The following is a 72,089-nucleotide window of genomic DNA, read 5'->3' as shown; positions in this document are numbered from 1 at the left end:
CAGAGCCCTGCAAAATGACCTCCAGCAGGCCACAAATGTGCATGTGTCTGCACAAACAGTTAGAAACCAACTCCATGAGGGTGGTATGAGGGCCACAGATGGGGGTTGTGCTCACAGCTCAACACCGTGCAGGACGCTTGGCATTTGCCACAGAACACCAGGATTGGCAAATTCGCCACTGGCGCCCTGTGCTTTTCACAGATGAAAGCAGGTTCACACTGAGCACATGTGACAGACGTGACAGACGTGACAGTCTGGAGGCACCGTGGAGAGCGATCTGCTGCCTGCAACATCCTTCAGCATGACCTGTTTGGCAGTGGGTCAGTAATGGTGTGGGGTGGCATTTCTTTGGAGGGCCGCACAGCCCTCCATGTGCTCGCCAGAGGTAGCCTGACTGCCTTTAGGTACCGAGATGAGATCCTGAGACCCCTTCTGAGACCATATGCTGGTGCGGTTGGCCCTGGGTTCCTCCTAATGCAGGACAATGCCAGACCTCATGTGGCTGGAATCTGTCAGCAGTTCCTGCAAGATGAAGGTATTGAAGCTATGGACTGGCCCGCCCATTCCCCAGACCTGAATCCGATTGAGCACATCTGGGACATCATGTCTCACTCATCCACCAACATCATGTTGCACCACAGACTGTCCAGGAGTTGGCGGATGCTTTAGTCCAGGTCTGGGAGGAGATCCCACAGGAGATAATCTGCAACCTCATCAGGAGCATGCCCAGGCATTGTAGGGAGTTCATACAGGCACGTGGAGGCCACACACAATACTTGGCCTAATTTTGACTTGTTTTAAGGACATTACATCAAAGTTGGTAGTGTGTTTTTCCACTTTAATTTTAAGGGTGACTCCAAATCCAGGCCTCCATTGGTTAATAAATTTGATTTCCATTGATGATTTTTGTGTGATTTTGTTGTCAGCACATTCAACTTTGTACAGAACAAAGTATTCAATGAGAATATTTCGTTCTTTCAGATCTAGGATGTGTTATATGAGTGTTCCCTTTATTTTTTTGAGCAGTGTATATTGTACCCATAAATAAATATTTTTATGAATAAAGAAAAACAAAAAAAGTCCACATATTTGGTATTGCCACATCCGGAACGACTTGACCTCTAAAACTGTCCCACAAGTTAATCACTTCTGTGAACACCATAAAAAAAAAGAGGAAAAAACTGTGCTTGATCATGATACCACCAGACAAAAAGTGGAATAAAACAAGATCAAAAAGACGTACCGTATGTAAATAAAATTGGTACCTCTGTAAACGTCATCTTGTCTGGAAATAAACATGCCACCATACAGCTCCATCAACGGAAAAATAAAAAAGTTTTAGGTCTCAGAATAATGTGATGCAAAAATAATTATTTTTTCTATTAAAATAGTTTTTATTGTGTAAAAGCGCCAAAACATTAAAAAAGCTATAATTGTGGTACCGCTGTAATCGCACTACCCGAAGAATAAAGCTGCCTTATCAATTTTACAACACGTTTAACTACATTTAAAAAAGAAAAAATCCTGAATTGCTGGTTTTTGTTTATTCTGCCTCCAAAAATGAGAATAAAAAGTGATCAAAAAATGTCACGTGCCTGAAAATGTTACCAATAAAAACATCAAGTTGTCCTGCAAAAAAACAAACCCTCACATAACATGAGGAGCGGCGTAGAAAAAATAAATAAAGCTAATTGTTCACCTGTTGTTGATTTGTTCATTCTGCCTCCCAAAGATCGTAGTAAGGCTCGCCTCATATTTAGGCATGCGGAGGCAGACGCCGGCCACCATGTCATGGCTGCATCGGTGGCCTGGTATCCATACTCAGTCCCCAGCTGCCCGGCGGCTGGGTGTCCACGCTCGGTCCCCAGCCGCCAGGGGGCGGCCAGGTGTCCATAGTCGGTCCCCAGCCGCCCCGCGGCCGGGTGTCCACACACGGTCCCCAGCCGCCTGGGGGCAGCCGGGTGTCCATAAACTGTCCCCAGCCACCCCTATTTCTCCTGTCAACTTCCCCCACACTTTTCTTTGCCTGGCCTGCTTTAGGGCAGCATTGGACGAGCCCACCAGAGAACCAGACTCCTCTGGTGGGTCCTGTCTTCTCCATCAGAGGAGTTGAGAGTGCCAAGGTGGGGAGCATGATGATGATGATAGAAGTTAGCATCTGCTTTGTTTTCTTGGAATGCAAGCGTATGTATGTAGTAGCGGCTAGGCCTGAGGTGGTCAGCGTTTTGGCGCATATCCTACCTCCTCCGAGGATTGCTGGATGCTTTCCTTCTACTATCCCAGTTCTATGACTCCTATTAAAACAAAGCTTCAGGTGATGAATGATGGATGAGGTGGTGGCAAAGGAGAAAGAGCAGGAGGAACAGGGACCATTCACATCAATATCCAGTCAACCACACATGTCTTGTAGGATATGTTTCTGTACCAAAAGGAGCGGTTTGGCTACACAGTTATAGGGCATACAGTGAGTGCAATGCCTACCAAAAATTTCAAGGCACTGCAATGCCTCTTGGAAGTGACATGGAGGTCAGAGGGCCTTAACTAAACCGTTTTTTCCATTTATAGCAACTGGGTCTCCTGTGCACTGTTGGCCTAAGCAGTGAATGGAAGGCTTTCCAAAAATTATGAGCAACTGCAATGCCCCTTGAAACAGACATGGATTACAGCATACTAAAAACCTTCTACCCATTATAGGGGAATGGGCCTCCCTTAGTGTTCGCCTATGCATTGAAAAGCAAAAGTTGACTAAAATTAGGAGGAAATGCAATGTCCGTTGGAAGAGTCATGGAGGTTAGAGTTAATTGAAAACAACATTTCAATGCCCCTTGGAAGAGCTGTGGAGTTCAGAGTGGTTTAACAAGATGGTTTTAATGCCCCTTGGAAGAGAAGTGGAGGTCGCAGTAGCTTAACAAGACGGGTTTTAATGCCCCTTGGAAGAATGGTGGAGGTCGCAGTGGAATAAAAAGACAATATCAATGCCCCTTGGAAAAGTGGTGGAGGTCGCAGTAGTTTAACAAGACGGTTTTAATCCCCCTTGGAAGAGACGTGGAGTTCAGAGTAGCTTAAAAAGACGGTTTTCATGCCCCTTACAAAAGTCATGCAGTACAGCATATTCAAAACATTATTCTCATTATTGGGGAGTGGGTCTCCAATAGTCTTTGCCTATGCCTTCCAAGCAAAAGCTGCCAAAAATTAGGACAGAGGAACTTGCAATGCTGGCAACATGGACCATGGTCACCCTGGTGGTATAGTGGTGGTGGAGGCTGAGGATAAGGAGAAGAGCAAAATACAGCCGAAATGTGGAAGCGTATACCCATGTGTGGGTGTGAAGCGGTGCATGGGAATACACCTCCCGAAATAACACAGTGGATTTGACTTTATGTTACTCTGCTGTCATTTGGTGGTGATGAGAAGTCTGGTCCAATCCAGCCCTTGTTCATTTTGATAAGGGTCAGCTTATAATTCCCCCAGCGGCACTAAAAACACGCTCCGATAACATGCTAGCAGCAGGGCAGGCCAGGACCTCCAAGGCGTACAGAGTGAGTTCATTCCAAGTGTCCAGCTTGGATACCCAATAATTAAAAGGCACAGAGGAATGACGGAGGACGCTGGTACGGTCGGCAAGGTACTCCCTCACCATCTTTTGAAACTTTCCACTCCTTGTGAGAATACCCGCGCCTCAGGGCCTGTAAGCTGGGCGGGTCTCAGAAAACTGTCCCAGAATGTTGACAGTGTTCCCCTGCCTCTGCTGGATTGGAGTTGAGTCTCTCTCACCTGTACTCCTTGGTTGGTCAACGAACTGTGACCTCTGCCGCTAGCGTGTTCAGATGGGAATCTTTTTAACAGTTCTGCAGAAAGGGCCTTCTGGTACTGCCCCATTTTTGTAGACCTCTCCACCTCAGGAATAAGAGAGTGAAAGTTCTCCTTGTAGCGGGGGTCTAAAAGTGTCACCAACCAGTAATGACTGTCACCCAACATTTTGACAATGCGAGGGTCACGGTTAAGGCAGCGTAACATAAAGTCAGCCATGCATGCCAGACTGGTAGCGGGCAAGACTTCCGTGTCCTCACCAAGATGACGACTGACCATGCTCTCCTCCTTCTCCCCCCTGTCCTCAGGCCACCCACGCTGAACCGACTGTATGACAGTTGTACAGGTACTACCGTCTACAGCGCATGATACCAGCTCCTGTTCTCCCTCCTCCTCCTCCTCCTCTCCCTCATTGTCCCCCAATGCACGTTGGGATGAGATGAGGCTGGGCTGTGTGTAATCGCCCATTACGGCTTCTTGATCCATCTCATCATACTGTGGCTGCAATGCCTCCTCTTTAATTCTCTGCAGAGAGCGTAGCAAAAAACAGACAAGTGGGATGCTGACGCTAATGATGGCGTCATCGCCACTCACCATCTTGGTGGACTCCTCAAAGTTTGTCAGGATGGTACATATGTCAGACATCCAGGTCCACTCCTGAGGTCTTATGTGTGGAGTCTGACCTGAATATCGACGGCCTTGTTGCAGCTGGTACTCCACAACTGCTCTCTTCTGCTCACAAATCCTTTGCAACATGTGGAGGGTAGAGTTCCAACGTGTGGGGACATCACACACCAGTCAGTGTGCCAGAAGTTGCAAACACTGCTACAACACAGCAAGGGCAGCGGAAGCTGTAGCTGACTTCTGAAAATGAGCTGGCAGGCGGCGTACTTTGACGAGCAGATCTGGCAACTGGGGGTACGATTTAAGAAACTGCTGAACCACGAGGTTAAGCACATAAGCCAGGCATGGTACATGTGTGATCTCGCCTCGCCTCAGAGCCGCCACCAGGTTACGGCCATTGTCACACACGACCATGCCTGGATGTAGGTTCAGCGGTCTCAGCCACAGATCTGCCTGCTCTTTCACAGCTGTCCACAACTCACAAGCAGTGTGAGGTTTATCACCTAAGCTTATGAGTTTCAGCACAGCCTGTTGCCGCTTGGCTGAGACAGTACTGCAGTACTTCCAGCTTGTAACTGATGTGGTGATATCTGAGATGGAGGCTGAACATGAGGAGGAGGAGGATGATGCGCAGGAGCTGTACACTGTGGGGTCAACTCTGACTGACATAGGGCCCGAAATCCTTGGTGTGGGGGGGATGTGTTCCGTCCCAAGGTTCGACTGGGTCCGGATTCCACTATGTTTACCCAGTGTGTCATCAGGGAGATGTACTGTCCCTGGCCATAAGCACTTGTCCACGTGTCCGTTGTCAGGTGGACTCTCCCTGTAACTGCGTTGTTGAGTGCATGGCAGATGTTTTGGGACACGTGCTAGTGTAATGCGGGGATGGCACACCGTGCAAAATAGTGTCGGCTGGGGACCGAGTACCGAGTGAAGGCCACAGCCATAAGGTTGCGGAAGAATTCCATCTCCACCAGCCTAAAAGGCAGCATTTCCAATGCAAGCAGTCGTGAAATGTGTGAATTTAGGACTGTTGCTTGTGGGGCGTTGGCTGCGAATTGGCATTTTCGTTCAAAGGTCTGGGATATGGACAATTGAACGCTGCGGTGGGACGTGGACGTTGATGCTGTTTCTTGAGAAACTGCCATAACAAGTGAAGACTGAGAGGAGGGGGCATCTTTGCATGCAGTATGGACAGGGGATTGCCTTGCACGCACCACAGGGGGTTCTATTGCACGCACAACAGTGGAAGAAGCAGTGGTGACTCCCACTGACACTGGTTGTGGACCCTGGGGTTCGCCCCACAAAGTCGGGTGCTTCGCTGACATGTGCCTGATCATGCTGGTGGTGGTCAGGCTGGTAGTTTTGTCACCCCAGCTGATGCTGGCATGGCAGGTGGTACAAATGGCCTTTTTGGGGTTATCAGCAGAGTCTTTAAAAAAATTCCAGACTCTGGAAGACCTACCGGTTGTACTGACTAGTGTTGGTGTTACGGGGAACTGTTGCTGTCTTTGTGGGCCACCACACTGCTTCTTCCTGCCTGTTGGGGTACTCTGCCTCCCTCCCCCTGTGTGCTGCTGGCCTCGCTCTGCGTGTCCTCCTGCCACGTTGGGTCAGTTACTAGATCATCCACCACCTCCTCCTCTTCCACTTGCGCACCACTATCCTCCTCCTCACTTCGTGGCAATTTTGTCTCATCATCATCCACCTCTTGTGACAAATTGCCAGCGTCGACTTCCTGTGGCCGAGGGTGTTCAAATATTTGGGCATCGCTACATGGGATCTCCTCTTTCACAACTTCAAGCGGAGCAGGCGAGGGGCACAAATATGGAAATGGACCAGTGAACAGCTCTTCAGAGTGTCCAAGTGTGGGATCAGTTGCTGTCTGACGACACTCGGCATGGTGGGAGGAAGGAGCATCAGGGTGAGGAGGAGCATGCGGTCGAGACTCACGGCTACTAAAACTTGACTGTGCGGAAGACAGACCGGAGGTGGTGGTGCCCAGGTAACTGGAAGTATTATCTGCTATCCATTTAATAACCTGTTCACACTGATCAGTTCACAATACTGGGGTTGTAGTGTGCTTCCCTAGTAATTCGGTCAAGAAGTGGGAGCGAGAAGATGTGGCTGTTGGTTGTGGCACATTTTCACCTTGGCCACGGCCCCGTCCTCTACTCGCACCATCACCAGAACGTCCAGTTCCACATCCCTTACCACGCGCCGTGCCCCTTGTAAATGAAGTAAAATAGCTTACACTCGCACTATCAATGAAAAAAGGGTAAGAAAATGGAGATTAGAACCGTGGAAGAGGAAAACCACAGTTCTCTTTCTCTGGCCTACACCAGACTCTTTTAAACAGATATATTGGTGTCTCACCAGCCAGGAAGACTCTATTACAGTTTTATTTTACAACAAAAAAATGCCAAAAGCAGGATAATAAAGAGATTTGACCCGTAGAACTGCAAAACCACAGTTCTATTTCTCTGGCCTTCACCAGACTCTTTTAAACAGATATATTGGTGTCTGAACAGTCAGGGAGACACTATTACAGTTTTTTTTTACGGCAAAAAATGCCAAAAGCAGGATAATACAGAGATTTGACCCGTGGAACTGCTAAACCACAGTTCTGTTTCTCTGGCCTACACCAGACTCTTTTAAACATATATATTGGTGTCTGAACAGTTAGGGAGACACTATTACAGGTTTTTTTTACGGCAAAAAATGCCAAAAGCAGGATAATACAGAGATTTGACCCGTGGAACTGCAAAACCACAGTTCTATTTCTCTGGCTTACACCAGAATCTTTTAAACAAATATATTGGTGTCTGACCAGTCAGGGAGACACTATTACAGTTTTTTTTTATGGCAAAAAATGCCAAAAGCAGGATAAAACAGAAATTTGACCCGTGGAACTGCAAAACCACAGTTCTATTTCTCTGGCCTACACCAGACTCTTTTAAACAGATATATTGGTGTCTGACCAGTCAGGGAGACCCTATTACAGTTTTTTTTTACTGCAAAAAATGCCAAAAGCAGGATAAAACAGAGATTTGACCCGTGGAACTGCAAAACCACAGTTCTATTTCTCTGGCCTACACCAGACTCTTTTAAACAGATATATTGGTGTCTGAACAGTCACAGACACACTTAAATTTTTTTATTGGGGGGGAGGGATACCAAAAGGTTAATAAGACGCGCATTTGTACAGTCTGACTGAGGGGAAAAAAAATACAGGATTTAGATGAAAAAAAAAGGATTTTTCCTGGCCCCTGAGACCGGGGGATAAGTCTAGCAATTTGACCAACAGGAGCACACAGGACTGTAATGCAGCATTTGCGGGTATAACCACTGCGTCTCCTATACAGCCTGCCTGCCTGTCTGATATCTGGGATGGATATTAGTCCTGAAAGGACTGTTTGTTTGATTTGGCAGGCTTTAGAGACCCTACACTACCTATTTCGCACTATATATCTCTCCCTAACTCAGCAGCACTCTCCCTACACTGTCTGATCCGGAGCAACTGTGTCCAAGAAGGCGGCGCCCGGTTTTAAATACTCGAGGTGACGCTGTGCGGCCAGCCAATCACTGTAATGCCCACAAACAACATGGCTGCGGCATTCCAGTGACTGTCTGGCAGGGATTGTAGTAGCCCGTCCAGCAACAGAAGTTGTCAGTTGTCTTTGGATAGGACATGATGGTGTTGGTTCACCAGTGCTTTCACTAACATTACCACCTACCCCACGTATACCTTGAATACCAAGCTTATTCCCCCTTTCACCACAAACTCTCTTTTTCCCACTCATGTTACTTAGATACTGTAGTAAGAGCACGCTATTAGCAAAACAAAAATTGATTTTTTCCTCTGCAACAGCTCTGCACACACCTGAATTTCAGCGGCACTAAATGACAAGGTAAGATATGGCTAAGGATACAGTGCTCCTCATGCTTGCATCACTCCGTGTCTGCGCCATAGGGCAGAAGGTAACCTCCTCGTCTTCCTCCTCCACCTCCTTAGACAAACTACTCGGCTGCATGACTCTGGGTTCCAATCAAGTAGGATCTTCAACCTCATCATCCAATATGTTATCCAATTCCTCAGCCTCAGAGTCACCCTTCTCCTCTTGTTGCCCTGACAGCACAGTACAGTCCACATGAGCCTCAGGTATCTGAGTCTCATCAGGATCACCTCCCTCCCCTGTGGTTAACGTCTGGTGACGTGGGTCAGGAACCTGCTTAGATCCTACTCCATCCTGCCCCGAATCCAACGTAAAATTTGGGGCATTGGTGCAGATACTTTCCTCCTCTTCTTGACTCTGTGAATGTTTGGAGTACACTTCTGATTCCCATGGTATAGAATGGGTGAACAGTTCTACAGACTCGCCCCTCTGTGGTTTGCTACAGTCAGTTTGGCGCTTGTGACATGGGGGGAAGCAAGGGTAATTGGGGTGCCACCTCTGTGGACTGTATTGTGTGTGATGTTGAGCTGGAGAAAGAAGAGGAGAGGCCACTTGAAGCAGCGTTTGCCATCGTCTGGAGCACCTGCTCTTTCTGGCTCTCATCAACAAGGCATATCGCTGTGCGGCTGCCAAAGAAAGGGATTGTAGTAGCCCGTCCAGTAACAGAAGTTGTCAGTTGTCTTTGGATAGGACATGATGGTGTTGGTTCACCAGTGCTTTCACTAACATTACCACCTACCCCACGTATACCTTGAATACCAAGCTTATTCCCCCTTTCACCACAAACTCTCTTTTTCCCACTCATGTTGCTTAGATACTGTAGTAGGAGCACGCTATTAGCAAAACAAAAATAGATTTTTTCCTCTGCAACAGCTCTGCACACACCTGAATTTCAGCGGCACTAAATGACAAGGTAAGATATGGCTTGCTGTATAACGTTACTAACTGAACAAAGTATTTATTTTACTGTGGATGACACCTATATAACATAAGAGATTTTCTCCAAACTATTTAAAACTGAGATGTCCCTGCTGTATAGTGTTAAAAACCAAACAAAGTATTTTTTTTACTGTGGATGAGGCCTGTATAACATGGGAGATATTCTCCAAGCTATTTCAAATTCAGATCTAGGCTGCTTTATAACATTAGCAACAGCAAAAAAATAGATTTTTTTGACTCTGCACAAGCTCTGAATACAGCTGAATTTCACCGCCACTAAAAGCACTAGGTGGCTTATAGCAGAGTGTAACACGTCTGCAACGCAAAAAATCTTTGGTGGACTGTGGCTAGCAACAGAAAATATCTATTTTTTACTCTGAAAACAGTTGAATTTCACTGCCACTAAAAGCACTAGGTGGCTTATAGCAGAGTGTAACACATCTGCGACACAAAAAAAATCTTTGGTGGACTGTGGCTAGCAACACCAAAAAAATAGTTGTTTTGCTGTGCCTAAAGCTAAAGTTCATCCACCAAAAAAATGAAAAACTGGGCTAACACAGCTTGCACTATCATATTAGCAAATGAAAAAAAGTTTCTTGTGCTCTGCACTCAGAAGCCCTGCAGATAGCTGAATTTCAAACGCACAAAAACAAAAAGTGGCCTACAAGGGCTTGCTTGCTTGCTTGCATAATCACATTAGCAAGTGCAAAAATAGATTGAAGGTCTGCATGGAGCACAGACAGTACAACAGATGCACAACACTGTTCTATGCCATAGACCCTGCTCTTTCTGTGAGAATCTCAGTAACTGCACAAAAACAAAAAAAAAGGCTGCAAGGCCGATTGAACAGGTACACAGCACAGGACTTATCTACACCAGGGTTCCCCAACTCCAGTCCTCAAGGCCCACCAACAGGTCATGTTTTCAGGATTTCCTTAGTATTGCACAGGTGATGGAATTATTGCCTGTGCAGGTGATGCAATTATCACCTGTGTAATACTAAGGAAATCCTAAAAACATGACCTGTTGGTGGGCCTTGAGGACTGGAGTTGGGGAACCCTGATCTACACTATCTGGCTTCCACAGAAGCGCCCATCTATCTAGCTAATATCTCTCATTACACAGGAGCTGGGGGCAGGAGCAGCGTCTAACACAAGTGACATGCATAAAATGGTGCAGAGGAAACATGGCCGGTTTTTATATGGAGAGGATATGTGATTTCAGCAACCAATTGCAGAAGCCCTTGTGTCTGGGACATTGTGGATGTTTCCTGCGCTCTGGTTGGCTAGCCGCGCTTTCCTGACTTAAAGTTGCCACCTACAGGAAGGAAAAAAAAAAAGCGCGCAGTTGATCTGACCTGTTCTGAGCTTTCACCAGCACCCCCACTCATCTGCCACGTCTCCTCGCTCATCATATGCAAGCACTATGGCAGCAAAACTGTAACAAGTGCAGTAGTTGCCCCGCAGTCACGTAACCACTAGTGATGAGCGAACTTGCTTGCCACTGCTCAGTACTCACCAGAGCATCACTGTGTTCGACGAGCTCGGAGAGTATTCCTGGGTTGTTCGGGCGGAAACTTGGGTCCCCTCCCTGCATGTTTGGTGCTCTTTAGCGAGCCAATGAACATGCAGGGATTGCCTGCCATGCACTGTAATGCCGTAGCCATGTTGGTTGTGGGCATTACAGTGATTGGCTGGCCGCACAACAACATCAGGTGTATATAAGACCGGGCGCCGCCATGCTCGTCACAGTCTACTCTGGAACCAGGCAGAGTAGGGAGAGCTGCTGCTGCGTCAGGGAGAGATTTGCTTCTTCATTAGAGATGAGCGGTGTTCGACTCGAACTGTTCGCCAATCTCAAAATCGAGCTGTTTTGGGCGGTGTTCGAGCTGTTCGGCGAACACGAACAATTTGAAAAAAATTCGGCTGTTCGATGTTATGTTCAATAACTGTTCGTGCACCAAAATCATAACTGGATTTTTTCTCAGTAATGCTGAAAATTAATGTTAATACGCAGTTTGAGTGTACAGCGGGGCGGGGGGAGGGGCAGGGGATGGATCTCTGCAGAAATAATGAAGATCTCCATTTTTTTTTCTCTTTCCCGCATTTACAGTGGGGAGGTGCAATCTGTCAGCCTATCAGAAGTGCACACACGGAGCGAAGTGCTTTTTTTCACACAAGCAAGGGCATGTGTCATTGGCAGTGTATGTCACATGTCCTTGCCCTATAAGACCCAGCCATTTTTCCCGTCGCCACCATTTTCTCACTGCTGCAGCTGCGTGTTAGACGGCACCACTGTTGCTGTGTGCGCTATACTTTGTTAATTTCAAACCAATTTTCGCACAAATCTACAGATAGCTTGGGAGTAGGGAATAGTTGTGATTGCAGTCCTTTTAAGGACTAGGTTACATCATTTACTACGACTTTTATCAGGCAGGTCTGTGCTCTTAAATAGATAGGTTGGGAGTAAAGACTAATTATAATTGCAGTCCTTTTCAGGGCTAGGTTACATCAGTTCCTATCACTTTAATCAGGCAGGTCTGTGCTCTTAAATAGATAGGTTGGGAGTAAAGACTAATTGTATTTGCAGTCCTTTTGAGAGCTAGGTTACATCAGTTCCTATCACTTTTTGCCAGGCAGGTCAGTGCCAGTGCTGTGCAAGTTTTTTTCACAGCATTTGGCTAAATCTAGCAAAGCAAATCCTTTTTGGCCTCTTGCAGTGTGTGTTAGTCAATGGAGTAGCCTATCTGTGTTGCAAGCTACACCACCTGTGTATAGAATTCAATTTTTTTTACTGCACCTAGTGAAGTAAAACCTTTTGGGCATAGCATCATTCTATTAGTCCATCTATACTAACCTCCACCAGGTTGCAAATTCAAAATAATTTTTATCTGCATCTAGCTCTGAAAAAATATTTGGGCTTGGGCTTGTAGCAGTGTGTGGGACTTGTTCTATTAGTCCATCTATACTGACCTCCACCAGGTTGCAAATTCAAAATAATTTTTATCTGCATCTAGCTCTGAAAAAATATTTGGGCTTGGGCTTGAAGCGGTGTGTGGGACTTGTTCTATTAGTCCATCTATACTAACCTCCACTAGGTTGCAAATTCAAAATAATTTTTATCTGCATCTAGCTCTGAAAAAATATTTGGGCTTGGGCTTATAGCGGTGGGTGGGACTTGTTCTATTAGTCCATCTATACTAACCTCCACCAGGTTACAAATTCAATATAATTTTTATCTGCATCTAGCTCTGAAAAAATATTTCGGCTTGTAGCAGTGTGTGGGAATTGTTCTATTTGTCCATCTATACTAAACTCCACCAGGTTGCAAATTCAATATAATTTTTTTCTGCATCTAGCTCTGAAAAAATATTTTGGCTTGTAGCGGTGTGTGGGACTTGTTCTATTAGTCCATCTATACTAACCTCCACCAGGTTGCAAATTCAAAATAATTTTTATCTGTATCAAGCTCTGAAAAAATATTTCGGCTTGTAGCAGTGTGTGGGACTTGTTCTATTAGTCCATCTATACTAACCTCCACCAGGTTGCAAATTCAATATCATTTTTTTCTGCATCTAGCTCTGAAAAAATATTTCGGCTTGTAGCACTGTGTGGGACTTGTTCTATTAGTCCATCTATACTAACCTCCACCAGGTTGCAAATTCAAAATAATTTTTATCTGCATCTAGCTCTGAAAAAATATTTCGGCTTGTAGCAGTGTGTGGGACTTGTTCTATTAGTCCATCTATACTAACCTCCACCAGGTTGCAAATTCAATATAATTTTTATCTGCATCTAACCTAGCCAATACTTTTGGGCTAATACCACAGTTTGGCCACTCAGCTCTGCTCGGTTCCCATCCATTGTTTTTTGTGCAAACAACTCCAGAGTTGTGAATTAGTTAACCACCAAAATGAGTGGAAATAGGCCTGCTGCTGGTGGAAAGGGGAATAGGCGTGTTGGGAAGGGAAAAAAAGGTTGTGTCTGTGCGGTAGGTGTTAAAGCACCAGTAACATCTGCAGAAGAAAGACCATCTTCCAGCCAAACTAAGATGTCTACTTCTTTTAGCGGACAATGTGATAAGATCCCTTTCTTACGGCCACGCCAATCGCTACAAATTCCAGATGAGGCACAAAAACAGCAGGTGCTTCAACGGATATCAAGTGCTCCTTTAAGTGGGCTCTCCTCCACCTCAACTTCAACATCACAAATACTCCAGTCCTCAGGGGTGTCACCCCAATCGCACTTGCTTCCTCACAGCTCCCAAGTCTCCAGCTGCCCGTCTGAGTATGGGGTAGAACAGATGGTTGAGTCTGCAGAGCTGTTTACTCATACTATAGCCTGGGAAACAGAGGTCGGCTCCAGAGCTTCTATGAATCCACACGAGGAAATGATCTGCACTGATGCCCAGAATCTTTATGAGTCGGATCCAGGACCAGACGCAGAAGGTTCTGACGATAATGTAGACCCTCGTTCCCAAACTGTAACTCCTGTTGGTGGAGACAATGAGGAAGATGATGATGAGACTCAAATACCTGATTGGAGCGACAACTTTAGTTTTTTGTCAGGGCAGGAAGAGGTTGGCTCTGAGGACGACGGGTGTGATAACACACAGGGTGATGATGACGAGGTTGGAGATCCCACTTACTGTCAACCCACAGTCAGCCAAGAGATGAGGTCAGCAGAGGAGGTGGAGGAGGATGCTAGTGACGACGAGGTCAGGTTGCGCCTTCCTGGACAGAGACGTAGTACTGGAAGCACGTCAACAACTGCATCCTCAAACACAACTCTGCCTCTGACCACAAGTCGTGGTGGCTTTTCAGATCGCATGGGTGCTAAGCCTTGCATAGCCTGGGCATTTTTTCAGATTGATAAAGATGACCCAACTCGTGTTATCTGTAACATTTGTCAGCAAAAGCTAAGTAGAGGCCAAAAAATACATAGTTTGAGTACTTCATGCATGAACCGGCAGATGGATATGAAGCATAAGTTGCAGTGGGAAGCTCACTGTGCTACAATGCGGCCTAGCCGGCCGGGCCAACCACCGTCTGCCACATCTTGTGCATCCGCGGCCTCTTCATCCTCTGTGACTGGGGGGACAGCAGTCACACCTGTTTTGGGACGCAGACCTGCAACAGCCAGCGTGATTGGCAGGTCATCATTTTCTTTGGAGGTGGAAACACCAGCTGGTGTTCAGCGCTGTCCGACATCGATAGCACCACCTTTGGATCAAGGCAACCTAACATGTCTGCCTGCATCTTCCTCACAGACCGGCAGTTTGCCGGGGACACCCTTCTCAACCCCGTCTAAGCACAACAGCCAGCCCTCGGTCCCTCAGATGTGGACAAGTAAAAGACCATTTCCTCATAGCCATGAGAAAGCTAAGAGGTTGAATTTCACCATATGCAAGCTCTTGGCTACAGAAATGCCGCTTTTCCGCCTGGTGGACACAGAGGATTTTCGAGACCTTATGTCCGTCGCAGAGCCCCAGTACCAGATGCCCAGTCGGCACTACTTCTCAAAGAAAGGTGTGCCTGCGCTCCACCAGCATGTCGCACACAACATCACCGCTTCTTTCAGAAACTCTGTGTGTGACAGGGTGCATTTCACCACAGACACTTGGACAAGTAGGCATGGACAGGGGCGTTACATGTTGCTGACTGGGCACTGGGTAACTATGGTGACAGCATGACAAGGGGCTGCTGTCCAAGTCTTGCCGTCCCCACGAGTTGTGCGTCAATCCTCTTTATCTCGAAGTTCCTCCACTGCTTCAGCCTCCTCAATCTCCTCTCGGTCCTCCACAAGCACCCAAAGCCTGTCCGGTCATGCCACAAGCTTTCTTACTGCACAGAAGGGATCCTGCACACCTCCTTACTATGCTGGCAGCAGGGCTCAACGTCATCAGGCAGTTTTTACTTTGAAATATCTGGGAAATGTGAGTCACACAGCTGAGGAGTTGTGGTCAGCTCTGGAGAACCAGTTTCATGAATGGTTGTCTCCACTGGACCTGAAACCAGGGAAGGCCGTGTGCGACAATGCTGCAAACCTGGGTGCGGCCCTTCGCCGGGGCAATGTCACACACGTGCCTTGTATGGCTCACGTGTTGAACCTGGTTGTCCAGCAATTTTTAGCCCACTATCCCGGACTAGATGGCCTTCTGCAGAGGGCACGGTCGCTGTGTGCTCACTTCCGCCATTCGCATCCCGCAACTCAGCGACTTACATCTCTACAGAAGTCGTTGGGCCTGCCACTTCACCGGCTAAAATGTGATGTGCCTACCCGGTGGAATTCAACTCTGCACATGTTGCAGCGACTGTGGCAGCACCGACAAGCCCTGGTGCAATACGTTCTGACGTATAGCCTGGGCCAACGAGATCCCGAGGAGGGGCAAATCATGCTGGAGGAGTGGTCTCAGATCAGGGACCTATGCACCCTTCTGTACAGTTTTGAAATGGCGACGAAGATGTTTAGTGCTGACGATGCCATTATCAGCATGACTATTCCAGTGATTTACATGCTGGAGCACATGTTAAACAGAATTCGGAGTCAGGTGATGGCACAAGAGGAGGTGGAGGAAGTAGAGGAGGAGGAGTTGTATGCGGAAGGGCTAACATCTGCAAGGTCCAGACGGTCGGCAGCACCAAGGCGGCAGGCATGTGAGGGTGGGGGAGATGGTTTTACCAGGGCGCATGGTAGCAGCCAAAATAGTGAGGAAGGTGCAGGAGCCCAGGAAGTAGTGGAGGACGAACTGATGGAAGACACTACAGATGAGGGAGACCTTGATCTCATTTCTGTTGTGCCAGGTTGGGGGGAGAGGGCAGAGGAAGGAAGCATGATTGTTACCTCGTCACCAACACAACAGGGACTTGGTGCTCCTGGATGCGCAAGACACATGAGTGCCTTCTTGCTGCACTACCTGCAACATGACCCTCGAATTGTGAGAATTAGAAATAATCCTGACTACTGGGTTGCCACACTCTTAGATCCCCAGTACAAAGGTAAATTTGCAGAAATTATTCCTGCCATAGAAAGAGATGCACGCATGCAGGAGTATCAGCAGAGACTGTTGCAGAATCTTACATGTGCTTTTCCACAAAACACTAGTGGTGCACGTAGTGAATCTCACAATTCCAACTTGCCAACCGTGGGACCGTCAAGTGTTCAGCACTCAAAACGTAACAGAAACACAGTATCTGCTGGTAACATCAATTTTGCGGAATCATTTCACCACTTTTTTAGCCCATCCTTTGCAATGCCACAGGAGACAAGAAGTCTGACACATAGTCAACGCCTAGAGACGATGGTACGGGAGTATCTCCAAGTAAACATTGAAGCCATGACTGTGTCACTGGACCCTTGCTCTTTTTGGGCTTCCAATCTGGATAAATGGCCGGAGCTCGCCACTTACGCCTTGGAGATCTTGTCATGCCCCGCAGCCAGCGTTCTGTCTGAACATGTGTTCAGCGCTGCTCGTGGTGTGCTGACAGATAAGCGCACGCGACTCTCCACTGATAATGTAGACAGACTCACGTTCATAAAGATGAACAAATCATGGATCTGAAATGAGTTTTCTACCCCTGTGTCATCCTGGGGAGAGTAAAAGCTTGATGATTTGTTAAAATCACCTCACCAACCATTTTAAGCTTTCAAATTACTAATCATGTTTATCTGTATCTTGGCTGGAAAATAATTTGGGCCTTGCAGCAGTGTGCAGTACTGATTCTATTAGGCCATCTAGACTAAACTCCACCAGATTTAAAATTACTAATCATGTTTATCTGTATCTTGGCTGGAAAATAATTTGGGCCTTGTAGCAGTTTGCAGTACTGATTCTATTAGGCCATCTATACTAAACTCCACCAGCTTTCAAATTAATAATAATTTTTAGTTACATCTAGCCCGGAAAATAATTTTGGGGCTCCTAGATGCGCAAGACACATGAGTGCCTTCTTGCTGCACTACCTGCAACATGACCCTCAGATTGTCAGAATTCGAAATAATCCTGACTACTGGGTTGCCACACTCTTAGATCCCCCACACTCTTCGATCAACCTTTTCATTTTAATAAAGAACCAAAAAATGGTCATTTTTGAAATTATAAGCATTAGCAGGTTATTAGAAACTGAAATCAAACAGTTTTCAACTCAAAACTTTATTCTAGGTGATGTTACATTTGCACATAGGACCCTTGTTCGAAAGGAGCTTCTGAACTCTCTCATTCATTGAATTTGTCAGGTTTTGGATGGTTTCTGCTTCAATTGATTTGCATGAGGACAGAATACCCTTCCAGAGCTGTTACTTAGATGTGAACTGCCTCCTGCCATCATAGACACTCCTTTTGATGATGCTCTAGAGGTTCTCAATGGGGTTGAGGTCAGGTGAGCATGGGGGTCACACCATAAGTTTGTCCCCTTTTATGCCCATATCAGCCAGAGATGCAGATGTGTTACGTGCAGCATGAGACGGTGCATTATCATGCATGAAAATGATCTTGCTGCGGAATACACGGTTCTTCTTCTTGAACCATGGCAGGAAGTGCTGTTTGAGAAACTCCACATACATTATGAAGTTCATCTGTACCCCTTCAGGGATCCTAAAGGGGCCGACAATCTCTCTCCCCATGATTCCAGCCCAAAACATTACTCCACCTCCTCCTTGTTGGCGCCGTAGCCGTGTTTGCATGGGGTGTCCATCAACCAGCCATCCTCCACTCCATCCATCTGGACCATCGAGCGTTGCACGGCACTCATCGGTGAACAAAACAGTTTTGAAGTCAGTCTTCATGTATTGTTTGGCCCACTGGAGCCGTTTCTGCTTGTGTACAGTGGATAGAGGAGGTCGACAGGATGGCTTACGCACATCTGCAAACCTCTAAAGGACCCTGCATCTTGTTGTTCGGGGGACGTTGGAGGCACCAGCAGCTGCAAAAACTTGTCTGCTGCTATGACAAGGCTTTTTTGCCGCTGCTCTTTTAACCTGACGTAATTGCATGTAGGAAAGAGTCCTCAATTTTCCCTTATCAGCACCCACACGTGTGTACTGTGAATCAGCTACATACTTCTTGATTGTGCGATGATCAGGATGAAGTGTCTTGGCAATGTTGATTGTAGTCTTGCCTTGACCTAAACACTCCACAATTTGTTGCTTCTCAGCAGCCGACACATCCTTTTTCTTTCCCATTTTGGCAGAAAATGTAGGCTGCTTAATAATGTGGGACAGCCTTCTTAAGTAGTCTTGCCTTTCATTGGACACACCTGCCAAACTAATTAGCACAGGTGTCTGCAATTGCTTACAGTGATATAAAGAGCCCTGACACACATCACCATCAATGAGTTTAACTGACAAACAAAAAAATTCTTACCTTATCACTCCTAAACACTTTTTGCATAATAATTTGGAACACAGTGTACATGTGCTTTTCCACAAAACACCAGTGGTTCACGTAGTGAATCTTACAGTTCTAACTTGCCAACCGTGGTCTGTATGGAGTTGTTCAATAAAGGGCCCAAAATTAAGATAACATAGACCGGAGAGGTCTCTATGAATACGAATTCCTAAGTATTTGATACCCTGTGAGGGCCAGGCAAAGGGAAAGTTGGACTGGATGGAATCCTGTATGGATTTGGGGAGGGAGACATCGAGGGCCTCAGACTTCGCTGCACTGATTTTAAAATTTGACCATGTAACATACTGATCTATTTCAGCCATAACAGCAGGGATGGATATATGTAATTGAGTGATATATACTAGGATATCATCAGCAAATGCAGAACACTTGTACTCGGTGCCCCCCACCTCAATCCACCTAATATTGGGGTTATGGCGAATTGATGAGAGCAGGTGCTCCGTCACTAGGATGTATAAGAGAGGGGACAGAGGACATCCCTGCCTTGTCCCATTGGTGATTATGAAAGGTGATGAAAATGTTCCATTTATCTTCAGCCTAGGTGACGTATTGCGATACAGGGCCGTGATTTTGCCTATAGAAGGGTCCCCTAGACCCCTACCCCAAGCTTTTTAAGAGAATAATATATGGCGTGCCAGGAGACTCTATGGAATGCTTTCTCAGCATCAAACGAGAGTATCTAATTACAAATTTTTAACTGCATCTAGCCCAGGAAATACTTTGTGCCTAGTAGCAGTGTCTGCTAGTCAGCGGATTATCCCAGCTGTTAAGCAAGCTATACCACCTGTAGTTTGGACACTTAATTTTTTCAAAGGAAATGGTTCGGGCCCCCGAGACACTCAGTGAAGAGCATCGGGGAGGCACCCCAAGGCACAGAGGCTGGGACTGGCGGTAGGACGCCTTGCGGTGGACCGCCAAGCTCGATCCTTATAAAAGCTTTTAAACTGCAGCAGCTTTAGTGGACGCTACTGGAGCTGGAATTACCGCGGCTGCTGGCATGAGACTTGCCCTTCAATAGATCCTTGTAAAAGGATTTAAAGTGTACTCATTCAAATTAGAGAGACAATTTAAATTAAAAAGCTTAGACCTGCCTCCACCGCAGGGGGGCTCGCTCGACCCACCAGCGGACAGGCACCAGTATTGGGAGAGGGGGGCTGGCCGTCAGGGTTCACCGCGGCTCTGGCACAAACCCGGCGACACGGAGGTCGCACGGGCAGGAACGGACTGGCCGTGTCGGCTTCGCACTTTTTTGGTTTTAGCAGGGCATGACATGCCTATATCTGTGTCTCCCCCTTCTTTTACTCCTCCACCTCTTTTCTTTTCGCATGACTATATGTAATTGTCACTTTTCCATGTGTTAGTTGTGTCTTCTGAGCAGTTTGTCAGCTTTTGAACACCTTTGAAGGTGTTTTCTATGTGTTTCTATGTGTTTTTGTTTGCCTGCCATTGGTTTTAACGGTGTTCGAAGGTGTTCGACGAACAGTTCGACGAACAGTTCGGCGAACATACGGGTGTTCGACGAACCGAACCGAACCCAAACAATACGGGGGTGGCTCAACACTATTCTTCATAGTTAGAATAGGTATTCCACAACATATACACTACTCAAAAACATAATGGGAACACTCAAACAACACATCCTAGATCTGAAAGAATGAAATATTCTCATTGAATACTTTGTTCTGTACAAAGTTGAATGTGCTGACAACAAAATTACACAAAAATCATCAGTGGAAATCAAATTTATTAACCAATGGAGGCCTGGATTTGGAGTCACCCCCAAAATTAAAGTGGAAAAACACACTACAGGCTGATCCAACTTTGATGTCCTTAAAACAAGTCAAAATGTGGTCTCAGTATTGTATGTGGCCTCCACGTGCCTGTATGACCTCCCTACAATGCCTGGGCATGCTTCTGATGAGGTTGTGGATGGTCTCCTGTGGGATCTCTTCCCAGACCTGGACTAAAGCATCCGCCAACTCCTGGACAACGTGACGTTGGTGGATGAGCGAGACATGATGTCCCAGATGTGCTCAATCGGATTCAGGTCTGGGGAATGGGCAGACCAGTCCATAGCTTCAATGCCTTCATCTTGCAGGAACTGCTGACACACTCCAGCCACATGAGGTCCGGCATTGTCCTGCATTAGGAGGAACCCAGGGCCAACCACACCAGCATATGGTCTCACAAGGGGTCTGAGGATCTCATCTCGGTACCTAATGGCAGTCAGGCTACCTCTGGCGAGCACATGGAGGACTGTGTGGCCCTCCATGGAAATGCCACCCCATACCATTACTGACCCACTGCCAAACTGGTCATGCTGAAGGATGTTGCAGGCAGCAGATCGCTCTCCACAGCATCTCCAGACTCTGTCATGTCTGTCACATGTGCTCAGTGTGAACCTGCTTTCATCTGTGAAGAGCTCAGGGCGCCAGTGGCGACTTTGCCAATCCTGGTGTTCTGTGGCAAATGCCAAGTGTCCTGCACGGTGTTGGGCTGTGAGCACAACCCCCATCTTTGGACGTTGAGCCCTCATTCCACCCTCATGGAGTTGGTTTCTAACCGTTTGTGCTGACATATCCACATTTGTGGCCTGCTGGAGGTCATTTTGCAGGGCTTTGGCAATGTTCCTCCTGTTCCTCCTTGCACAAAGGCGGAGGTAGCGGTCCTGCTGCTGGGTTGTTACCCTCCTATGACCCCCTCCATGTCTCCTGGTGTACTGGCCTGTCTCCTGGTAGCACCTCCAGCCTCTGGAAACTACGCTGACAGACACAGCAAACCTTCTTGCCACAGCTCGCATTGATGTGCCATCCTGGAAGAGCTGCACTATCTGAGCAACTTCTGTGGGTTGTAGAGTCCGTCTCATGCTACCACAAGTGTGAAAGCACAACCAACATTCAAAAGTGACCAAAACATCAGCCAGAAAGCATTGGTAATGAGATGTGGTCTGTGGTCCCCACCTGCAGAACCACTCCTTTATTGAGGGTGTATTGATAATTGCCAATAATTTCCATCTATTGTCTATTCCATTTGCAAAACAGCATGTGTGTCACGCTGTCTCTGTGTACTGGAGGTAGGGGGCCTAAGCTGACCCTAAGCTGGGGCCCTGACTAATCCCTCTACCTGGAGGTACTGTTAAAGGTACAGAGGTTCAGGCCGCCAGCGTAACCCCTACCTCCTGAGGATCCCTGCACCTCAGTAATCTAGTCCTGAGAAGGACCCCGATCACAACAAAAGGGGACAGGTAATAATATGCCCACACTCAGTACTTAGACGAACGAGACAGTACAAGGGTAAAACCAAAACCACCTTGCATACAAAAACTACACAACTACAACAGAGGGAACACCAACGGGAAAGGAGATAAATGATAAAGCGAGGAAGGGAAAAAACACTCCAAATACACTTAGCTCTGAAACTCCAAATACCACGATCCGCTCTGTTAGTCTGCATGAAATGCTTTCACCGACACTTCCCTAACAGACCGGCAGGCATTTGAAGGAGTCCCACTACAGCAGCATTGATTGCAGCTGGGCGAGGCTGGACCTCGTCTAGCACAGAGAGAGAGAGAGTTAACTCCCTCACTGCCGAAAAACACAAAGCACCAAAAACTCAGCTGCGAGAAGTCAGGCTGTGTAATCGTGACGATCTTCGTGGCGACACACCCGTGACAGTACCCCCCCTTCTACGAGGGGCCTCCGGACCCTCAGGGCCAGGTTTATCCGGGTGAGTCGTGTGGAAGGCCCGAACTAATCGGTCTGCGTTAATATTCGACGCAGGAACCCACATCCTCTCCTCAGGGCCATACCCCTTCCAATGAACCAGGTACTGAAGGGACCGGCGATTAAAGCGTGAATCGATGACCCTCGATACCTGGAACTCCAAGTTACCATTGACCACCACTAGAGGGGGAGGTAAAGGTGACGGTACCACCGGCGCCACATACCTCTTAAGCAATGATCTGTGGAACACATTGTGAATTTTAAACGTAGGGGGGAGGTCAAGACGGAATGCCACCGGATTAATTATAGAACTGATCCTGTACGGCCCGATGAACCTGGGACCCAGTTTCCAGGAGGGAACCTTAAGTTTTATATTCCTGGTAGACAACCATACCCGATCGTTCACACTTAGGTCCGGACCAGACACTCTCCTCCTATCAGCCATACGTTTGTATCGGTTCCCCATAGTATTCAGATTCTTCAGCACCCCTCTCCATACTGAAGCGAGTGATGAGGAAAATCGTTCCTCCTCAGGAACCCCCGAAGAGCCCCCCCTACTGAAAGTACAAAATTGGGGGTGAAAACCATATGCCCCAAAAAACGGGGACTTACCAGTGGACTCGCTCCGCCTATTATTAAGAGCAAACTCTGCCAGAGGTAAGAAAGAAGCCCAGTCCTCCTGGTTCTCTGACACAAAACACCGGAGATATGTCTCCAAGCTCTGGTTCATACGTTCCGTCTGACCATTGGTCTGAGGATGAAAAGCCGATGAGAACGATAAATGCATCCCCCGCCGTGTACAAAACGCCTTCCAGAATTTGGACACAAACTGAGACCCCCGATCTGACACCACCTCGGAGGGTACCCTGTGAAGCCTCACAATCTCCCCAATGAACACCTGCGCAAGAGTTTTAGCATTAGGAAGAGCAGGAAGAGCGATAAAATGTGCCATCTTGCTGAACCTGTCCACTACAACGAGTATGACCGTTTTACCCGAAGACGGAGGGAGGTCCGTAATAAAGTCCATAGACAGATGATTCCAAGGACGCTCCGGGATCTTCAAAGGTAAGAGGGCTACAGACGGACGGGTATGTGAGGTCTTAGAGCGCGCACAAACCCCACAGGACGCGACAAAAGTTACCACCTCCTTATGTAAGTTAGGCCACCAAAACCGACGCGAGAGGAGATCCACAGTTGCTTTACTCCCCGGGTGTCCTGCAAAAACTGAGTTATGGTGTGCCTCGATCACCTTTTGTCGCAACTGATCTGGAACAAACAGTCTCCCCGGAGGTCCAACAGGGGCGTCCCCCTGAGCCTCCAATACCTCCTCCTCAAGCTCAGAGCATACTGCCGAAACCACCACCCCCTCCTGAAGGATAGGAATCGGGTCGTCCGTATTCCCGGCCCCAGGGAAACTACGAGATAAGGCATCCGCCTTTACATTTTTTGACCCAGGACGATATGTAACGACAAAATTAAACCTGGTAAAAAACAATGACCACCTAGCTTGTCTGGGATTCAGACGTTTCACGGACTCCAGATATAGCAGGTTCTTGTGATCAGTGATGACGGTGACCGGATGGACTGCCCCCTCTAAAAAATGGCGCCACTCCTCAAAAGCTAACTTAATGGCCAAGAGTTCCCTATTGCCGACATCGTAATTCCTCTCAGCGGACGACAATTTTTTAGAGAAAAAGGCGCACGGATGCCACTTACCAGGGGACGAACCCTGTGACAATACTGCTCCCACCCCTACCTCGGAAGCGTCTACCTCTACAATGAATGGCTGTGACGCATCAGGTTGAATGAGTATGGGTGCCGAGGCAAAACATTTTTTCAAGGAGTAGAATGCTTGACAAGCCTTGTCAGACCACCTAGAAAAATCCGTCCCCTTTTTAGTCATGTCTGTGAGAGGCTTAACCATGGACGAGAAATTACGAATGAACTTCCGGTAATAATTAGCAAACCCCAGGAAACGTTGTAGTGCCTTAAGATTCTCTGGCCGATCCCACTCAAGAACTGCCCGCACTTTCCCAGGGTCCATACGAAAACCGGACGCTGAAACCAGGAAGCCTAAAAACTGGAGTTCCTGTACGGCGAACACACACTTTTCCCATTTGGCATACAGTTTATTATCCCGCAAGATCTGTAACACCTGCCTAACGTGCTCCTGATGAGACACCAGATCCGGCGAGTAAATTAAGATATCATCCAGATATATGACAACAAACTGTCCCACCAGGCGGCGAAAAATGTCATTAACAAAGTGTTGGAACACCGCTGGGGCATTAGTCAGACCGAATGGCATGACAAGGTTCTCATAATGCCCCTCTGGAGTGTTAAGCGCCGTCTTCCACTCATCCCCCTCCTTCATCCTAATCAGATTGTACGCCCCCCAGAGATCCAACTTAGAGAACCATTTGGCGCCCACGATCTGATTAAAGAGATTGGGAATAAGTGGGAGCGGATACGGATCTCGGACCGTAATCCGATTAAGTTCACGGAAATCCAGGCAAGGGCGTAGGCCTCCATCTTTCTTCTTAACAAAGAAGAACCCCGCGGCCACCGGTGAAGATGAAGGTCTAATATGCCCCTTAGCCAGACTTTCTGAAATATAATCCTTCATTGCCTGCCTCTCAGGACCAGAAAGGTTATACAACCTAGCTTTAGGTAACTTGGTCTCAGGGAGCAGTTTTACAGAACAGTCATACTCGCGATGAGCAGGTAGTTCCTGACACCCTTTCTCCGAGAATACATCCTCAAAGTCCGCCAGAAATGGAGGTAAGACCCTAGGAGTAACCGCACCGATGACCGTATTCATGCAGTTTTTATTACAGAATTTACTACATTGGCTTATCTCTCTGGATTGCAAATTAATAACCGGGTTATGCTTAGTTAACCAAGGAAGGCCCAACACTATAGGAGTGGGAAGACCCTCCAACACGTAGCAAGACAACAGTTCTTTATGTATCGCCCCCAATTGAAGTTTTACGTTATGCACAGCTTGCAAAAAACTTCCCTGACCGAGAGGCCTGGCATCGATCGAGAATATGGGGATGGGTTTAGCCAACTCACTCAATCGCATACCTTGAACCCGGGCAAACCGAGCGTCCACCAGATTAGCCCCAGGCCCCACTATCCAGAAGAACAGATATCCTCTCAGTTCTCGTACCCACCACCACCTCCGCCGGAACGAGAAACTGAGACGAACCTAGGGACGAAATACCTACTCCCAGATTGCCGTCCACCACACAACCTGGGATCAACAGTTTTCCGACGACTCTTCACTCTGCAAGGGACGGGATGGACACCCCCCAATAAAATGTCCCTTTCTCCCGCAGAAGAAACACCTTCCTGTCTTATGGCGCACCACCGGTCCCCTCCCCCGAAATGATGTCCCTCCTAATTGCATAGGCTCCTCTGGACTGACCAGGGGAACCACCATATGAGGGGACCTTGTAGGAGGTGGAGTCATCACAGGGGGTGGAGTTATCCCGCACCTCTCCCGAAGCCGTCTGTCAATGCGAATAGCAAGGGCCATAGCGGCTTCCAGTGACGCGGGAGAGTCATACTGTGCCAACACATCCTGTAATTTGTCGGATAAACCTTGACAAAACTGGCTCCTAAGAGCCGGGTCATTCCACTGGGTGTCTGTGGCCCACCTACGGAACTCCGAACAGAATTCCTCCGCCGGGCGATCTCCCTGCTGGATCCTACGTAACTTAGATTCAGCAAGGGAGATCCGATCCGGGTCATCATATACAAGACCCAGAGCAGCAAAAAACCTATCCACTGACTGGAGAGCCGGGGAGCCCGGGGGAAGAGAGAACGCCCAAGATTGTGGGTCCCCTTGTAGGAGCGAGATGACAATTCCCACCCTTTGTTCTTCACTCCCCGATGACCGAGGCCGCAGCCGAAAGTATAACTTGCATGCCTCCCGGAAAACAAAAAACTTGTCCCGCCCCCCAGTAAACCTGTCAGGGAGAGCTACTTTAGGTTCTGGTCCGGCTTGCTCCTGAGGATACAAAACCTTGGACCTAACGTCCGCCAGCTCAATGGACAAACTCTGCAACTGTCGAGCTAGACCGGCTACTGGATCCATGGTAGCTGGAGAAAATCTAAGTGGTCGGTGAAAATGTCACGCTGTTTCTGTGTACTGGAGGTAGGGGGCCTAAGCTGACCCTAAGCTGGGGCCCTGACTAATCCCTCTACCTGGAGGTACTGTTAAAGGTACAGAGGTCCAGGCCGCCAGCGTAACCCCTACCTCCTGAGGATCCCTGCACCTCAGTAATCTAGTCCTGAGAAGGACCATGATCACAACAAAAGGGGACAGGTAATAATATGCCCACACTCAGTACTTAGACGAACGAGACAGTACAAGGGTAAAACCAAAACCACCTTGCATACAAAAATTACACAACTACAACAGAGGGAACACCAACGGGAAAGGAGATAAATGATAAAGCGAGGAAGGGAAAAAACACTCCAAATACACTTAGCTCTGAAACTCCAAATACCACGATCCGCTCTGTTAGTTTGCATGAAATGCTTTCACCGACACTTCCCTAACAGACCGGCAGGCATTTGAAGGAGTCCCACTACAGCAGCATTGATTGCAGCTGGGCGAGGCTGGACCTCGTCTAGCACAGAGAGAGAGAGAGTTAACTCCCTCACTGCCGAAAAACACAAAGCACCAAAAACTCAGCTGCGAGAAGTCAGGCTGTGTAATCGTGACGATCTTCGTGGCGACACACCCGTGACAATGTGAAATTGATTGTCAATCAGTGTTGCTTCCTAAGTGGACAGTTTGATTTCACAGAAGTTTAATTTACTTGAGTTATATTCCATTGTTAAAGTGTTCCCTTTATTTTTTTGAGCAGTGTATATATATATATATATCCAACGGAACTAACAGTCCTTCTGAGGACTAATTCAGTTGCATAAATTCAGTGGTGATAGTGACTCGCCCCCTGGGCCGTGGGGAACTCGGATCCGGGCAGTAGGGGATCGGTGGGAGTAGTAGTGGCAACCCGGTTCCGTGGCTCAGGGTGGTCAGGCCAGTGGTAGTCCGTTATGCGCTGATGATTATGTCTGACTACGCCACCCGTGGATTGCGGTTATTAGGAACTGCCGCTGCATGCAGAACGCTGGGGCTGATGAGGTGTGCAGCTAGGGTAGTGTGACTCCCCACGGGAAGAGTTCGGCCCCAGGGCAGTATAATGGATGGTGGGAGTGATGGTGGTGAGAGTCCCAGTACCGGTAGTGCTGGAGGCGCGAAGGAGCACACAGACAACAGGTTGCAGTCCAGGGCCTTTGCTAAAACAGGTAAACTGACCCATAAACAGTCCCGGCTAGGAGGGGACCTGGATGTCTGAGAGCAATGGGGAAATTGGCCCTGGTCAGGGTGAGGGTGTAGGCCTACCGTGCTTTCTGCGCTCCTTCTGGCTATCTCCTCCTTATAGGGTAACAGCCCACGTTTCCGAGCTTTCCGTGTACTCTCGCCTGTATGGCCTGCGACGTGGTTCCTTTCTGCTCCCGGCCTGGTACGGCTTTACTGGTCCCTTCTGTTGTGGCAGAGCTTCCAGGTTTCTTAGGCCAAGGAACATACAGTCCCCTGCGGACTGGTTATCTGCTGTACGATGTGGAATCCTCCCAGCCTCAGACACCAAAGTCTGGTAAATTAAGTCCTTTATCTGCTAAGACAGGCTCACTTCACCTCTTGTCTCTGGCTTGTGGCTCTCCTCTTGCCACACTTCCTCTTAGGTGCAATACAACTTTCTGTCCCTGTTCTGCTCCGGGACAAGTCTCAGTACTGAGACAGGTCATCCAGTTCTCCCTAACCCTGCCCCCAGTTCCAGCTTTTATAGGGGCAGCCTGCTCCCCCTACTGGCCTGAGACAGGAGGTATTGCATGCTAATGTTCCCCTGACCAGAGAACCTCCCCCTTGCTCTCAGACACAGCTTTATTATATTTGTGGCATCCAGACCAGGGTGACATATTCCACCCTAGTAAAATTTAGTACTCCGGGACTAAACAGTAAACAAAGACAATATGCATGACTATAAAACATTAACAGACAGACGACGCACAGCTTGAGTTCTTAAGGTCACAGTGTGGTCTGTGACCGGGTGTCCATATCACCAATACAACGGGGAGCCTCAACCAGGTGGGGGTCTGTCCTACCCCAAGTCCTTCACAGTCTTAGTTCATTCCTTGGTTAGGCTCTGAACGCAGTCCATACAAGATTCCGGTTATAAAAAGTCCATAACCTTCGAGTCTGCACGGCAACTGTAAGGAACTGAAACACACAATTACTAATCACGCAGGTAACTTGGCAAACAATTCAATATTTGGCAACAGGGTTATTTACAATTTTAGCGCGCTCTATATTTTCCAGCGAGCGGGTATCTGCCCCTTTGTGCTCCTGGCTGATCTCCTTAACCCACTGTCTGGTTTTGGACCGACTTGGCTTTCCCCACTAGCGTTAGGGGTACAGCTACCAGCTGGGTGTACAGGTAGGGCAGGCAGCTGTCTGCGGGTCCTTTGGCTTACCGCAGGCATGGCAGGCTCACTGTCAGCAGAGGATTGACTCTCCTGGGCTGCTGATACAGGCTCTTCTGCCTCTGGAACCGCTTCCTTCTCTTCACCTTCCGGCTCTAGTGTTGGTTGTTGCTGTGCCGGTTGCAGGAAATGCAGGACGGGTACCACTATGGCATCATTTATTCGAGTCCAGGACTGAGGGAACTCTCCAAGAACGGTGCTGATCATTTCTTCCTTGTCCTCTGCGGGTTCAAGGTCACTCTGATCCTCTTCTGCACTACGGAGTTGCTCGGGGCACCTTTTGAGGTGGTCTCTGGAGACGGTACTAGTGGTTTCTCCTCCGTCCTTGGTGATCACGCACACCTTCGGGTTGTCGTGGTCAGACTGCAGTAAGGTGTAGGGTTCCCTTTCCCACTGGTCGTCCAACTTATGTAGCCTTCTCTTCCGCTTCAGGACCTGCTCACCAGGTTCCAGGGGACCAGCAGGGGTGTGTTGGTTGTAGTTTTTCTTGCCTCTCTCTCACCTGGGCCAGGCTCTTCCCCACACTCTCCTGTACCTTCTTATACTGCAGTTGCCTTTCCGTATCCCAGTCCGCATCCGGGGAGGTGTCCTCAGGCGTTAGGACTCCCATCTCCAGGTCTACGGGCAGCTTACCTGGTCTGGCTCGCATCAGGTAAGCCGGGGTGCAGTTTGTAGCATTCACCGGGATATGGTTGTATAGGTCTATCAGGTCCGGCAGTTTTTCTGGCCACAGGCTGCGTTCCTCCAGCGGCAACGTCTTCAGGAGTAGTGTTGAGCCACCCCCGTAGTGTTCGAGTTCGGTTCGGTTCGTCGAACACCCGTGTGTTCGCCGAACTGTTCGTCGAACTGTTCGTCGAACACCTTCGAACACCGTTAAAACCAATGGCAGGCAAACAAAAACACATAGAAACACATAGAAAACACCTTCAAAGGTGTCCAAAAGCTGACAAACTGCTCAGAAGACACAAATAACACATGGAAAAGTGACAAGTACATATAGTCATGCGAAAAGAAAAGAGGTGGAGGAGTAAAAGGAGGGGGAGACACAGATATAGGCATGTCATGCCCTTCTAAAATCCAAAAAGTGAGAAGCCGACACGCTCAGTCCGCTCCTGCCCGTGCCACCTCCGTGTCGCCGGGTTTGTGCCAGAGCCGCGGTGAACCCTGACGGCCAGCCCCCCTCTCCCAATACTGGTGCCTGTCCGCTGGTGGGTCGAGCGAGCCCCCCTGTGGTGGAGGCAGCTCTAAGCTTTTTAATTTAAATTGTCTCTCTAATTTGAATAAATACACTTTAAATCCATTTACAAGGATCTATTGGAGGGCAAGTCTCATGCCAGCAGCCGCGTAATTCCAGCTCCAGTAGCGTCCACTAAAGCTGCTGCAGTTAAAAAGCTTTTATAAGGATCGAGCTCGGCTGTCCACCGCAAGGCATCCTACTGCCAGTCCGAGCCCCTATGCCTTGGGGTGCCTCCTGATGCTCTTCACTGAGTATCCCGTGGTCCCGAAGCATTTCCTTTGAAAAAATGAAGTGTCCAAACTACAGATGGTGTAGCTTGCTTAACAGCCGGGATAATCCGCTGACTAGCAGACCCTGCTACTAGGCACAAAGTATTTCCTGGGCTAGGTGCAGTTAAAAATTTGTAATTAGATACTCTCGTTGGATGCTGAGAAAGCATTCCATAGAGTCTCCTGGCACGCCATATATGATTCTCTTAAAAAGCTTGGGGTAGGGGTCTAGGGGACCCTTTTATAGCCAAAATCACGGCCCTGTATCGCAATACGTCACCTAGGCTGAAGATAAATGGAACTGTAGCACCCTGAGGGCTCGGTTGCTACAGAGGTATTGCACCTCACCCAGAGGTGTGATATCTCACTCTCAGGTAAGGATGTAGTGTGGATCAGGACCCGACACCTGCATGCATTACACCACATTGCCGTGGGGCAGGGCGACCAATATGCCCCTGAGATGGGCACGACAGTCCCTGTCCCTGGCTGGAGTGGGGGGAGGGAACACTGAGGAAGGGGAACCCTGTAGTGCAGGAGCAGGGAGGAAGCAGTTCCTGGGTGCATTGAGAAAGGAGTATAAAAGGTGGGCACCATCTTAGTTCAGTGCAGAGAAGTCTGAGCAGAAGTGGCAGGGAGCAGGGGCTCTGCATGAGCTCTGCTCCGGAGGCGGGCCTAGTAACAGAGGCCCAGGCCTGGAAGAGGGAGAAGGAAGGAAGAGGAGCGGAGAAGGCTCCAGGAACAAGGAACGAAGGGATCTCAGGGGTGCGGACGGGCGAGTCGCCACCGCACGCCCGAATCCACCTGCGTGGAGGGGTCAGGCCAAAGGGGGAGACCGGTCCCCGAAACTAGTGGAGGCAGGAAACGACCCTCAGCTAGAAACAGGAGGCTGTGACATTTTATGTGGCGCAGCCCCTCGCTACACCCGCTAGGAAGGCACCACATAGGGTCAGGGAAACTGGCGCCAAGTTTACCAAGAGGAGGCCCGAGGCAGCCGGACAGAAGGGTTGGCAAGAAAGGCCAGACAAAGGACACACAAAGGGGGTCCTGTGAAGCACTGCAAAGTTATCTGGGAGTTGTCTGAGCCCCTCACCTGGTGAGCACAGTACGACGTGGGCAGCCGTTACCTGCAGACGTGGTCTGGATAATAAGAACTGTGAGTAAAGGCCCTGGACTGCATCACTGACTCCGTGTCATTACTGCTGCTGCCCTGCACCATCACCCCCATCCTCCGCATACACTGCCCTGAGGCTATACTCCTCCCGTGGGGAGTTATGCTACGCTCTGCTGCACCCACAACACCAGCCTCAGCGGTCTGCCCTGGAGCGGCGGTTCACTCTGACCGCAATCCACGGGTGGCGTAGTCGGACATTTAAACATCAAAACCACATAAATAGTTCCGCCACTGGTTTGACCGCCCTGAGCCACGGAACCGGGTTGGCACCACGGAGACTACAACCACCAGCATCCACCAAAAAGGGTCCGGCTCCGGGTGTCCCAAGGCCCAGGGGGCGCGTCAGAACATTTTCATCACCTTTCACAATCACCAATGGGACAAGGCAGGGATGTTCTCTGTCCCCTCTCTTATACATCCTAGTGACGGAGCACCTGCTCTCATCAATTCGCCATAACCCCAATATTAGGTGGATTGAGGTGGGAGGCACCGAGTACAAGTGCTCTCTATTTGCTGATGATGTCCTAGTATATATCACTCAATCACATATATCCATCCATGCTGTTATGGCTGAAATAGATCACTTTGTTACATGGTCAAATTTTAAAATCAATGCAGCGAAGTCTGAGGCCCTCGATGTCTCCCTCCCCAAATCCATATAGGATTCCATCCAGTCCAACTTTCCCTTTGCCTGGCCCTCACAGGGTATTAAATACTTAGGAATTCCTATTCATAGAGACCTCTCCCATCTATGTTATCTTAATTTTGGGCCCTTTATTGAACAACTCCATACAGACCACGGTTGGCAAGTTAGAACTGTAAGATTCACTACGTGAACCACTGGTGTTTTGTGGAAAAGCACATGTACACTGTGTTCCAAATTATTATGCAAAAAGTGTTTAGGAGTGATAAGGGAAGAATTTGTTTGTTTGTCAGTTAAACTCATTGATGGTGATGTGTGTCAGGGCTCTTTATATCACTGTAAGCAATTGCAGACACCTGTGCTAATTAGTTTGGCAGGTGTGTCCAATGAAAGGCAAGACTACTTAAGAAGGCTGTCTCACATTATTAAGCAGCCTACATTTTCTGTCAAAATGGGAAAGAAAAAGGATGTGTCGGCTGCTGAGAAGCAACAAATTGTGGAGTGTTTAGGTCAAGGCATGACTACAATCAACATTGTGCGATGATCAGGATGAAGTGTCTTGGCAATCAAGAAGTATGTAGCTGATTCACAGTACACACGTGTGCGTGCTGATAAGGGCAAATTGAGGACTCTTTCCTACAGGCAATTACGTCAGGTTGAAAGAGCAGCGGCAAAAAAGCCTTGTAATAGCAGCAGACAAGTTTTTGAAGCTGCTTGTGCCTCCAACGTCCCCCGAACAACAAGATGCAGGGTCCTTCAGAGGTTTGCAGCTGTGCATACGCCATCCTGTCGACCTCCTCTATCCACTTCACACAAGCAGAAACGGCTCCAGTGGGCCAAACATTACATGAAGACTGATTTCAAAACTGTTTTGTTCACGGATGAGTGCCGTGCAGCGCTCGATGGTCCAGATGGATGGAGTGGAGGATGGCTGGTTGATGGACACCCGACGCAAACACGGCTACAGCGCCAACAAGGAGGAGGTGGAGTAATGTTTTGGGCTGGAATCATGGGGAGAGAGATTGTCGGCCCCTTTAGGATCCCTGAAGGCGCTAAATATGAACTCCATAATGTATGTGGATTTTCTCAAACAGCACTTCCTGCCATGGTTCAAGAAGAAGAACCGTGTATTTCACAGCAAGATCATTTTTCTGCATGATAATGCACCATCTCATGCTGCACATAAAACATCTGCATCTCTGGCTGATATAGGCATAAAAGGGGACAAACTTATGGTGTGACCCCCATGCTCCCCTGACCTCTACCCCATTCAGAACCTTTGGAGCATCATTAAAAGGAGTGTCTATGATGGCGGGAGGCAGTTCACATCTGAGCAACAGCTCTGGGAGGTTTTTCTGTCCTCATGCAAAACAATTGAAGCAGAAACCATCCAAAACCTGACAAATTCAATGGACGAGAGAGTTCAGAAGCTCCTTTCGAACAAGGGGTCCTATGTGAAAATGTAACATCACCTAGAATAAAGTTTTGAGTTGAAAACTGTTTGATTTCAGTTTCTAACAACCTGCTAATGCTTATAATTTCAAAAATGACCATTTTTTTGGTCTTTATTAAAATGAAAAGGTTGATCGAAAAGTTTGGGGGATCTAAGAGTGTGGCAACCCAGTAGTCATGATTACTTCGAATTCTGACAATATGAGGGTCATGCTGCAGGTAGTGCAGCAAGAAGGCACTTATGTGTCTTGCGCATCTCGGAGCCCCAAAATTATTTTCCGGGCTAGATGCAGCTAAAAATTATTATTAATTTTAAATCTGGTGAAGCTTTAGTATAGATGGCCTAATAGGATCAGTGCTGCACACTGCTACAAAGCCCAAATTATTTTCCAGTCAAGATACAGATAAACATGATTAGTAATTTTAAATCTGGTGGAGCTTATTATAGATGGCCTAATAGAATCAGTGCTGCACACTGCTACAAAGCCCAAATTATTTTCCAGCCAAGATACAGATAAACATGATTAGTAATTTGAAAGCTTAAAACGGTTGGTAGGGTGATTTTAACCAATCATCAAGCTTTTACTCTCCCCAGGATGACACAGGGGTAGAAAAGTCGTTTCGGATCCATGATTTGTTCATCTTTATGAACGTGAGTCTGTCTACATTATCAGTGGAGAGCCGCGTGCGCTTATCTGTCAGCACACCACCAGCAGCGCTGAACACACGTTCAGACAGAACGCTGGCTGCGGGGCATGACAAGATCTCCAAGGCGTAAGTGGCTAGCTCCGGCCATTTATCCAGATTGGAAGCCCAAAAAGAGCAAGGGTCCAGTGACACAGTCGTGGCTTCAATGTTTACTTGGAGATATTCCTGTACCATCGTCTCTAGGCGTTGACTATGTGCCAGACTTCTTGTCTCCTGTGGCCTTGCAAAGGATGGGCTAAAAAAGTGGTGAAATGATTCCGCAAAATTGATGTTACCAGCAGATACTGTGGTTCTGTTACGGTTTGAGTGCTGAACACTTGACGGTCCCACGGTTGGCAAGTTGGAACTGTGAGATTCACTACGTGCACCACTGGTATTTTGTGGAAAAGCACATGTAAGATTCTGCAACAGTCTCTGCTGATACTCCTGCATGCGTGCATCCCTTTCTATGGCAGGAATAATTTCTGCAAATTTACTTTTGTACCGGGGATCTAACAGTGTGGCAACCCAGTAGTCAGGATTATTTCTAATTCTCACAATTCGAGGGTCATGTTGCAGGTAGTGCAGCAAGAAGGCACTCATGTGTGTTGCGCATCCAGGAGCACCAAGTCCCTGTTGTGTTGGTGGCGAGGTAACAATCATGCTTCCTTCCTCTGTCCTCTCCCCCCAACCTCGCACAACAGAAATGTGATCAAGGTCTCCCTCATCTGATGAGTCTTCCATCAGTTCGTCCTCCACTTCTTCCTGGGCTCCTGCACCTTCCTCACTAGTTTGGCTGCTACCATGCGCCCTGGTAAAACCATCTCCCCCACCCTCACATGCCTGCCGCCTTGGTGCTGCCGACCGTCTGGACCTTGCAGATGTTAGCCCTTCCGCATACAACTCCTCCTCCTCTACTTCCTCCACCTCCTCTTGTGCCACCACCTGATTCCGAATTCTGTTTAACATGTGCTCCAGCATGTAAATCACCGGAATAGTCATGCTGATAATGGCATCGTCAGCACTAAACATCTTCGTCGCCATTTCAAAACTGTGCAGAAGGGTGCATAGGTCCCTGATCTGAGACCACTCCTCCAGCGTGATTTGCCCCACCTCTGGATCTCGTTGGCCCAGGCTATACCTCAGAACGTATTGCACCAGGGCTTGTCGTTGCTGCCACAGTCGCTGCAACATGTGCAGAGTTGAATTCCACCGGGTAGGCACATCGCATTTTAGCCGGTGAAGTGGCAGGCCCAACGACTTCTGTAGAGATGTAAGTCGCTGAGCTGTGGGATGCGAACGGCGAAAGTGAGCACACAGCGACCGTGCCCTCTGCAGAAGGCCATCTAGTCTGGGATAGTGGGCTAAAAATTGCTGGACAACCAGGTTCAACACGTGAGCCATACAAGGCACGTGTGTGACATTGCCCCGGCGAAGGGCCGCACCCAGGTTTGCAGCATTGTCGCACACGGCCTTCCCTGGTTTCAGGTCCAGTGGAGACAACCATTCATGAAATTGGTTCTCCAGAGCTGACCACAACTCCTCAGCTGTGTGACTCACATTTCCCAGACATTTCAATGTAAAAACCGCCTGATGACGTTGAGCCCTACTGCCAGCATAGTAAGGAGGTGTGCAGGATCCCTTCTGCGCAGTTAGAAAGCTTGTGGCATGACCAGACAGGCTTTGGGTGCAGGTGGAAGACCGAGAGGATTGACGCACAACTCGTGGGGACGGCAAGACTTGGACAGCAGCCCCTTGTTCTGCTGTCACCATAGTTACCCAGTGCCCATTCAGCGACATGTAACGCCCCTGTCCATGCCTACTCGTCCAAGTGTCTGTGGTGAAATGCACCCTGTCACACACAGAGTTTCTCAAAGAAGCGGTGATGTTGTGTGCGACATGCTGGTGGAGCGCAGGCACACCTTTCTTTGAGAAGTAGTGCCGACTGGGCATCTGGTACTGGGGCACTGTGACGGACATAAGGTCTCGAAAATCCTCTGTGTCCACCAGGCGGAAAGGCAGCATTTCTGTAGCCAAGAACTTGCAGATGGTGAAATTCAACCTCTTAGCTTTCTCATAGCTAGGAGGAAATGGTCTTTTACTTGTCCACATCTGAGGGACCGAGGGCTGGCTATTGTGCTTAGACGGGGTTGATAAGGGTGTCCCCGGCAAACTGCCGGTCTGTGAGGAAGATGCAGGCGGACATGTTAGGTTGCCTTGATCCAAAGGTGGTGCTATCGATGTCGGACAGCGCTCAACACCAGCTGGTGTTACCACCTCCAAAGAAAATGATGACCTGCCAATCACGCTGGCTGTTGCGGGTAAAGAGGTGGCAGATCTGCGCCCCAAAACAGGTGTGACTGCTGTCCCCCCAGTCACAGAGGATGAAGAGGCCGCAGATGCACAAGATATGGCAGACGGTGGTTGGCCCGGCCGGCTAGGCCGCATTGTAGCACACTGAGCTTCCCACTGCAACTTATGCTTCATGTCCATGTGCCGGTTCATGCATGAAGTACTCAAACTATGTATTTTTTGGCCTCTACTTAGCTTTTGCTGACAAATGTTACAGATAACACGAGTTGGGTCATCTTTATCGATCTGAAAAAATGCCCAGGCTATGCAAGGCTTAGCACCCATGCGACCTGAAGAGCCACCACGACTTGTGGTGAGAGGCAGAGTTGTGTTTGAGGATGCAGTTGTTGACGTGCTTCCAGTACTACGTCTCTGTCCAGGAAGGCGCAACCTGACCTCGTCGTCACTAGCATCTTCCTCCACCTCCTCTGCTGACCTCATCTCTTGGCTGACTGTGGGTTGACAGTAAGTGGGATCTCCAACCTCATCATCATCACCCTGTGCGTTATCACACCCGTCGTCCTCAGAGCCAACCTGTTCCTGCCCTGACAAAAAACTAAAGTTGTCGCTCCAATCAGGTATTTGAGTCTTATCATCGTCTTCCTCATTGTCTCCACCAACAGGAGTTACAGTTTGGGAATGAGGGTCTACATTATGGTCAGAACCTTCTGCGTCTGGTCCTGGATCCGACTCATAAAGATTCTGGGCATCAGTGCAGATCATTTCCTCGTCTGGATTCACAGAAGCGCTGGAGTCGACCTCTGATTCCCAGGCTATAGTATGAGTAAACAGCTCTGCAGACTCAACCATCTGTTCTACCTCATACTCAGACGGGCAGCTGGAGATTTGGGAGCTGTGAGGAAGCAAGTGCGATTGGGGTGACACCTTTGAGGACTGGAGTATTTGTGATGTTGAAGTTGATGTGGAGGAGAGCCCACTTAAAGGAGCACTTGATATCCGTTGAAGCACCTGCTTTTTTTGTGCCTCATCTGGAATTTGTAGCGATTGGCGTGGCCGTAAGAAAGGGATCTTATCACATTGTCCGCTAAAAGAAGTAGACATTTTAGTTTGGCTGGAAGATGGTCTTTCTTCTGCAGATGTTACTGTTGCTTTAACACCTACCCCACGGACACAACCTTTTTTCCCCTTCCCAACACGCCTATTCCCCTTTCCACCAGCAGCAGGCCTTTTTCCACTCATTTTGGTGGTTAACTAATTAACAACTCTGGAGTTGCTTGCACAAAAAAACAATGGATGGGAACCGAGCAGAGCTGAGTGGCCAAACTGTGGTATTAGGCCAAAACTATTGGCTGGGTTAGATGCAGAAAAAAATTATATTCAATTTGCAACCTGATGGAGGTCAGTATAGATGGACTAATAGAGAAAGTCCCACACACTGCTAGAAGGCCAAATATTTTTTTCAGAGCTAGATGCAGATAAAAATTATTTTTAATTTGCAACCTGATGGAGGTCAGTATAGATGGACTAATAGAGAAAGTCCCACACACTGCTAGAAGGCCAAATATTTTTTCAGAGGTAGATGCAAAAAAAAATATATTCAGTTTGCAACCTGATGGAGGTCTGTATAGATGGATTAATAGAACAAGTCCCACACACAGCTAGAAGCCCAATATTTTTTCAGAGGTAGATGCAGAAAAAAATATATTCAGTTTGCAACCTGATGGAGGTCAGAATAGATGGACTAATACAACAAGTCCCACACACAGCTAGAAGCCCAATATTTTTTCAGAGGTAGATGCAGAAAAAAATATATTCAGTTTGCAACCTGATGGAGGTCTGTATAGATGAATTAATAGAACAAGTCCCACACACAGCTAGAAGCCCAATATTTTTTCAGAGGTAGATGAAGAAAAAAATATATGCAGTTTGCAACCTGATGGAGGTCAGTATAGATGGACTAATACAACAAGTCCCACACACAGCTAGAAGCCCAATATTTTTTCAGAGCTAGATGCAGAAAAAAATTATATTCAATTTGCAACCTGATGGAGGTCAGTATAGATGGACTAATAGAATGATGCTATGCCCAAAAGATTTTACTTCACTAGGTGCAGTAAAAAAATTGGTATTCTATACACAGGTGGTATATCTTGCAACACAGATAGGCTACTCCACTGACTAACACACTCTGCAATAGGCCAAAAAGGATTAGCTTTGCTAGATTCAGCCAAATGCTGTGAAAAAAACTTGCACAGCACTGGCACAGACCTGCCTGGCAAAAACTGATAGGAACTGATGTAACCTAGTCCTGAAAAGGACTCCAATTACAATTAGTCTTTACTCCCACAATCTATCTATTTAAGAGCACAGACCTGCCTGATAAAAGTCGTAGGAAATGCTGTAACCTAGTCCTTAAAAGGACTGCAATCACAACTATTCCCTACTCCCAAGCTATCTGTAGATTTGTGCGAAAATTGGCTTGAAATTAACAAGGTATAGCGCACACAGCAACAGCGGTGCCGTCTAACACGCAGCTGCAGCAGTGAGAAAATGGTGGCGACGGGGAAAATGGCTTGGTCTTATAGGGCAAGGACATGTGACATACACTGCCAATGACACATGCCCTTGCTTGTGTGAAAAAAAGCACTTCGCTCCGTGTGTGCGCTGCTGATAGGCTGACAGATTGCACCTCCCCACTGTAAATGCGGGAAAGAGAAAAAAAAAATGGAGATCTTCATTGTTCCTGCAGAGATCCATCCCCTGCCCCTCCCCCCACCCCGCTGTATACTCAAACTGCGTATTAACATTAATTTTCATCATTACTGAGAAAAAATCCAGTTATGATTTTGGTGCACGAACAGTTATCGAACATAACCTCGAACAGCCGAATTTTTCTCAAATTGTTCGTGTTCGCCGAACGGCTCGAACACCGCCCAAAACAGCTCGAATTTGAGATTGGCGAACAGTTCGAGTAGAACAACGCTCATCTCTATTCAGGAGGTCAATGACTATATTGTTCATTTTCTCACACATCCCGTTGGTTTGTGGGTGGTAAGGCCTTGTCCGAATCTTCTTACAGCCATAGAGGTTGCAGAACTCTTGGAAGATTTCAGCCTCGAACGCTGGACCCTGGTCTGTCAGGACTAGATATGAGCGTTGTTCTACTCGAACTGTTCGCCAATCTCAAATTCGAGCTGTTTTGGGCGTTGTTCGAGCCGGTCGGCGAACACGAACAATTTGAGAAAAATTCGGCTGTTCGAGGTTATGTTCGATAACTGTTCGTGCACCAAAATCATAACTGGATTTTTTCTCAGTAATGATGAAAATTAATGTTAATACGCAGTTTGAGTGTACAGCGGGGCGGGGGGAGGGGCAGGGGATGGATCTCTGCAGGAACAATGAAGATCTCCATTTTTTTTTCTCTTTCCCGCATTTGCAGTGGAGAGGTGCAATCTGTCAGCCTATCAGCAACGCACACACGGAGCGAAGTGCTTTTTTTCACACAAGCAAGGGCATGTGTGATTGGCAGTGTATGTCACATGTCCTTGCCCTATAAGACCAAGCCATTTTCCCCGTCGCCACCATTTTCTCACTGCTGCAGCTGCGTGTTAGACGGCACCGCTGTTGCTGTGTGCGCTATACCTTGTTAATTTCAAGCCAATTTTCGCACAAATATACAGATAGCTTGGGAGTAGGGAATAGTTGTGATTGCAGTCCTTTTAAGGACTAGGTTACAGCATTTCCTACGACTTTTATCAGGCAGGTCTGTGCTCTTAAATAGATAGATTGTGGGAGTAAAGACTAATTGTAATTGGAGTCCTTTTCAGGACTAGGTTACATCAGTTCCTATCAGTTTTTGCCAGGCAGGTCTGTGCCAGTGCTGTGCAAGTTTTTTTCACAGCATTTGGCTGAATCTAGCAAAGCTAATCCTTTTTGGCCTATTGCAGAGTGTGTTAGTCAGTGGAGTAGCCTATCTGTGTTGCAAGATATACCACCTGTGTATAGAATACCAATTTTTTTACTGCACCTAGTGAAGTAAAATCTTTTGGGCATAGCATCATTCTATTAGTCCATCTATACTGACCTTCATCAGGTTGCAACCTGAATATAATTTTTTTCTGCATCTAGCTCTGAAAAAATATTTGGGCTTCTAGCAGTGTGTGGGACTTGGTCTATTAGTCCATCTATACTGACCTCCATCAGGTTGCAAATTAAAAATAATTTTTTTCTGCATCTAGCTCTGAAAAAATATTTGGGCTTCTAGCAGTGTGTGGGACTTGGTCTATTAGTCCATCTATACTGACCTCCATCAGGTTGCAAATTAAAAATAATTTTTTTCTTCATTTAGCTCTGAAAAAATATTTGGGCTTCTAGCAGTGTGTGGGACTTGTTCTATTAGTCCTTCTATACTGACGTCCAGCAGGTTGCAAATTGAATATAATTTTTTTCTGCATCTAGCTCTGAAAAAATATTTGGGCTTCTAGCGGTGTGTGGGACTTGGTCTATTAGTCCATCTATACTGACCTCCATCAGGTTGCAAATTAAAAATAATTTTTTTCTGCATCTAGCTCTGAAAAAATATTTGGGCTTCTAGCAGTGTGTGGGACTTGGTCTATTAGTCCATCTATACTGACCTCCATCAGGTTGCAAATTAAAAATAATTTTTTTCTGCATCTAGCTCTGAAAAAATATTTGGGCTTCTAGCAGTGTGTGGGACTTGGTCTATTAGTCCATCTATACTGACCTCCATCAGGTTGCAAATTAAAAATAATTTTTTTCTTCATTTAGCTCTGAAAAAATATTTGGGCTTCTAGCAGTGTGTGGGACTTGTTCTATTAGTCCTTCTATACTGACCTCCAGCAGGTTGCAAATTGAATATAATTTTTTTCTGCATCTAGCTCTGAAAAAATATTTGGGCTTCTAGCGGTGTGTGGGACTTGGTCTATTAGTCCATCTATACTGACCTCCATCAGGTTGCAAATTAAAAATAATTTTTTTCTGCATCTAGCTCTGAAAAAATATTTGGGCTTCTAGCGGTGTGTGGGACTTGGTCTATTAGTCCATCTATACTGACCTCCATCAGGTTGCAAATTAAAAATAATTTTTTTCTGCATCTAGCTCTGAAAAAATATTTGGGCTTCTAGCAGTGTGTGGGACTTGGTCTATTAGTCCATCTATACTGACCTCCATCAGGTTGCAAATTGAATAAAAAAAATTTCTGCATCTAGCTCTGAAAAAATATTTGGGCTTCTAGCGGTGTGTGGGACTTGGTCTATTAGTCCATCTATACTGACCTCCATCAGGTTGCAAATTAAAAATAATTTTTTTCTGCATCTAACCCAGCCAATAGTTTTGGCCTAATACCACAGTTTGGCCACTCAGCTCTGCTCGGTTACCATCCATTGTTTTTTTGTGCAAACAACTCCAGAGTTGTGAATTAGTTAACCACTAAAATGAGTGGAAAAAGGCCTGCTGCTGGTGGAAAGGGAAATAGGCGTGTTGGGAAGGGGAAAAAAGGTTGTGTCCGTGGGGTAGGTGCAGAAGAAAGACCATCTTCCAGCCAAACTAAAATGTCTACTTCTTTTAGCGGACAATGTGATAAGATCCCTTTCTTACGGCCACGCCAATCGCTACAAATTCCAGATGAGGCACAAAAACAGCAGGTGCTTCAACGGATATCAAGTGCTCCTTTAAGTGGGCTCTCCTCCACATCAACTTCAACATCACAAATACTCCAGTCCTCAAAGGTGTCACCCAAATCGCACTTGCTTCCTCACAGCTCCCAAATCTCCAGCTGCCCGTCTGAGTATGAGGTAGAACAGATGGTTGAGTCTGCAGAGCTGTTTACTCATACTATAGCCTGGGAATCAGAGGTCGACTCCAGCGCTTCTGTGAATCCAGACGAGGAAATGATCTGCACTGATGCCCAGAATCTTTATGAGTCGGATCCAGGACCAGACGCAGAAGGTTCTGACCATAATGTAGACCCTCATTCCCAAACTGTAACTCCTGTTGGTGGAGACAATGAGGAAGACGATGATAAGACTCAAATACCTGATTGGAGCGACAACTTTAGTTTTTTGTCAGGGCAGGAACAGGTTGGCTCTGAGGACGACGGGTGTGATAACGCACAGGGTGATGATGATGAGGTTGGAGATCCCACTTACTGTCAACCCACAGTCAGCCAAGAGATGAGGTCAGCAGAGGAGGTGGAGGAAGATGCTAGTGACGACGAGGTCAGGTTGCGCCTTCCTGGACAGAGACATAGTACTGGAAGCACGTCAACAACTGCATCCTCAAACACAACTCTGCCTCTCACCACAAGTCGTGGTGGCTCTTCAGGTCGCATGGGTGCTAAGCCTTGCATAGCCTGGGCATTTTTTCAGATCGATAAAGATGACCCAACTCGTGTTATCTGTAACATTTGTCAGCAAAAGCTAAGTAGAGGCCAAAAAATACATAGTTTGAGCACTTCATGCATGAACCGGCACATGGACATGAAGCATAAGTTGCAGTGGGAAGCTCAGTGTGCTACAATGCGGTCTAGCCGGCCGGGCCAACCACCGTCTGCCATATCTTGTGCATCCGCGGCCTCTTCATCCTCTGTGACTGGGGGGACAGCAGTCACACCTGTTTTGGGGCGCAGACCTGCCACCTCTTTACCCGCAACAGCCAGCGTGATTGGCAGGTCATCATTTTCTTTGGAGGTGGTAACACCAGCTGGTCTTGAGCGCTGTCCGACATCGATAGCACCACCTTTGGATCAAGGCAACCTAACATGTCCACCTGCATCTTCCTCACAGACCGGCAGTTTGCCGGGGACACCCTTATCAACCCCGTCTAAGCACAATAGCCAGCCCTCGGTCCCTCAGATGTGGACAAGTAAAAGACCATTTCCTCCTAGCCATGAGAAAGCTAAGAGGTTGAATTTCACCATCTGCAAGCTCTTGGCTACAGAAATGCTGCCTTTCCGCCTGGTGGACACAGAGGATTTTCGAGACCTTATGTCCGTCGCAGTGCCCCAGTACCAGATGCCCAGTCGGCACTACTTCTCAAAGAAAGGGGTGCCTGCGCTCCACCAGCATGTCGCACACAACATCACCGCTTCTTTGAGAAACTCTGTGTGTGACAGGGTGCATTTCACCACAGACACTTGGACGAGTAGGCATGGACAGGGGCGTTACATGTCGCTGACTGAGCACTGGGTAACTATGGTGACAGCAGGACAAGGGGCTGCTGTCCAAGTCTTGCCGTCCCCACGAGTTGTGCGTCAATCCTCTTTATGTCATTTTTCCTCCACTGCTTCTGCCTCCTCAACCTCCTCTCGGTCTTCCACCTGCACCCAAAGCCTGTCTGGTCATGCCACAAGCTTTCTAACTGCGCAGAAGGGATCCTGCACACCTCCTTACTATGCTGGCAGTAGGGCTCAACGTCATCAGGCGGTTTTTACATTGAAATGTCTGGGAAATGTGAGTTACACAGCTGAGGAGTTGTGGTCAGCTCTGGAGAACCAATTTCATGAATGGTTGTCTCCACTGGACCTGAAAGCAGGGAAGGCCGTGTGCGACAATGCTGCAAACCTGGGTGCGGCCCTTCGCCGGGGCAATGTCACACACGTGCCTTGTATGGCTCACGTGTTGAACCTGGTTGTCCAGCAATTTTTAGCCCACTATCCCAGACTAGATGGCCTTCTGCAGAGGGCACGGTCGCTGTGTGCTCACTTCCGCCGTTCGCATCCCGCAGCTCAGCGACTTACATCTCTACAGAAGTCGTTGGGCCTGCCACTTCACCGGCTAAAATGCGATGTGCCTACCCGGTGGAATTCAACTCTGCACATGTTGCAGCGACTGTGGCAGCACCGACAAGCCCTGGTGCAATACGTTCTGACGTATAGCCTGGGCCAACGAGATTCAGAGGTGGGGCAAATCACGCTGGAGGAGTGGTCTCAGATCAGGGACCTATGCACCCTTCTGCACAGTTTTGAAATGGCGACGAAGATGTTTAGTGCTGACGATGCCATTATCAGCATGACTATTCCGGTGATTTACATGCTGGAGCACATGTTAAACAGAATTCGGAGTCAGGTGGTGGCACAAGAGGAGGTGGAGGAAGTAGAGGAGGAGGAGTTGTATGTGGAAGGGCTAACATCTGCAAGGTCCAGACGGTCGGCAGCACCAGGGCGGCAGGCATGTGAGGGTGGGGGAGATGATTTTACCAGGGCGCATGGTAGCAGCCAAACTAGTGAGGAAGGTGCAGGAGCCCAGGAAGAAGTGGAGGACGAACTGATGGAAGACTCATCAGATGAGGGAGACCTTGATCACATTTCTGTTGTGCGAGGTTGGGGGGAGAGGACAGAGGAAGGAAGCATGATTGTTACCTCGCCACCAACACAACAGGGACTTGGTGCTCCTGGATGCGCAACACACATGAGTGCCTTCTTGCTGCACTACCTGCAACATGACCCTCGAATTGTGAGAATTAGAAATAATCCTGACTACTGGGTTGCCACACTGTTAGATCCCCGGTACAAAAGTAAACTTGCAGAAATTATTCCTGCCATAGAAAGGGATGCACGCATGCAGGAGTATCAGCAGAGACTGTTGCAGAATCTTACATGTGCTTTTCCACAAAATACCAGTGGTGCACGTAGTGAATCTTACAGTTCCAACTTGCCAACCGTGGTCTGTATGGAATTGTTCAATAAAGGGCCCAAAATTAAGATAACATAGATGGGAGAGGTCTCTATGAATAGGAATTCCTAAGTATTTGATACCCTGTGAGGGCCAGGCAAAGAGAAAGTTGGACTGGATGGAATCCTATATGGATTTAGGGAGGGAGACATCGAGGGCCTCAGACTTCGCTGCATTGATTTTAAAATTTTACCATGTAACAAAGTGATCTATTTCAGCCATAACAGCAGGGATGGATATATGTGATTGAGTGATATATACTAGGACATCATCAGCAAATAGAGAGCACTTGTACTCGGTGCCTCCCACCTCAATCCACCTAATATTGGGGTTATGGCGAATTGATGAGAGCAGGTGCTCCGTCACTAGGATGTATAAGAGAGGGGACAGAGGACATCCCTGCCTTGTCCCATTGGTGATTGTGAAAGGTGATGAAAATGTTCTGACGCACCCCCTGGGCCTTGGGACACCCGGAGCCGGACCCTTTTTGGTGGATGCTGGTGGTTGTAGTCTTCGTGGCGGCGATCCGGTTCCGTGGCTCAGGGCGGTCAAACCAGTGGCGGAACTATTTATGTGGTTTTGATGTTTAAATGTCCGACTACGCCACCCGTGGATTGCGGTCAGAGTGAACCGCCGCTACAGGGCAGACCGCTAAGGCTGGTGTTGTGGGTGCAGCAGAGCGTAGCATAACTCCCCACGGGAGGAGTATAGCCTCAGGGCAGTGTATGCGGAGGATGGGGGTGATGGTGCAGGGCAGCAGCAGTAACGACACGGAGTCAGTGATGCAGTTCAGGGCCTTTACTCACAGTTCTTATTATCCAGACCACGTCTGCAGGTAACGGCTGCCCACGTCGTACTGTGCTCACCAGGTGAGGGGCTCAGACAACTCCCAGATAACTTTGGAGCGCTTCACAGGGCCCCCTTTGTGTGTCCTTTGTCTGGCCTTTCTTACCAACACTTCTGTCCGGCTGCCTCGGGCCTCCTCTTGGTAAACTTGGCGCCAGTTTCCCTGACCCTATGTGGTGCCTTCCTAGCGGGTGGAGCAAGGGGCTGCGCCACATAAAATGTCAGAGCCTCCGGTTTCTAGCTGAGGGTCGTTTCCTGCCTCCACTAGTTCGGGGACCGGTCTCCCCCTTTGGCCTGACCTCTCCACGCAGGTGGATTCGGGCGTGCGGTGGCGACTCGCCCGTCCGCACCCCTGGGATCCCTTCATTCCTCGTTCCTGGAGCCTTCTCCGCTCCTCTTCCTTCCTTCTCCCTCTTGCAGGCCTGGGCCTCTGTTACTAGGCCTGCCTCCGGAGCAGAGCTCATGCAGAGCCCCTGCTCCCTGCCACTTCTGCTCAGACTTCTCTGCACTGAACTAAGATGGTGCCCACCTTTTATACTCCCTTCTCAATGCACCCAGGAACTGCTTCCTCCCTGCTCCTGCACTGCAGGGTTCCCCTTCCTCAGTGTTCCCTCCCCCCACTCCAGCCAGGGACAGGGACTGTCGTGCCCATCTCAGGGGCATATTGGTCGCCCTGCCCCACGGCAATGTGGTGTAATGCATGCAGGTGTCGGGTCCTGATCCACACTCCATCCTTATCTGAGAGTGAGATATCACACCTCTGGGTGAGGTGCAATACGTCTGTAGCAACCGAGCCCTCGGTGCTACAGTTCCATTTATCTTCAGCCTAGGTGACGTATTGTGATACAGGGCCGTGATTTTGGCTATAAAAGGGTCCCCTAGACCCCTACCCCAAGCTTTTTAAGAGAATCATATATGGCGTGCCAGGAGACTCTATGGAATGCTTTCTCAGCATCCAACGAGAGTACCTACTTACAAATTTTTAACTGCATCTAGCCCAGGAAATACTTTGTGCCTAGTAGCAGTGTCTGCTAGTCAGCGGATTATCCCGGCTGTTAAGCAAGCTACACCACCTGTAGTTTGGACACTTAATTTTTTCAAAGGAAATGCTTCGGGACCACGGGATACTTAGTGAAGAGCATCAGGAGGCACCCCAAGGCATAGGGGCTGGGACTGGCACTAGGATGCCTTGCGGTGGACAGCCGAGCTCGATCCTTATAAAAGCTTTTTAACTGCAGCAGCTTTAGTGGACGCTACTGGAGCTGGAATTACGCGGCTGCTGGCATGAGACTTGCCCTCCAATAGATCCTTGTAAATGGATTTAAAGTGTATTCATTCAAATTAGAGGGACAATTTAAATTAAAAAGCTTAGAGCTGCCTCCACCACAGGGGGGCTCTCTCGACCCACCAGCGGACAGGCACCAGTATTGGGAGAGGGGGGCTGGCCGTCAGGGTTCACCGCGGCTCTGGCACAAACCCGGCGACACGGAGGTGGCACGGGCAGGAGCGGACTGGCCGTCTCGGCTTCTCACTTTTTGGATTTTAGAAGGGCATGACATGCCTATATCTGTGTCTCCCCCTCCTTTTACTCCTCCACCTCTTTTCTTTTCGCATGACTATATTTACTTGTCACTTTTCCATGTGTTAGTTGTGTCTTCTGAGCAGTTTGTCAGCTTTTGGACACCTTTGAAGGTGTTTTCTATGTGTTTCTATGTGTTTTTGTTTGCCTGCCATTGGTTTTAACGGTGTTCGAAGGTGTTCGACGAACAGTTCGACGAACAGTTCGGCGAACACACGGGTGTTCGACGAACCGAACCGAACTCGAACACTACGGGGGTGGCTCAACACTAGTCAGGACCTGTTCTGGATACCCGTGTGGACGGCAGAAGTATTGTTGGAAGGCGTTTGGGCTGTCATGTCTTTTACCGGGACCACCACGAGAAAAAGGGAATAGTGGTCAACGATTGTCAGGGCGTAGCTGTACGCTGACCGGCTTGGAGCCAACTTGACGTGGTCTAGAGCTACCAGCTCAAGAGACTGCGTGGTGACGATGAGCCTCAAGGGTGTCTTCTGGCTGGCACGGTCCTTCCTCATTAGGTGCCAAGGGCCACAGTCTCTGCACCACTTCTCTACAGCCCCTCTCATGCCGACCCAAATGAACCGTCCTCTTAGCAGGAACTCCAGTTTCTTCCAACCGAAGTGCCCCGCTCTGTCATGGTAAGCCCCCAGGACCATAGCTGCATCCCGCCTTGGGACCACGACTTGCCCGGTCAGCTCGTGTGTCCAGTGGTTGACAATCCTTCTGCACAGCTTGCCTTCGTAGAGGAACAGCTTGCTCTTCTCCTTCCACAGCAGCTTGGCTTCCTCTGGAGCATCCGGATCCATGCGGGCGTCCTCCTGGGTCAGCAGATCTTTCACCAGGCGGATGGCAGGGTCACTATCTTGTGTCTCGGCCCAGCTGTGGTGAGGTAGGGGATTGATCATCACGGTTGTTAGATCCTCCTCCTTCACGCGGTGGGAGTATTGAGCGGCTCCATACCGGTGAAACGAGGGGAGTTCTACCTCCTCCAGCTCTTCTGGGTCTTCGTCACCTTCAGGTAAGTGAGGCATCCTTGATAGGGTGTCAGCGTTGGCATTGGTTTTGCCGGCCCGGTACTTGATCACGAAGTCATAGTTGGAGAGACGGGCCATCCACCGCTGTTCTAGGGCACCCAGTCTTGCATTGTCCAGGTGTGTCAACGGGTTGTTGTCCGTGTATACGGTGAACTTTACGGAGGCCAGGTAATGCTTGAAGCATTCTGTCACGGCCCACACCAACGCCAAGAATTCTAGCTTGAAGGAGCTGTAATTCTCCGGGTTCCTCTTGGTGGGCCTCAGTTTCCGGCTGGCGTACGCGATCACCCTTTCTCTGCCCTGCTGGTTTTGGGACAGTACTGCTCCCAGTCCCACATTACTGGCGTCCGTGTGGAGAATAAAAGGCTGACCATAATCAGGGTAGGCCAGGATCTCATCCCCCGTGAGGGCCATCTTCAACTGGCGGAAGGACTCCTCTTCCGGTTTATCCCACTTGAAGGGCGGCTTTTGGCTCCTGGACTTAGACTGTCCGATTAGGAGGTCCTGCCATCCTAGTGAACCTGCGGATGAACCTTCGGTAGTAGCCTACCAAGCCGAGAAACTGTCTCACCTCTTTGATGTTCGAGGGGCTTGGCATGCTCTTGATTGCCGTGACCTTGTCAGGGTCAGGGGCCACTCCTTCCGCGATTACCACGTGCCCTAGGTACTGGACCTTTGGTTTCAGCAGGTGACACTTCGATGGTTTCACCTTCAGGCCATAGCCTGCCAGGGCCTCGAACACCTCGGCCAGGTGCTTTAGATGGTCCTCGTAGGTTTTCGAATAGACGATCACGTCGTCCAGGTAAAGGAGGACCGTCTCGAAGTTTCGGTGCCCTAGACAGCATTCCATCAGCCGCTGGAAGGTCCCTGGTGCGTTGCAGAGCCCGAAAGGCATACAGTTGAACTCACTCAGGCCCATCGGGGTGGTGAAGGCGGTCTTCTCCTTGTCAGCCTCTGCCACAGGAACCTGCCAGTACCCGCTAGTAAGGTCCAAAGTAGAAAAGAAGTTAGCTGATTTTAGTGCGGCTAAAGACTCCTCTATTCTAGGCAGCGGGTATGCGTCTTTATGGGTGATACGGTTGATTTGTCTATAGTCTACGCACATTCTCATGGTGCCGTCCTTCTTTTTCACCAGAACCAAGGGGGCTGCCCAGGGGCTACAGCTATCTCTAATGACCCCAGCTTCTTTCATTTCTTTTAGCATGCCCTTTGCGTTCTGATAATGTGCAGGGGGTACAGGTCTGTGTCTTTCTTTTATCGGTGGGTGGCTCCCTGTGGGGATGTGGTGTTCTATCCCCTTTACTCTGCCAAAGTCTAGCGGGTGCTTACTAAAGACTCTCTCGTACTCCTGTACCACCCGGTAGACTCCTTGTTTTTGGTGCAGGGGAGTGGAGTCAGCACCCACATGGAGTTTCTGGCACCAGTCCTCCTTTTGTTTCTGTGAGTCATTACCCTCCGCCTGTGGAGATGGAGGAAAGGGTTCCACGGCCCTGATAGCTTTGTGTTCGACAACAAACAGTTTGGCGAGTGTAGCGTACCTGGGTAAGTGTACTTCCCTCTCCCCAATGTTGAGGATGCGGACGGGCACCCTCCCATGATGGACGACGGACATCAACCACCCCCCGGGCTGTCAAAATGGTGGGCCTGCTGTCTGAGTACACGGGTTCTACCATGGCTTGGTAGTCTCTACCTCTCAACCCGATTGCAGTCCGACACCAGATCATCATTTCACTTTTGGGAGGCATGGAAATGGGGAATGGGTCACTCATTCTTACGCTACCGATCTCACCACCAGACAGTTCTACCTGCTGCCGTCTCATCAGGGCTTTTATCTCCTTGTTGAGGACTCTCTGTTGGCTGGAACTAGCATTCACCGCCACCTGTTGTAGAATTACAATTACCTCTGAAAGACAATTTTCAATCACGTTAGTACCCACAGTTATTTTAGGGTGATTTTCACGACGGTCAATGTCCACAATAATTACTCCCATTACTGGCGATGATGCTCAAGTTACTGTCTGGATACCGTGTGATATCAGCATCAGTCCAATACTGCTTAAAAAGTACATAAGGGATAGTGGTTACTTGCGACCCAGTATCCAGCAAAGCGCTCATGGGGATACCGTCCAGCACCACGGGTAAAACCGGGCGCCCCCCAACGTACTTATCACGCCAATTATAAGGGCCTGGTGATCTTATGCCTGGGGGTTGGCCCTCTGCCCCTGGTTGGACCCGTTTAAATTACAGTACCTGGAAATGTGTCCGGGCTGGTTGCATCAGCGGCAAATGGGCTGTCCATCCTCTGCGTAGCGGTCTGTGGGCCTCCCTCGGAACAACGGGATCCTCCTCTGTTGACGCCATGGGACATCCTCCGGACTTGAAGCCAGCTCGATGGGTCTTGACGGGTCCACTTGTAACGCCTGGACAGTCCTGGTCAACGCCGCGATGCTCCTGGTCAGCTCCTGGACTTGGTGGTGCAGATCTTTCGACGGGGCTTGGTTCAGGGCCTGTGCATCAGCGCCCACGGAGTCCATAGAGGAGGGCGCCGCCTCCTGGTGGTAGGTGAGAGCAGGGTGGCGGGGGTTTATAGCGCCACTTGTTGCGGATTCACGGAGCACCCTTATGGCCCTGTCCTTGAATTGGGCAAAGGTCAGATCAGGGTTCTGAAAGAACATGAGGCGCAGCTGGGTCCTGTGGGCGCTAGACAGCAGACCTTCTATAAACTGTTCTGTTAGTAGCTTATCCGTTTCCTGCACGCTGCCAGGATCAGCTTGCTGGATGGCCCTCAAGGCTTCCTGCAAATTTAGGGCATAGTCTCTGATGCTGTCCTGTGCCCGCTGCTTACATCCATAGAACCTCATTTTAATTTCAGCGGAGGTACGTGTGTCAAAGGTACCCCGCAGCCGGGCCAGAATACCCTTCACGGTCCTTTTCTCCTCAGTGGGCCATGATTTTACCTCCCTTTGGGCTGCGCCAGTTAACTGCCCTGTTAATATGCTGACCTTCTGTTCCTCTGTCAGGGGGTAGACTTGGAACAAACTGTACAGCCTTTCCTTAAAGTCAGTTAGGGCATGGGGCTCCCCTGAGTACTTGGGCAGCCAGGCCGCTCCAGGGATGTAGGGCAGGGAAAATGGCATCACCGCTGCTGCAGCTGCGTTGGTGGTAGTGGGTGCCTCTGTATCCGACATCTTCCTCCCCCCTAGTTAAGCATGGCCTACCTTCCGACGATCCTCTTCTGTAGGCCATGGCTCCGCTGCTGCTGCTCTGGACGAGGACCTTGCGTCGCGTCCTGGTGACGTCAGCGTCACTCTCTCTCCCTTCCAGGACCTTGCGCAGCGTCGGTGCGTGGGGCGGAGCTTCGGGTCTCGCGCGGTTTGGACGTCCACACCCCTCTTCTTCCCGCGCGGTGTCCTGAAGATGGCGTCCAATGGCGGGAAAGCGGCTGAAGATGGCGGGAACCGATGGAAGATGGCGGGAGACGGCTGGAAATGGCGGGAAACGGCTCCGGACGGCGGGAAACCTCTTTTGTGGCGGGTTGGTTGCAATCCTGCCGACTACGCCAAAGCTGACTCGCCCCCTGGGCCGTGGGGCACTCGGATCCGGGCAGTAGGGGAACGGTGGGAGTAGTAGTGGCAACCCGGTTCCGTGGCTCAGGATGGTCAGGCCAGTGGTAGTCCGTTATGCGCTGATGATTATGTCCGACTACGCCACCCGTGGATTGCGGTTATTAGGAACCGCCGCTGCATGCAGACCGCTGGGGCTGATGAGGTGTGCAGCTAGGGTAGTGTGACTCCCCACGGGAAGAGTGCAGCCCCAGGGCAGTATAATGGATGGTGGGAGTGATGGTGGTGAGAGTCCCAGTACCGGTAGTGCTGGAGGCGCGAAGGAGCACACAGACAACAGGTTGCAGTCCAGGGCCTTTACTAAAACAGGTAAACTGACCCATAAACAGTCCCGGCTAGGAGGGGACCTGGATGTCTGAGAGCAATGGGGAAATTGGCCCTGGTCAGGGTGAGGGTGAAGGCCTACCGTGCTTTCTGCGCTCCTTCTGGCTATCTCCTCCTTATACGGTAACAGCCCACGTTTCCGAGCTTTCCGTGTACTCTCGCCTGTATGGCCTGCGACGTGGTTCCTTTCTGCTCCCGGCCTGGTACGGCTTTACTGGTCCCTTCTGTTGTGGCAGAGCCTCCAGGTTTCTTAGGCCAAGGAACATACAGTCCCCTGCGGACTGGTTATCTGCTGTACGATGTGGAATCCTCCCAGCCTCAGACACCAAAGTCTGGTAAATTAAGTCCTTTATCTGCTAAGACAGGCTCACTTTGCCTCTTGTCTCTGGCTTGTGGCTCTCCTCTTGCTACACTTCCTCTTAGGTGCAATACAACTTTCTGTCCCTGTTCTGCTCCGGGACAAGTCTCAGTACTGAGACAGGTCATCCAGTTCTCCCTAACCCTGCCCCCAGTTCCAGCTTTTATAGGGGCAGCCTGCTCCCCCAACTGGCCTGAGACAGGAGGTATTGCATGCTAATGTTCCCCTGACCAGAGAACCTCCCCCTTGCTCTCAGACACAGCTTTATTATATTTGTGGCATCCAGGCCAGGGTGACACAATAGCAGGGGTTAGGCTGGCAGGCATACAGTGTAAGTGGCAGACTGCAGTGCATGATACAGTACAATAGGGTCGATTGAGCATCCTGTTAGTATAGGCATTCCACAACACATATATATACATATATTCATCTGAACTAACAGTCCTTCTGAGGACTAATCCAGCTGGATATATTCAGTGGTGATAGGAGGAATTAGGCAGACAGGCAGTGTATGTGGCAGACTGCAGTGTATATAGTTCAAGAGGGTCCATTGAACGTTCCTGCTACTGCTGTTCTTACTGATATTTGTAGACATAGCCCCGGATATCAGGGGCCAGGGAAAAAATTTTTTTTATCTTAATCCTGGTTATTTTCCTAAAAACCAATCCAGAGTACAACATTTTTATGCTCCATTTGCTTGTTCTCACTGCAGAATAAAGCCAGATCTGTTCCATATTTCAGGGATAAAAATCCAGAAATTTAAACTGAACTTGGAAAATATTGGACTCCTTTTCCATTCTGTTGCAGTATGTCGGTCAAGCTATTCACACTAGGCGTCTATAAAGGATAGTATATTAGTAAATAACAGGCCTGCTATTTAAAACTATGGTTCTCTGTCAGACAAAACACCTATAAGAGTGTTCCAAAATCAGACATTTCTTCCATTTTCATTCCATTGCAGTGTGTCGGTCAAGCTATTCACACTAGGTGTCTGTGAAGGATAGTATTAGCAAATAACAGGCCTGCTATTTAAAACCGTGGTTCTCTGTCAGACATAACACCTATAAGAGTGTTTCAAAATTAGACATTTCTTCCATTTTCATTCCAGTGCAGTGTGTTGGTCAAGCTATTCACACTAGGTGTCTGTGAAGGATAGTATTAGCAAATAACAGGCCTGCTATTTAAAACTGTGGTTCTCTGTCAGACATAACACCTATGAGAGTGTTCCAAAATCAGACATTTCTTCCATTTTCATTCCGTTGCAGTGTATCGGTCAAGCTATTCACACTATATGTCTGTGAAGGTTAGTATTAGCAAATAACAGGCCTGCTGTTTAAAACCGTGGTTCTCTTTCAGACATATCACACATAACTGCGTTGCAAAATCAGCCATTTCTCGTGAACTTGGAAAGTATTGTCTTCCATTAAAAATGCGCAAGGTGTGTGGCAAGGGACGGGGAAGTGGACGTGATGGTAATGGTGCATGCAGATGCAGAGGACGTGGTCGTGGGCAAGCTGAATTTGTGGTAAAGCAGTAATTGGACAAATTAAAAAATATTGTTTATTTAGAATTATTTTAACCCCTTTATCCCCCAAGGTGGTTTTTCACGTTAATGACCAGGCCAATTTTTACAATTCTGACCACTGTCACTTTATGAGGTAATTACTCTGGAATGCTTCAACGGATCCCCCTGATTCTGAGACTGTTTTTTCCTGACATATTGTACTTCATGATAGTGGTAAAATTTCTTCGATATCACTTGCATTTATTTGCGAAAAAACGGAAATTTCACAATTTTCAAACTTTGAATTTTCATGCCCTTAAATCAGAGAGATATATCACACAAAATAGTTAATAAATAACATTTCTCACATGTCTACTTTACATCAGCACAATTTTGGAACTAAAATTTTTTTTTGTTAGGGAGCAATAAGGGTTAAAAGTTGACCAGCGATTTCTCATTTTTACAACAAAATTTACAAAACCATTTTTTAGGGATCACATCATATTTGAAGTGACTTTGAGGGGCCTTTATTACAGAAAATACCCAAAAGTGACACCATTCTAAAAACTGCACCCCTCAAGGTGCTCAAAACCACATTCAAGAAGTTTATTAACCCTTCACGTGCTTCACACCAATTAATTGAATGTGAAAGGAAAAATTGAACATTTAACTTTTTTTCACAAAAATTTTATTTTAGACCCCAATTTTTTTATTTTCACAAGGGTACCAGGAGAAATTGGACCCCAAATGTTGTTGTGCAATTTCGACTGAGTACGCCAATACCTCATATGTGGGAGAAAGCCATTGTTTGGGTGCACGGCAGGGCTCGGAAGGGAAGGAGCGCCAGTTGACATTTTCATTGCAAAACTCGCTGGAATTGACAGCGGACCCCATGTCACGTTTGGAGAGCTACTGATGTGCCTAAATAGTGGAAACCCCAACAAGTGACCCCATTTTGGAAACTAGACCCCTTAAGGAACTTATTTAGATGTGTGGTGAGCACTTTGAACCCCCAAGTGTTTTGCAAAAGTTTATGACGTAGAGCCAAAATCATTTTTTTGCCACAAAAACGATCTTTTAGCAGCAACATTTTTATTTTCATGAGGGTATTAGGAGAAATTGGACCCCAAAAGTTGTTGTGCAATTTCTCCTGAGTACACTGATACCTCATATGTTGGGTAAAGACATTGTTTGGGCACACGGCAGGACTCGGAAGGGAAGGAGCGCCAATTGACATTTTCAATGCAAAACTCGCTGGAATTGACAGCGGGCCCCATGTCTCGTTTGGAGAGCCACTGATGTGCCTAAACAGTGGAAACCCCCCACAAGTGACCCCATTTTGGAAACTAGACCCCTTAAGCAACTTATTTAGATGTGTGGTGAGCACTTTGAACCCCCAAGTGTTCTGCAAAAGTTTATGATGTAGAGCCAAAATCAATTTTTTTCCACAAAAACTATCTTTTAGCTACAGTATTTTTATTTTCATGAGGGTAACAGGAGAAAATTGACCCCAAAAGTTGTTGTGCAATTTCTCCTGAGTATGCTGATACCTCATATGTGGGGGGAAGCCATTGTTTGGGTGCACTGCAGGGCTCGGAAGGGAAGGAGCGCCATTTGACGTTTTCAATGCAAAACTAGCTGGAATTGACAGCGGACCCCATGTCGCGTTTGGAGAGCTCTTTATGTCCTGATGTGCCTAAACAGTGGAAACCCCCCACAAGTGACCAAGTGACCTCATTTTGGAAACTAGATCCCTGAGGGTACTTATTTAGATGTGTGGTGAACACTTTGAACCCCCAAGTGTTTTGCAAAGGTTTATGACGTAGAGCCGTGAAAAAAAAAACATTCTTTTAGCCGAAATATTTTTATTTTCACGAGGGTACTAGGAGAAATTGGACTCCAAAAGTTGTTGTGCAATTTCTCCTGAGTACGCTGATGCCTCATATGTGGGGGCAAGCCATTGTTTGGGCGCACGGCAGGGCTCGGAAGGGAAGGAGTGACGCTTTGGAATGCAGACTTTAATGGAATGGTCTGTGGGCGTCATGTCACATTCTTAGAGCCCCTGATGTGCCTAAATAGTGGAAATGCCCAACAAGTGCCCCCTTTTTGGAACTGATAACTGATTTTTTAATCTTATAATGTAGTCAGTTGTGTAGTGTTCGTCAGGTTGTCATACGTCAGAAATTAATTTAGTAGTCCATGGAAGTATGGTATCTTTTGAAGCATTCTTTCATGCACAAGCCAGGTTTGTCGGGGCAGGTGTCACATTGATAAATGGTGTCCTTGCGTATTCCCCTTTTATAACACATTCGGCACTTCTTTTGTGACTTACCTTTTTTTCTGCTGTGAGGCATCAGCCCCGGGAAATGCTGGCCCGGTACAATTCGCGAGTCCTTCAGTCCTGGAAGTCCTGGGCCCGCTCCATCACCACTGCCAAATATCAGGGCCTTGATAACTGTCTCCTGGAAGTGAAGATCACACTGTGACAGAAGGAAAGCGTTGTGCATTGCCATTTTTACAATGTGCACGGCCAGCTTCTTATACCATACCTTGGCCTTTCTTAAAGCAGTGTACGGCTGTACAGTGCTGAGGGTGCTGCCATCACCATGTATGGTGGTCAAGAGAAGGACATCCCTCTTGTCCTTGTACTTGACCACCAACAGGTGGTCACTACGTTGGGCTCTGCTCTCACCCCTTCTGAGCAGCTGCCCAATTAGCATCTTTGTGAGGCCTCTCTGATTTTTGCAGACAGTACCGCAGGCTGCGGTACCTCGCGCACAGAGGGACTTGAAGAGAGGGACACTGGTATAAAAGTTATCCACGTACAAGTGATAACCTTTATCCAGCAGTGGGTGCACGAAGTCTCACACAATTTTCCAACTCACTCCCAGAACAGAGGGGCATTCAGGGAGTTCAATCCAGGAGTCCTTCCCTTCATAAACTCTAAACTTGTGAGTGTACCCTGAGGTACTCTCACAAAGTATATACAGCTTGATCCCGTACCCTTCCCTGTCACTGAGCAGGCACTGCCGGAATCCAAGCCGCCCCTTAAAATGAACTAGGGACTCATCCACGTAGATGTCCCTTTGGGACACATACACTGCAGCAAACTTGTTGTTGAAGTGTTCGATGACCAGCCGAACTTTGAAAAGACAATCAAAGTTAGGGTCATCGCGTGCAGGACACAGTGCATTATCGTTGTATTGCAAGAACTTGTGGATGGCCTCAAAGCGTTTCCGGGTTATGACCATTCGGAATACTGGAGTGTTATACAAAACGTCAACACTCCAGTATTGCCGAACTTCTGGCTTCTTCAGGATCCCCACATGAAGGACCAAGCCCCAAAACTTCATAATTTCTTCTACGTCTACAGGAGACCAGTTAGAAAATGATAAAGAGGGGTTTTGTTCCCAAAAATTGATGAGCGTATAAATTACTTTGGTCCACCGTGAGGTTTACGAAATCCTAAGAAAAAAAGACTTTGAAAAAGTCTATTTCTGTGAGGCTGGTGGTGTCAAACTTGATTCCTGATTCCGCCACAAAATCAGGAATCAGTGGCTCATAATTTTTGGGGGGCAAGGTCCATATGGGGTCAGTAGTGGGGGGCGCTTGTTCATCTTCTCTCTGCGGGGTGGTCCAGCAGCACCTGAGAAGGAGGAAGAAGAAGAGGAGGAAGAGGAGGAAAAGATGAGGAATCAGAAAAATAAAGAAATGTGGGATCCTCGCCCTCGCTGTCAGTGTCGGAGTCAAGAAAAGCGTATGCCTCCTCCGTTGAATAGCGAGTTTGGGATGAGCGGGACATTTTTTTTTTCTTATGTATGTGGTGCGTGTGTATCAGTACTTTATTTAGAGTGTGTGTGTGTCAGTGTGCTTGGTGTGAACTTTTTTTTCTAAGAAAAAAAGGAACTAATGTAGGTGGTGCAAACAGCGAGCATGAGTGCGGATCGGTAAACTATGTCACCAATCAATACACGGCGGCTGCTGGGTGTGCACGCGGATGTGGTGCAAAGGTGGGGGGAGTGTAAAACAGAGAGCATGAGTGCGGATGAGTGATCTGTGGTCACTAATCAGCTCTCAGCCGCTGCAGAAAGCACATAAAAAAATGAATAAAAGTTTAGCGATCAAGTAGTGATCAAGTAATGATTAGTGTTGAGCCACCCCCGTAGTGTTCGGGTTCGGTTCGGTTCGTCGAACACCGGGATGTTCGAGGAACTGTTCGTCGAACTGTTCGTCGAACACCTTAGAACACCGTCGAACACCGTTAAAACCAATGGCAGGCAAACAAAAACACATAGAAACACATAGAAAACACCTGCAAAGGTGTCCAAAAGCTGACAAACTGCTCAGAAGACACTCTCTTTAAAAAAGCCGGCCGGCAAATTCAGCAGCGGCATACACCGGTACCCGACAATTTAGACAAGAAGGAATAGAGCATCACACATAGATTAGATAGATAGAAACATGTCAGTCACACATATAAGAAGCACAGTGACAGTGTTGGTTACTGCACTTGTCATTTAGTGTAAAGGATTTATTAAAAAAATATTAGTGTTTTCATGCACCGTCTCTTTAAAAAAGCCAGCCGGCAATTCAGCATCTGTACCCGACAATTTAGAACAGAAAGAATAGAGCTTCACACATAGATTAGATAGATAGAAACATGTCAGTCACATATATAATAAGTACAGTGAGAGTGTTGCTTACTGTACTTGTCATTTAGTGTAAAGGATTTATTTAAAAAAATAATAGTGTTTTCATGCACTGTCTCTTTAAAAAAGCCGGCCGGCAATTCAGCAGCGGTACCCGACAATTTAGAACAGAAAGATAGAGCATCACACATAGATTAGATAGATAGAAACATGTCAGTCACATATATATGAAGTACAGTGATAGTGTTGGTTACTGTACTTGTCATTTAGTATTAAAATAAAGGATTTATTATTAAAAAAATTGGCGTGGGGTTCCCCTTAATTTTAGGCTCTAGCGGAGGTTAAGCAGACGGCTGGGGCAGATGTTTGAAGCCTGGGAAGGGGGTAATACCCACGGAACTTCCCAGGCTACTAATATCAGCCCCCAGCTGAATACATAGCCTTTACTAGCTATTAAAATGGGGGACCCCCCCAAAAAAATGACGTGGGGTCCCCCCTAATTTAATAGCTAGCAAAGGCTAGGCAGACAGCTGGGGGCTGATATTAATAGCCCAGGAAGGGAGCCATGAATATTGGCCCCCTCCCAGGCTAGAAACACCAGCCGTCAGCCGCCCCAGAAATGGCGCATTCATAGGATGCGCCAATTCTGGCACTTAGCCTCGCTCTTCCACGCTGCCCTGGTGCGGTGGCAGGGGGTAATAGGGTTGGGGTTGATGTCAGCTTATAATGCCAGCTGACATCAAGCCCAGGTTAGTAATGGAGAGGCGTCTATAAGACACCCCCATTACTAACCCCATAGTCAAAGTTAAAAAAAACACAAACACCCAGAATAAAGTCCTTTAATTGAAATAAAGACACAATTCTTTATTGTTCTAAATTAAACCATACTTACCATCACGCCCATTCCAGCTGAAGCCAACGATCTCCTGTAATAAAAGAAAAATAATAAAGCAACCTCATCCTTACCTTTCCATGGTTCCCACGACAGCTCCAGCTCTGCTACATCGAGATGACAGGCTGGACCGCAGCAGAACGCTGCCATCCAGCCTCTCATCCCGCAGACACTGAGAAGCGCAGGCTTGCTTGCGCTGCTCAGCGTCTCTCTGTGACGACATCCAGATGAGCCGAGTTCATGTCCAATGAACTCGGCTCACCTCATGCACGTCACTGACAGCGTGGGAAAATTCTCACGCTGAAGCGCTGATTGCAGGAGAATTTTCCCACGCTGTCAGTGACGTGCAGGAGGTGAGCTGAGTTCATTGGACATGAGCTCACCTCATGCACATCACTGACAGCGTGGGAGTATTCTCCTGCACTCAGCACTTCAGCGTGAGAATTTTCCCACGCTGTCAGTGACGTGCATGAGGTGAGCCGAGTTCATTGGACATGACCTCGGCTCATCTGGATGCCGTCACAGCGAGACAGTGAGGAGCGCAAGCATGCCTGCGCTTCTCAGTGTCTGCGGGATGACAGGCTGGATGGCAGCGTTCTGCTGCGGTCCAGCCAGTCATCTCGATGTAGCAGAGCTGAAGCTGTCGTGGGAACCATGGAAAGGTAAGGATGAGGTTGGTTTATTATTTTTCTTTTATTGCAGGAGATCGTTGGCTTCAGCTGGAATGGGTGTGATGGTAAGTATGGTTTAATTTAGAACAATAAAGAATTGTGTCTTTATTTCAATTAAAGGACTTTTTTCTGGGTGTTGTGTTTTTTTTAAATACTTTACTAGAAATTCATGGCGGTCATGTCTAATACTGGCGTGACCCCATGAATTTTGGGCTTGGGGCCAGCTGATAATACCAAGCTGGCCCTAACCCCTTTATTACCCAGTGAGCCACCGCACCAGGGCCCTGGATGAGTTGGGTACAGCGCCAGAAGATGGCGCTTCTATGAACGCGCCATTTTCCGGGGTGGCTGCGGACTGCAATTTGTAGCGGGGGGGGGGGGGCCCAGAAAGCTTGGGCCTCCCTGCGCTGCAGATTCCAGCCCCCAGCTGCCTAGTTGTACCTGGCTGGACACAAAAATAGGGCGAAGCCCCACGTATTTTTTTTTAATTATTTCATGAAATTCATGAAATAATTAAGAAAAAAAGGGCTTCCCTATATTGTTGTGTCCGGCCAGGTACAAATAGGCAGCTGGTGGTTGGGGGCAGCCCGTTCCTGCCTGCTGTACCTGGCTGGACACAAATATAGTGCGAAGCCCCACTTCAATTTTTTTTAATTATTTCATGAAATTCATGAAATAATTAAGAAAAAAAGGGCTTCCCTATATTGTTGTGTCCGGCCAGGTACAAATAGGCAGCTGGTGGTTGGGGGCAGCCCGTTCCTGCCTGCTGTACCTGGCTGGACACAAATATAGTGCGAAGCCCCACTTCAATTTTTTTTAATTATTTCATGAAATTCATGAAATAATTAAGAAAAAAAGGGCTTCCCTATATTGTTGTGTCCGGCCAGGTGCAAATAGGCAGCTGGTGGATGGGGGCAGCCCGTTCCTGCCTGCTGTACCTGGCTGGACACAAATATAGTGCGAAGCCCCACTTCAATTTTTTTTAATTATTTCATGAAATTCATGAAATAATTAAGAAAAAAAGGGCTTCCCTATATTGTTGTGTCCGGCCAGGTACAAATAGGCAGCTGGTGGATGGGGGCAGCCCGTTCCTGCCTGCTGTACCTGGCTGGACACAAATATAGTGCGAAGCCCCACTTCAATTTTTTTAAATTATTTCAGGAAATTCATGAAATAATTTAAAAAAAATTGACGTGGGGCTTCGCACTATATTTGTGTCCAGCCAGGTACAGCAGGCAGGAACAGGCTGCCCCCAACCACCAGCTGCCTATTTGTACCTGGCCGGACACAACAATATAGGGAAGCCCTTTTTTTCTTAATTATTTCATGAAATAATTTAAAGAAAATTGACGTGGGGCTTCGCCCTGTTTTTGTGTCCAGCCAGGTACAACTAGGCAGCTGGGGGCTGGAATCCGCAGCGCAGGGAGGCCCAAGCTTTCTGGGCCACCCCCGCTGCAAATTGCAGTCCGCAGCCACCCCGGAAAATGGCGCGTTCATAGAAGCGCCATCTTCTGGCGCTGTACCCAACTCATCCAGGGCCCTGATGCGGTGGCTCACTGGGTAATAAAGGGGTTAGGGCCAGCTTGGCATTATCAGCTGGCCCTAAGCCCGAAATTCATGGGGTCACGCCAATATTAGACATGACCACCATGAATTTCTAGTAAAGTATTTAAAAAAAACACAACACCCAGAAAAAAGTCCTTTAATTGAAATAAACACACAATTCTTTATTGTTCTAAATTAAACCATACTTACCATCACGCCCATTCCAGCTGAAGCCAACGATCTCCTGAAATAAAAGAAAAATAATAAAGCAACATCATCCTTACCTTTCCATGGTTCCCATGACAGCTTCAGCTCTGCTACATCGAGATGACAGGCTGGACCGCAGCAGAACGCTGCCATCCAGTCTGTCATCCCGCAGACACTGAGAAGCGCAGGCTTGCTTGCGCTCCACAGTGTCTCTCTGTGAGGGCATCCAGATGAGCCGAGTTAATGTCCAATGAACTCGGCTCACCTCATGCACGTCACTGACAGCGTGGGAAAATTCTCCTGCACTCACCGCTTCAGCGTGGGAGAATTCTCACACTGAAGCGCTGAGTGCAGGAGAATTCTCCCACGCTGTCAGTGACGTGCAGGAGGTGAGCTGAGTTCATTGGACATGAGCTCACCTTATGCACGTCACTGACAGCGTGGGAAAATTCTCCTGCACTCAGCGCTTCAGCGGGAGAATTCTCACGCTGAAGCGCTGAGTGCAGGAGAATTCTCCCACGCTGTCAGTGACGTGCAGGAGGTGAGCTGAGTTCATTGGACATGAGCTCACCTTATGCACGTCACTGACAGCGTGGGAGAATTCTCCTGCACTCACCGCTTCAGCGTGAGAATTTTCCCACGCTGTCAGTGACGTGCATGAGGTGAGCCGAGTTCATTGGACATGACCTCGGCTCATCTGGATGTCGTCACAGAGAGACGCTGAGCAGCGCAAGTAAGCCTGCGCTTCTCAGTGTCTGCGGGATGAGAGGCTGGATGGCAGCGTTCTGCTGCGGTCCAGCCTGTCATCTCGATGTAGCAGAGCTGAAGCTGTCGTGGGAACCATGGAAAGGTAAGGATGAGGTTGCTTTATTATTTTATTTTTATTACAGGAGATCGTTGGCTTCAGCTGGAATGGGCGTGACGGTAAGTATGGTTTAATTTAGAACAATAAAGGATTGTGTCTTTATTTCAATTAAAGGACTTTATTCTGGGTGTTTGTGTTTTTTTTAACTTTGACTATGGGGTTAGTAATGGGGGTGTCTTATAGACGCCTCTCCATTACTAACCTGGGCTTGATGTCAGCTGGCATTATAAGCTGACATCAACCCCAACCCTATTACCCCCTGCCACCGCACCAGGGCAGCGTGGAAGAGCGAGGCTAAGTGCCAGAATTGGCGCATCCTATGAATGCGCCATTTCTGGGGCGGCTGACGGCTGGTGTTTCTAGCCTGGGAGGGGGCCAATATTCATGGCTCCCTTCCTGGGCTATTAATATCAGCCCCCAGCTGTCTGCCTAGCCTTTGCTAGCTATTAAATTAGGGGGGACCCCACGTCATTTTTTTTGGGGGGGTCCCCCATTTTAATAGCTAGTAAAGGCTATGTATTCAGCTGGGGGATGATATTAGTAGCCTGGGAAGCTCCGTGGGTATTACCCCCTTCCCAGGCTTCAAACATCTGCCCCAGCTGTCTGCTTAACCTCCGCTAGAGCCTAAAATTAAGGGGAACCCCACGCCAATTTTTTTAATAATAAATCCTTTATTTTAATACTAAATGACAAGTACAGTAACCAACACTATCACTGTACTTCATATATATGTGACTGACATGTTTCTATCTATCTAATCTATGTGTGAAGCTCTATTCTGTCTGTTATAAATTGTCGGGTACCGCTGCTGAATTGCCGGCCGGCTTTTTTAAAGAGACGGTGCATGAAAACACTATTATTTTTTTTGATAAATCCTTTACGCTAAATGACAAGTACAGTAAGCAGCACTTTCACTGTACTTCGTATATATGTGGCTGACATGTTTCTATCTATCTAATCTATGTGTGAAGCTCTATTCTTTCGGTTCTAAATTGTCGGGTACAGGTGTATGCCGCTGCTGAATTGCCGGCTTTTCATGTTTCACTGTTGGCACTGTTCCCATCGATTTGGGCAATCACTAATGCCACAACCACCATGGCTGTGGCATTACAGTGAGTGGCAGACAATCCCTGCATGATTGGTGCTCTAAATAGCGCCAGACATGCAGGACAAGCTTTTGGTGCACGAACAGTTATCGAACATAACCTCGAACAGCCGAATTTTTTGCAAATCGTTCGGGTTCGTCGAACAACTCGAACACCGCCCAAAACAGCTCGAATTTGAGATTGGCGAACAGTTCTAGTCGAACAACGCTCATCTCTAGTAATGATCGGCACTTGGTGGGAGAAAGGGGGATGGAAAGGGTGGAAGGAGGAGAGGGGAGAGAGGGGGATTGGGGTGGATGAGGAGGGATCAAAAAATCCTACTTACAGTTGTCGTCTTTCAGATGTCACCTTTCAGATGGCGTCTTTCAGATGTCGTCTGTAAGATGTCGTCTTTCAGATGTCGTCTGTAAGATGTTTTCTCTAAGATGTCTTCTGGAGCAGGAGCGGCGATTTGTGGTGTCACAGGCTTCATATGCAGTTGTGGTAAGACTTGTAGAGTAATCACACCCATTAAAGAATTCACAAGCAACGTTACAGGAACCACATATTCAATCCGCCATTTTATCAACTGCCGCACAAAGGGGGTAATATACAACAAGGCTAATTGCGAGCATTGTATGGAGTATGTGGTGAAAACTAGGAGGGAGCTCTGCAAGTGTGTGGGAGAGCATCTACATGGTATTGCCAACAAAAGAGACACACCTGTGGCAAATCACATAAATCGTCAGCATCAAGGGGACACTAATAAAATCACCTTCATTGTGACAGATAAGATCCCACCCCCAGCTCGAGGAGGTGACTGGGACAAATCTATTCTACAGCGCGAGGCCCGCTGGATCTTCAAATTGAAAACTGTGAACCCTAAGGGCCTAAACGAACAGCTTTCCTTTTCCCCATTCCTTTAGTGAAGAATTCTTAATAGGGCATCCTAGGCAGGGACATCCGCCGACGAGTGTGGGTGCCATCAGCGCAGGATTGTAGGGTACCAGCCCCCGCGTGAGGTAGGGGATAAGGTAGTATAGGGGACTGATAGGGAATAATAGACACACCCCTTTCCCTCCTTTCCTATATAAATGCAGGTCGGCGGTGTCACCCTACCAGTCTAACACAAGCAAAGTTGTGCATGTGTATTTTTGTATATTTACAGTGCATTGTGAAAGTATTTGGCCCCCTTGAACTTTTCTAACTTTTGCCACATTTCTGGCTTCAAACATAAAGATATAAAATTCTAATTTTTGGGAGAAGAATCAACAACAAGTGGGACACAATCGTGAAGTAGAACGAAATTTATTGGATTTTTTAAACTTTTTTAACAAATTAAAAACTGAAAAGTGGGGCGTGCAATATTATTCGGCCCCTTTACTTTCAGCGCAGCAAACTCACTCCAGAAGTTCAGTGAGGATCTCTGAATGATCCAATATATTCGTCCCTTCATACGATTGCCATTTTCCAGCTGCATCCCTGTGATTAGGGTATGCACCTGAGGTATGCCTGTGGAAGCAGCAACTAGGAGGTTAAAATCTCCCTGCGTTGCGTTGGCGAGTCTGGGAGGCAGGAGCACAGATGGTGAGCCCTGGACGCAGGTACCGGGGAGCGGGAGCGGCGTCTTAGGCGTGGCCTCCAGTGCCTGTGCGTTCCAGTGGCCATGTTCTGCGTTCCACAGACCGGAAGTGAGGTCTTCGGACTGGAAATGCATCAAGCGCAGTGGAGCCTCTATTGCAGCACTGAGCCTGTCAGCTTACAAGGGTGACTAGAATGATATGACCGGGGCAAATGGTCAATACCTCACCTGATGAATCCAATGTTTTTGAGGAAACGCGTTGGGAGAATGATGAAAGAAGGAGGAAAACACCCATGAATGAACTGAAAAACCGGCAGGGTACATCTTCATTTTGGGTGAGATGACTCCTTTTTGTACCGTCGGTGAATAATCACATCTGTGATAATAGGAACACACATACCATATTGTTATGCATGCAGGGCACAGTGATGGAATGAGATTATAGTCCCACGTCACCGAATGCATATTATAGCTGCATCTATAAGAAGGTTATCTCCACCACTTTAATTGACCAGGTTCATAATGGATGTCAGATTGATGTTTATTTATTACCATCCTATATATACCTGAGATATGATTCTTAGATGTATAAAGGTTCTGTTAATAACTATTTGAAGGCTCACTAGGTTAAATGAGCATGGCTATGGTGGCACTAATGTACATATGAAAACTGCTCCACATTACATGGGACTTTAAGCAGTTGCAGCACAGTTTAGGGCACATTATTTGGTCACTGTATTGTGGTTTGTACTTGTTGTGCCATAGGGTGCAAGTCCAGTAGGAATTTTGATTGGACACTGGCACTATTTGAAGCACCTGTCTTTCATTGAGGTTACTCACCTCATTTCTTGTGTTTTGTCTATTGGCGTCCTTGGTAATTTTTTGATTTTAAAATATTTCTAAATAAAATATATTTTTAATTAGTCCAGTTACTGCTTTTCTTGAATTGAATCTATTTGGGCTTATACCGCCTGCTTTCTTGGCAAGCTGAAATTGTGCCACAACAAGCACCCATATTTTGTCGCTCGACCTTCCTGTTCCAATTCCTAGGGGACCGCAAAACACCACTATTGAACACAGAGCAGTGTCAAAAGGTTATTGGTTGGATAGCACATAATGCTTCCAGTCACTTAGCCACCACCACCACCACCCTGTCTTCCACACGGTCAAGTCTCAGTAGCCGTGAATCTGGACCGCATATTCCTCACCATGATCCTCCTTCCTCCCACTATGCTGAGTGCCTGGAGACAACTGATCCCGTACTTGGACACTCCGAAGAGCTGTTCACTTTTCCATTTGTAGATTCGGGCCTCTTGCCCGGCCAGCTTCAAGCGAGTCAAGAGGAGAACACGTGTAGCGATGCTCAAATATTGGAGCAGCCACGGTCACATGAAGGCGACGGTGGGAAAGTGCAATTACTGTCGCAAGGAGATGGATGATGAAGATGATGAGACACAATTGCTAGAAAGTCAGGAGGAGGACCAGGGTGCAGAAGTGGAAGATGAGGTGGTAGATGATATAGTAACTGACCCACCAAATTACCTTACCATCCGCTCAGGTTCTGTAGTAATAATTATATTATATTCAAAAAGCTTATATATGTGCAAAGTAAAGCATGTGCAGGTAGAAGAATATAAGGTAGTGAGAGCACAAATAATATGCACCTTAATTAAAGTGCAACTGCAAATCAGGGGGTATGAAAAGATGCAAAAAATATGTAAATAAAGCAAAATGTAACCAAGTTGTTGATAATCCTAAAAAAGAGACAAGATAACTGTGTGAAACTGTAGGTGCGTAGGCAGGGACCCCGACGTGCGTTTAGCTATCGCTTCTTCTTAGGGGGTGTGTGTCAAAGAGCAGCTCAGTGGCTCAGTGGTTAGCACTGCAGCCTTGAAGCACTGGGGTCCTGGGTTCAAATCCCACTAAGAACAACATCTGTTCTCCCCGTGCTTGCATGGGTTTCCTCCAGGATCTCTGGTTTCCTCCCACATTCAAAAGACATACTGATAGGGAATTTAGATTGTGAGCCCCAATGGACAATGCTGATAATGTCAGTAAATAGTCTGAATTCTAAAGTGCTGTGGAATATGTTGGTGCTATATAAATAAAAACATTATTGTTATTATTATCAGCAATTTAGTTATATTTTTCTTTATTTACATTATTATTTGCATTTTTTCATACTACCACATTTGTAGTTGCACTTTAATTAAGATGCATATTATTTTTGTTATACTTCATATGCTTCTACTTGCACATGCTTTACTTTGCACATATACAAGCTGCTAGCTATTCAATTCTCCAGGTTTTTGTATTTATTCTATCACTGGATCTTATAATTTACTATGCACTTGGGCACTTTAGCTTCAGTATTACTAATGATTTTTATGTGCACACAGCATATGGTCAATTGAAGCTTTAAGTTAGCCCATTTCTATATATATATTTTCTTATATGTTCAATAGTTTCTCAACTTGTTGTTCTTTACCTATCTTTATGCACATGCACATTCTAATCTGGATGGTGCTCCTGATCACCATTTTGAATATTTATTAACTTGCCCACTAGAAGGTTCTATTATATTATATTGACTTTTATGAGTGAATCAGTTTGAACGTCCTCATTTTCTGTATTTAATATTTATATCTACCTGTGATAAACATCCTATATTTATTGATGACTTTATTTGCCAAGGCTTTACTCTGCCCTTATTCTCCCTTTGCTACTATGAACTGTATTGTTTTTTATTGGTAATTTAAATAAATATTTATTCATTTTATATATTAGGCTTGTTTTGCTTCCCCTTTTTGAATATAGTATACTAGCTATTGAGCCCGTTCTACACCCGGGTGGCGAGCATTTTTATTGCTATATGGTCTCCCATGCTCGTATTTGTGCTGCCCCCATCCTGGTATTTGTGCTGCCGCCATCCTGTTCCCCCATCCTGTTATGTGCTGCCCTCATCCCTATCCTGGCATGCATGGCACCCCTCATCCCTATCCTGGTATGCATGGCACCCCTCACCCCCAATCCTGGTATGCATGGCACCCCTCACCCCCAATCCTGGTATGCATGGCACCTCTCACCACTAATCTTGGTATGCATGGCACCCCTCATCCATATCGTGGTATGCATGACATGCCTCATCCTTATCATGGCATGCATGGCACCCCTCACCTCCAATCCAGGTATGCATGGAAACCCTTACCCCCAATCCTGGCATGCATGGTATCCCTCATCCCAATCCTGGCATGCATGGCGTCCCAATCCTGGTATGCATGGCACCCCATCCCTCATCCTGGTATGCATGGTACCCCTCATCCCTATCCTGGTATACATGACACCCCTCATCCCCAATCCTGGTATGCATGGTACCCCTCATCCTTATCCTGGCATACATGGCACCCCTCATCCCTATCCTGGTATACATGGTACCCCTCATCCCTATCCTGGTATGCTTGGCACCACTCATCCCCATCATGGTATGCTTGGCCCCATTCACCCCAAATCCTGGCATGCATGGCACTCCTCACCCCCAATCCAGGTACGCATGGCACCCCTCACCCCCAATCCTGGTATGCATGGCACCCCTCACCCCCAATCCTGGTATGCATGGCACCCCTCATCCCCAATCCTGGTATGCATGGCACCCCTCATCCCCAATCCTGGCATGCATGGCGCCCCTCATCCTGGTATGCATGGCTCCCTCATACCCAATCCTGGTATGCATGGTACCCCATCCGTCATCCCTATCCTGGTATGTATGGTACCCCTCATCCTGGTATGCATGGTACCCCTTATCCCTATCCTGGCATGCATGGCACCCCATCCCTCATCCTGGCATGCATGGTACCCCTCACCCCTATCCTGGTATACATGGTACCGCTCATCCCTATCCTGGTATGCATGGCCCCTCATCCGAATCCTGGAATGCATGCTCTCCCAAATCCCTATCCTGATATGCATGGTACGCCTCATCCTCCAATCCTGGTATGCATGGCACCCCTAATTCCCAATCCTGGTATGCATGGTCTCCTCATCTCCAATCCTGGTAAGCATGGCACCCCCCCATCCCCAATGCTGGTATGCATGGCACCCCCCATCCCCAATCCTGGTATGCATGGCACCCCTCATTCCAAATCTGGTATACATGGCACCCTTCATCCCAATCCTGGTATGCATGGCACCCCATCTCTCATTCTGGTATGCATGGCACCCCTCATCCAAAATTTGATATACATGGCACCCCTCATTCCAATCCTGGTATGTATGGCACTCCTCATCCCCCAATCCTGGTATGCATGGCACCCTCCATCCCCCAATACTGGTATGTATGGTACCAAATCCCTCATCCTGGTATGCATGGCTTTTTCATCCCCAATCCTGGTATGTATGGCACTCCTCATCCCTATCCTGGTAGGCATGGCATTCCTCATCCCTCAATCCTGGTATGCATGGTACCCCTCATCCCCCAATCCTGGTATGCATGGTACCCCTCATCCCCCAATCCTGGTATGCATGGTACCCCTCATCCCCCAATCCTGGTATGCATGGTACCCCTCATCCCCCAATCCTGTTATGCGTGGTACCTCTCATCACCCAATTCTGGTATGTGTGATCCCCTAACCCCCAATCCTGGTATGCATGGTCCACTCACCCCCAATCCTGGTATGCATGGTCCCCTCATCCCCCAATCCTGGTATGCATGGCACTACTCACCCACCAATCCTGGTATGCATGGTACACCTCACCCCTCAATCCTGGTATGTATGGTACAACTCATCCCCTAATCCTGGTATGTGTTGCCCCCTCATTCCCCATTCCTGGTATGCATGGTCCATCACCCCCAATCCTGGTATGCATGGTCCCCTCATCCTCCAATCCTGGTATGCATGGCACCCCTCATCCCCAATCCTTGTATGCATGGCTCCCTCATACCCAATCCTGGTATGCATGGTACCCCATCTCTCATCCCTATCCTGGTATGTATGGTACCCCTCATCCCTATCCTGGTATGCATGGCACCCCATCCCTCATCCTGGTATGCATGGTACCCCTCACCCCTATCCTGGTATACATGGTACCCCTCATCCCTATCCTGGTATGCATGGCCCCTCATCCGAATCCTGGTATGCATGCTCTCCAAAATCCCTATCCTGATATGCATGGTATGCCTCATCCTCCAATCCTGGTATGCATGGCACCCCTAATCCCCAATCCTGGTATGCATGATCCCCTCATCTCCAATCCTGGTAAGCATGGCACCCCCCATCCCCAATCCTGGTATGCATGGCACCCCCATTCCCAATCCTGGTATGCATGGCACCCCTCATTCCAAATCAGGTATACATGGCACCCTTCATCCCAATCCTGGTATGCATGGCACCCCATCTCTCATCTTGGTATGCATGGCACCCCTCATCCAAAATTTGATATACATGGCACCCCTCATCCCAATCCTGGTATGTATGGCACTCCTCATCCCCCAATCCTGGTATGCATGGCACCCTCCATCCCCCAATCCTGGTATGTATGGTACCAAATCCCTCATCCTGGTATGCATGGCTTTTTCATCCCCAATCCTGGTACGTATGGCGCTCCTCATCCCTATCCTGGTATGCATGGCATTCCTCATCCCTCAATCCTGGTATGCATGGTACCCCTCATCCCCCAATCCTGGAATGCATGGTACCCCTCATCTCCCAATCCTGGCATGCATGGTACCCCTCATCCCCCAATCCTGGTATGCATGGTACCCCTCATCCCCCAATCCTGTTATACGTGGTACCCCTCATCCCCCAATCCTGGTATGCGTGGTACCTCTCATCCCCCAATTCTGGTATGTG

The sequence above is a fragment of the Phyllobates terribilis genome, unplaced genomic scaffold (genome assembly GCF_046119375.1).
Source record: "Phyllobates terribilis strain yellow unplaced genomic scaffold, ASM4611937v1 Scaffold_3__8_contigs__length_932513732, whole genome shotgun sequence".
In the NCBI taxonomy this organism is placed as follows: Eukaryota; Metazoa; Chordata; class Amphibia; order Anura; family Dendrobatidae; genus Phyllobates; species Phyllobates terribilis.
This window is presented reverse-complemented; position numbering follows the sequence as displayed.